Source organism: Drosophila obscura, unplaced genomic scaffold (assembly GCF_018151105.1).
Source record: "Drosophila obscura isolate BZ-5 IFL unplaced genomic scaffold, ASM1815110v1 contig_46, whole genome shotgun sequence".
Lineage (NCBI taxonomy): Eukaryota > Metazoa > Arthropoda > Insecta > Diptera > Drosophilidae > Drosophila > Drosophila obscura.
Window position 1 is genome coordinate 2,546,372 of NW_024542835.1, and position 60,948 is coordinate 2,607,319.

The window sequence follows — 60,948 nt, forward strand, 5'->3', positions numbered from 1 at the left end:
GCATTATCTAATCCAGTCAATGGCGAATGGCGAAATTATGTCATTAGGTTCGGCCATGTTCGAATTTGCCCAATGAACTGTGTTAAATTTTCTGACTAATTGCTTCTGTATGCGTATGTCCTGTCCAGCATTCTCTTGCCACATTGTTGTAGCTGTTTGCTGCTGCTGTTGCAAAAAATATAGAACAACAAACAGCACAAAGCTGGAACATAAAAATTAATTGGTTTTTGATGCGCTGCCCAGCACAGAGGGAGCTGGCGATGGGAAAACTCAAGGAGATTGGGCTTAATGAAAAAGAAATTTCTGGGGAGCACAAACAGGCAGAGATTATTTGCCAGACAGACTCACGGCATGTTATGGAAAACAACGACCATAGTTGAAGGTTAGCCCGAGGGAATTCGCTTAGATTTATGGCTGAAAATATTCTGGAATTTGCCACAAAACTATGTAAATGCACGTAATACATCTACGAAAACTCTACTCGATAAAATTTAACTTTTTTTTCGTGTTGTGGCCCAAAATGACTTTTACTGCTAGATTTCGGGATTAAAAATGTTTAAAGACTTGCATAGAAATTTGCATTTCTGAAAAGCTAACAAATGCAGCTATAAATCCAACTCAGACACTTTGCAACAGTTTAAATCTGGAAGATATTAAGCTTCTAAATTCAAAATTTTGAATTTAAAAACTCAGGTAAAGTCGAAAAAAAATGTTTCTTGGAATGAATTTTCGGTTTTAGATAGACGCAATAATTAATCGTCATTTAAGGTATTGTTTTTTGATAGAATCTATGGATGAACGGCCAAGTTGCAGCCGTTTAACCAAAACGACTCAAAACTCATTTACCTGAAAAAATACCGGTACCGTTCGGGTACGTTGCTTGGTCCAACTGCCAAAATATACATATGTATACCGTACCTGTTCATGTTCTTTTTGGCAGTAAATTTTGTGGACAGTTATTTTTAATTCTTATATCTAAGCCTTGGTGTGGAAAACTAAACCTTAAAAAGAACTATAATTCGTTAACAATTTGCAAATACCGAGATCTATCAGAAAAACTCATTTTGGCGCACAGCGAAAATATCGTGTCGACTAGTGTAATCGAAATAATCTACCCTTAATTAAGTCCATTTTGACAGACCAACTATAATAAATAAAACTAGTATGGGTCGGGTACATCTAAATTAAATGTCCCCAATGATTTACATCTATCGTTGATATCGAGCATAGCACTTGGTTCCCATTCTCCTCTCGTTCGTGCATTATGCATTATGCACTTGAATCATTATAAAAAATGTCCCGCTTTTGATTCAGTTTTCCGCTGATCCGTTGTGTCAGTTCTGCCTGTAGGTTGAAACTTATTGTATTTTAAGTGCATAATTTTGCACATAATTTAATGCAATTAATTGAACATTAAAAATTGAACACCAAACAACAAAAATTAAAACAAATGGCCGGAAAATTAAACAAACCAAAAAAAAAAGATGATGAAAGGTCTCTCGCACTTTCTCTGTTGCACGCACATACGAATATCCACATATATGTATGATTGTTTTTTTTTTTCGCCGACGAGCATAATTAAAATGTCAAACGAGCTATAAATCATTTTTCAGTTAATGTTAATGCACTTATACCCCGGAGTATGCTAAATTTTTAATTGCATTTTCATTAAAATCAATGAAAAAAGTCGAGCTGCAAAGCAGAAACAACTTTATATCAAACGGCTCCAGGGAAAACTCTCTCTCTCTCTCCGTAATTTCTGTGTAACTTCCTAGTGCACTTTCCATAGCCAAAAACGAGGGAAAACAAAATCGAATAAAAATGGCACTTAATTTCGCTTAGAATGAACTTTTTAGCCACTCCCAGGTGCGGCTGCCTCAGCATGAAAAACTAATGAAAGCGGAGAAGTAGGAGTAGCTGGTCCGTCTGCCTGGCAAAATGGAAATTAGATTGCCTTGGCGCCTTGTCCGTCTTGGTCGCCTTGGTCGCCGACCCAGACAACAACTTGATACAACTTTTGCAGCTTAGCCCCAACTCCTTTGGCCCCAACGGACACACACACACACACCTGTCCAGTGGGAAAAGTACTTCAACTGCAGGCGTAACTAGTTCAAGTTGCTGCCAGTAATTATAAATTTACCTAAGGAATTACCCAAGCTCGTTGAGTAGCTGCCTACCTACAGGGACTCGATTGGGACTGGGACTGGGACTGGCTTCGGGTTATATCGTTAAAACTTCTGGGAGACAGGGCAGAAGTGCAACAAGCCATGTGGCAAGCTGAACAAGAGCTGAACAAGAGAGCATCCCACTAGCCAGGAACAAGTAATAATATTATTGATAGATTAGAGTGCGCCTCCAGTGGGTTTGTTTTTTATGATGGGGCCCAAAATGGGGTTAAGTATTTTAGTGGCGAAGTTAACAAAGTTGATCTGGAAGTATGTTTGCACTGCAGTACGCAGAGTGCCCGTTTATCAAGAGGTAAAATTATTTTAGATACTCCTTGTTATTGTTGGAGTACTTTGTTGAAGAGGTGCCTGAAGTGGTTAATGCTAGACGGCTGGAGCTAATTAACCTGGGAATAAAGGGAATACTGTACGGAGCAATTCACTTGTTGCAGTCTGAAATTAAAAAAAAAAATGTTTTGCTCTCATCGTAAGCAACTTTCATCAGGCACCATAGTAATTTTTGTATAAATCTGGACTATAATGTTGCTGTTACATTTAAACAAATACGAATGGTTTTAATTCTTGAATTATTATAAAGAATAATCTTGAGATTGAAGAATACTCACAGTTTTGTGCGAAACTTGTATTGCTTTCGGCTTATTTTCGTTTATGCGTAATCTTTAATCATGTAAAACGTCAAATATTTCACATACATATTTCCAAGGACCAACTTAAAACCCACACGCAAAAAAAGGAAATTCCACTTCGAATCGAAAACGGATTCCGTTGTTCTGTTGAGGCCAGATGGCTAGGCCACATGACAAAGCGCAAAAGGCAAATACGGAAGTGAAAGGTGTTAAGACCCAAGCAAATCCCAGAATACTTTGAGCCAGGTCCTAGCATGGACCACGCAGTTTTGGGTTTTGCTTCCACTATCCCGCACTCATTTCGGCTCTGTTTCCCCTGTTCCACACATATATAAGGGTGGTATCCCCCTTCTTCAATCGGGAAATGAAAACGAAGAAAAAAGTTCAAGGATAGTTGATAAGGGGGGGCACAAACTACTACAGTGCACAATGAAGAGTACTCGTATTTGAAAGTTTTAACGATTTTTCTCCTTTTTTTTCTCTCACATTTAAAGTGGCTGTGAGGAAAGTGTGACATAAACGAGGGCACAGACTGGAGACTTAGGATCTGTGTCCAAGTGTTATGGTATATTTTGAAAATAAAAAAGGGGAATTTTACAGTGCCAATTTGGGATGTGTATTTAAGCTATGAAAAGAAGTTCCGTGTATATCTCTCGGACGCCGAGAGGAGGTCCAAGACTTGACCACGACAAATAAACGTACTAAACGGTGAATCAGCTGCAAACTATTTAAAATTGTATGTAAATAAGAACTGGAAGACATCCATTTGAATATTTGTTGCAATAAAAATAATTTAGTAATTCTAAATTGTTGTTACATTCCCGCATCAGTATTATAAATCAAATTTGTAATAACTGATGAGTTGTAAGTATACAAATTTTAATGTAAATTCGTTGCGAAAATGGGGTAAGTATTAATCTATTGCCTAAACCCATTCTTCCTATCAGCAGAAACTTTTTTGACTTGGACATCAATTTGCTCGGCAATTGGCCCAGTCGAACACTTGATCATCCAAGACAATTTTTAAGCCACAAGTCTGTTTCCTCGCGCCTTCACTGCAACTTTTACCTAAATTACAATCACTTAGAACACTTTTAGCAGACATTATGCACTCGTTTTAGACTTCCGTCTAATTTACATGCTATTTAAATTATGCTGCTGCTGCTGGCAGCTACGGACACAGCCAGTACCAGCACCCAGGGCCACCCAACGAAAACCCGCACCCAATATATAAAGCAGCTTCATCAAAATGCCTGTCTGTCTGTCGCTCCCGTCCCGTCCTGTCCGTGGCATGCCCCATCCTTGGCGCCCATGGTTGCGATGCTGCTCCAACTTGCAGCAGCTGCCGCAGCTACTTTGTAAAAACTTTTGTATAGCATGCAGCGCCAGAGGAGTGCACAGGAAGGGAAATGGGAAATAGAGCTGGAGCTGGAGCCGAAGAGAATGGCAGCTGGTTAGCTGCATCCTTGGCTCTTGCGACCAGCTTAGCATCTCCAACTGCATAAAATTTTGCCCAATATAATTTTAAAGAGCACACCCAAGTGGCCTTTGGCCCGACACACTGCACTGCTCTGCTCGTCCCCACCTATGTGTATCCCTTACCTCTATCTGTCTGTAAGCTTCTGCAATAAAAATGAATTAAATGCAATGAAGCAGCATCCCAGCATCATCTTTCGTCCTTTCTCACAGCGTATCCTTGCGGCGCCTCGGGGCGCGCAAATTGTTGCAACAAAGTGGAAAGTGGAAAGCAAAAGCAGCAGCAACTGGTGTCAGTTATTGTTGGGCTGGCAGCTCCACTCCCGCCCAGGTAGCGCCACTCAACTGGAGTACAAAGTTTGGAGGTGGAGCGGATGGCAGTCACGGGACTACATAGATTCGTTAACGGCCACGCCCATACCAATACCCGTAAGAGCAGCCGCCTCTTGTTGCTGCATTTAATGGCAATTTGTAGTCGAAGGAAAAGAAGCAGCCGTAGCAGCAGTAGCAGCAGTTCCATGCAAATTTGTGGCTTAAAGTTTATCAAGCCAAGCTTCTCCATCTCTGGCACGCCTCGTATTACTGCAAGGGCACCTACGCTAGGAGTAGTGCAGGCAGGACTCCTCCACCCACACCACAATCCGTCAGGCATTTCCAAATGCGTAAGTTTGCATAAAATGCGTAAATGCTTGGTTTGTCTTCCTATGGGAATGGAATGGAGTGTTGCAGAGTCGAGTCGAGCAGAGAAGGAAGATATTTTATGGAGGCAGCTTCTATTGTTGCGGCTTTATGGCTTTTAAGTTGGCACAAATGCGTTAAGCGCCCCCTGCGAAAGGAGACAGGAATAATATAAGAGAGAGGTCAATTAAAAAGGATGATAAATTGTTAAAAAAAAAAATAGAGGAGTGGAACAGTAGTTGGATTAATCGGTGTAGAATAGGGAATCAAAAACAAAAAAAAAAATAAACAAAATTTTAGCAGTTTTCCGGCATGCAGTGAAAGGACTTTAAAAAGGTGGAGTGTGCTGGGTAGTCAATATTTATGGGTAAATAATATATATAAATTTAAAATAGCTTCTTCTATGCGACTAAAAGTGGAATACAGTGAAGATTCATATAATAGGGGTGTTCAGAGAATATGTTTTTAAAACGAATAGATGTTATTCTTATCTTCCCGAATTATAAATCTATGATTATTTTATACTGTAGAATATGTCAACTTTGACAACGCACTGTGTTTTCTCTATTTTCCTTTTTTCAATGATCTTGTCTAAGTACATACATATGTACATATGTATGATTGAGTCGCAATGAAGCTGATTGCTCTCGTCTCCTTTTTGATTTGTATTCCGTCTGCCTGGGACGGACATCTTTTTATCTCCATACATTCAGTCACAAATAAATATAAGTACCAAATTATTTTCCAAATAAAGCCAAAATTTATGCTTAAAACAATAAAAATAATTAAAATCCTTTGCTTATTCACTTATGAATCAAATTTTTTAATACAAATATTTTACTCTAAGGGCTATATGATTATTTGCTTAAGTTAACACAAATGTAAAATAAAATAAAACTCTCTTAACCATCAATTTATAATTATCCCAAAAGCTGGAAAGAACAAAAATTAAAGTTTCACCAAGTAAAAAAACAAATATCTTGCTTTTGGGAGGAAAGCAGCAATGGAAAGGTCAGCTAAGGGATTCCAAAATTCTATCAGTTAAAGAATAACTTGCTTGTCGTCTTACTTTCGATACCTCGAAGAGTTAAGGGGTATATTAGATTTGTGGTAAAAGTGGATGTGTGTAACGAAGAGAAGGAAACGTTTCTGACCCCATAAAGTATATATATTTTTGTTCAGCATCAATGGCAAGCCGGTATAGCCTCTGTCTGTCTGTCTGTCCGCCTTGATTACCGCCGAGATCACAGAGACTATAAGAGCTAGACCAACCAATAATAATCACACTGCTAAAAGTAAATTTGAAAATTTCGCCCCGCCCTCGCAAAAGACGAAAATCTGTGCCATCCAAAATTTTGAAAATACGAGAAAACGGAGAACGCGGTATCGTAGAGAATGACCAGATTGAATCTACCAGATTGACTGGTTCAGATCGGATCATTATTATATCCAGAACCTTCAGTTTCTAGCCGCACCCCCTGCAGTGATGCATATCTCACGGAGGATATGAATAATCTACATTATAGATGTCTAGTCTACATTTTAGATGTAGAATATACATTGTAGATGTAAATTTAAACTGATAAAGTCTTTAAAAGTTTCACATAAATCATAAGCTCAAATACATATACTATAGTAAATATTGTATACTGACTGAGTAAGGGTATAAAAGTAGAGTCGCGGCCACAGCATCGACTCAAAACGTTACTTCTCGTTTTGCTTTTTATATTTTGGTTTTCATAGAATAGAAGCAAAACACAGAAAAAGTGCGTCCCACATGGCGTATGAAAGTTGGCAACTTGTTCGCGATTTTTTTCACAACTAAAGTAAGAAGTGAAATAAAAGGAAATGCAAAGACAGGAACCAGGGGAATTGATGTTGTTTCTGGAACTGGAGGTTCGAGACAAAACAGGAGAATGGAAATATTGCACTGGGCTATGCAAATTCGTTGTTGTTGGTGCTGGTTCTGGTGTACGTACTTTTTTCTTTGGCAAATCAAAGCCGAATGTCTAAGCGTAAGCGGAAAGCGGCTAAAGAAGCGGGCCACAGCCAAACCCGTGATGTCCTGTTGCGTTGGGGAGAAGGAAACGTGAGGCATCTGCTCTCTATCGCCGAGCACTTGCCACGCTCTGCCATTTCTGCTCTTTCCCTTTCCTTTTGCCAGCTTCTGCCATTATTTCTGCATGCTTCACATGGCGCCTCGTCCTGTGGGATTCTTTCAGCTTTTGTTTGCACATCCTTGTTGGTATTGTGTTTGCCTCTGCTGCTGCTGCTGCGCCAGCTCCTGCTCATGCTCCTGTTAGCAGCTATTTGTTTGATTGTGGAAATATTTGCATACTAGTATAGTTTTTATTGGCACAACGTTGACACTGATAAGTTCCCCCCGGGCAATCCACAAGAATTTTCTCCCGTCTTCACTGCATGAAATTAAATAAGAACAAAGGGGGAACACGACAAGGAGGAGACCACTTGAATATTAATTAATGCTTTTGGTTATTTCCCTCCGTGTCCCTAGCTCTGGGCCATGTCGGGTGCGTTGCAGCTCCTGTTTGCTTTTTTTCCTCTCTGATATTGCCCCTTTGGCCTTTGTCATTCGATTTGCATAATAAACATTTTGCCAGAATTCGACCACAGGGAGTTTTTGTTCAATAAAAAATTATTGAATTTCAGCTTCCTTTGAATGAGACAACTAGGGAGCCATTTTTTTTACACAAACAATATGACTAGAAAGTGAATTTAAAGTACTTAAATGTAATAGAGACCAAGATGTTTCATATGCAGGAATTAATCAGTGAACGAGTGATTAAAAACTCTAAAGAGAAAAAGTAACTTTAATAGCAAATTAATTATTTTATTTTTCAAAATTCATAGATGGTATGTACATACTACACGCACTCTTTTCATAGTTACAGAATTATTCTTGCAGCATCCAACTTAGTTTCCAACAACAATCAGCCATAATCTGATCCAATACCGAGACCACAAAGAGCCCGACCAAACAACCACTGAAATTGAATCGCTGGCTTAACATATACAAAACCAAAGGGAAATAGGAGTAAAATGGGGGAAAAAAAGCGCAATCTGCGTCTTGCACACGCCCTAATAATAGGCAAATGGCAGAGCGACAAACTGAGGAATGCACCAAAGGCAACGCTGAAAAGAGTGTTGCCGTCTGCCTGTGGCGGCAGAATGTGAAATGGAATTGAAAACAAGATGAATACACAAAAGCCCAGGCGGAACACAAGAGTGCCTCGACTAGGTGATACCGGCACTAGCAGAATGGGATAAAAAATACTTATTTACTAGTTTGAAAGTTAAGAAAAGGGCTAAGTAAGTGGAGTAATATTAGGAAAAAAGATCGCCATATTGTTACAGCGAATTAATTGTAAATTAATTAGAGTTGGATTGATCTGCTTAGTGCTTCTATTTAGAATAGCCTTAAGTCAACATTTGAAACAGACACTAGGGCATTACTTTTCTGCCTGTTAAATAGTTTCACTGAATTAGACATTCCATTGATATCCACGATACCCTGTAAGCCAGCCCACAGGCACACAGAGAGAGTATTTCCCTTGTTTCCGGTGGTGTTGTGATTGTGTGCGCCTCCGTGTCCATTCATTAGACGGCATTCAGTGAGGCATCGCATTTCGTGTAGCGCCGTCAATGTCATTGCATATTTCGGCGAGCAAACAGAAGGCAGCAGTTAGATTCGAAATCATCGCCATACTCGTATTCGGTTTCATTTACTCTCCATATGCGTCAGAATGAATTCTGGAACGTGTTGGTGCCCCAAACTCATTTCAGCGGAATGGTGGGCCTAATAAAATATTTATTCAACACCCAAACAGGTGCGAAATTTTAAATGCAAGCATTTGCTTTTTACACTTTTCTGTTTTCGTAATGTAATGTAATTTTATTTTATTTTTTTTCAGCCCGGGCGTAGGAATAAAATTGTCCTGTAACTTAGTTTGTGTCTCTTTCCATTCAGATCGTACAATTTGCATTGATATGCATATACGAGTAAACATATATGTGTATTGGATGTACAAATAGGGTGGCAATGATTTCAGGTGCCCAATCATTAATAAACAGCTGGAAGGGAAGATGAGTGTGCGCCTGACATGTGCGTGCTTACCGCTAATACGTGGATTGGATACTCCCTTCCATTGGGTATGTTTTCCATTTATTATATTTCTGTGTTTCCAAATTGATGCTTGTCTTGCCCGGGGCCTGGCTGCGCGTGCATCGATAATGAATTGAAAATATTCCAACTAACATACATAGTATTTGTTTTCGGTTTAGTTTTCAGTTTTTCTGTTGTGCAGCAGTAAGTTTCAAACTAATTGGATCGTTGGCCCACTGTTTTGACAGTTTAAATTAGTTGGAGAACTTTATCGAAATGTAATTAACTACAAATTGAATATTTGACACAAGCAAAATAAAATTGCCTCATGTTACTATTCATTTTTTGGCTGATGGACTCTGTGATGTGAAATAATCAAAGGATATCCGGGATATTTTCAGCAGAAATTATGTAAAAAAGTAGATTTTCGAATCTAATTTGACAAGCACTTTCACTTGAGGCTAATTAAAGTTAAGTTATGTTTATTTTAGCATCGATGTTAAAACCGAGATGATCCCTTGATAACTCTTTTTTGCTGAACTGATTTGATTTTCCATTTTGGGATCATGGCGCACTGCAATTCGCTAAGCAAACACTCTCCGACGAGAGCGCATTTCACTTATCTTCCACTTTACACGCAACATCAACTTGTCTACTTGTCGCGCTGCAACTGTCCGCCCCGCCCCAAAGGAGAAAATTTGTTTATCTCCACATATCTAACTATGTTAGGGTACATGGCTGCATTTCCTGCCCTCAAAACGAAGGCAAACCCGAAAATGTGGAAATATACGAATTCAGAGCTCGCCCCTGGCGTGTTGTTTTTCTGTTGTGGCTTTGATTTTGATTTATGTTGCAGTAAACACAGGCAGCTGAAGTAGAAGAAACAGCAGCCGCCGTGGAGCAGCGCCGGCAACCCTCTTTGCTACTTACTTTGTCGCATCATTTCACCACAGACGACGCCAAGCCACCGCCGCACCATACCGCCGAACACCAAACCCCAGCCAGATAACGCATGCCAACGCATAAAGGTTCTGATTTTCAATACCCTTTCAAAGTATATTGTCAGTACACCCAGATGTTTGTAAATCACACATTTTACATCATTAACGACCTTCACATCAAATATAGTCAGTCTTGTTCTTCCTAATGTTTCTTTATAAACGATTCCCTCCGATGGTTATTCTTCTAGTCAACCTGCAAGTGTATTTCGACATTCGACTCGAAGCAGCCTAGAGTTTCTTCCTAGTTTTTTGTCTCTCTTTGTGCTTGTTGAGGCGACAAGAGAAAATGCTGGCCTTCTCTCGAATCTTCTCACATAATTGTGGTGTAGGGCTGCGGTGGATGAGAGCCAAACGGAGGGGAAAAAGCATTCGTGAATATAGAGAAAGTACACACGAGTGGAGTGTGAGTTTGGCGTTCCGTTCGCATTGTGAGTGTTTACGCCTTATAAAAGGCAACATTTTCAGAGTGAGAGACGAGCTGCGTCGACCACATTAGAATCTAGTTTGGCTTTTGGCAAAGCGACAAGCTTGCTTTTACCCAAACTCGAAGAAAAATCTACTTTTATGTGTATGTAAAAAAAGAAAGGAAAAGAAACGCGTTACGCTTTGTTTGACTTAAATTTATGTTGATGCTTATTTTTACTTCAGCTGCATATTTGGCAAGCTCTGCGCTGGCATGACTCATGAGGAACTGCCTGGGCCTGGCAGACAGTGTCTGGATTGTCTGGATTGTCTGGTCTGTGTGGCACTCTCTCCAGTAAATGTTTTAATTCTTCTGGCTCGACACAATAATTTACACACTTCCAGCTGTTTGCCCATCCATAAAATCCTTGTTTGACTTGCCTTCCCGCCGATAATTATGCTCTCGTACATTTTATGGAGTCGCTTATTAAAATTTATATGACAATTTGTTAGTTTGTTGCTCTGTCTGGATGATTCATTAGGTTTATTTTTCTTGTTCTTTTTACTGCCAGTTTGGGTTGAATGTCTCTTTTTCCCATTGAGTTGTAGTTTTTGGTATTTATGTATGTATGCATGGTTTTTTTTTCCTTTAACATATGCTCTGCCCATCAAAGTTGATTACATACTTTCTGGTTGATGCTTAGCCACCGCAAAGGATGCACTAAAAAGATGTACTCTATATAGTAGAGACTTTTTTTATGATCCTATCCACGGGCTCGCAAAAAAATAGATATGAATAATATTTCTTGGCCATAACTTTTCTCTCTTTTATATTTTACTGATTTTTATGCGGCTTGCGACTTAGGAATTAGCTTTAATCGTGTCATTCTCCTCATGAATTTATGCATGTAACAGGCAAAACCTTGTATTCATTATTATTTAATAAAATATTTATAAAAATGTACCATAACTACGATACGAAATCAAAGAGAAATCTCTGCATATGTTTTTCTGAAAATTGTAATTCGTTAATTCAATAAACGTTTGTTATTGGCTAGTTATAAATTTCAGAGCAAGCTTTCACTCTAAGTTATGTGTTTAATTAAAACAGCCATTAACTATGCTCTTCATTGGATTTTGCCATTTCTTAATATGAGAGAGAGTTATATTGCCTATAATCTTTTATATTTCGTTTGTTTGCGTAATGTAAACCTTTGAAAAAGAAACCAATCCAATAGTTTCTCTATGCCAGTACTCTATCTTAGCCCCAGTCGAAAATAAGCTTATAATACACTGTCCAGTACTCAGTACTCAGTAACGAACTAGATTATCAAATAACTAACAAGAGCTTTGCACAGAATCAAGCACAGAGGCGGCTTAGGGGTTACCTTTACCTGTGGTGGGTGCTGAGTGGGCACCAACATTTTGGAAATAGAGATAGAAGCCCAGATCTTCAAAATTAGAACCGAAAAATAAGTGAAAAACCATATCCATAAAGAAGTAAAGCGAGTAGAGAATTTACAAAGAGAATTTTCCATTAGCCCACGTATGCCAGAGTCGAAGACCGACACCTGTCCTGCTTCTCGCAGTGCAACAAAAAGAATTTGAAGTTCTGTTTTGGAATCCGAATCAGAGTCGGGGCCTGGGTCTGTCAGTGTAGGGGCGGGCGCTGGTATTGGGGCTGGGTGATGTGATGTGTGATGGCCGAAGTGAAAAGCCAGCATACCGAACTGACTGACTAAACCTCAACATGCCACTAAAAGCATAATCATGCACTTAACTAAAGCCCAGCCAAAGGAAGTTGTAACTGTCTGGTGGAGGAGAGACCTGCAGGTGGGGCTGGTTTCGGGTGGGTGGTTAAGGTGATACAGGTAACGCACGTAGAACTTAAGTCATCATCATATAAATAAAAATTTATGACTTTAAATGTGTTCTTTCGTGAGTTTGTTTGTTTGGCTCTGTGTCATGTGGCTGCCGGTGTGCGGTGTACCCCGACGTCATGGTCGGCGTGTGGTTAGTTCGAGTGGGGGGCGGTGCTGGCTGTGCGGCGAATACATGCGTGACTTTATTTGCACTTGCATCTGTGGAAAGCTTGATTTTATATTCGTGTGATAAGCAGGCGGGGACACACCCAGCGCACAGAAAAAGTTATATGTTAGCACCCTGTTGGGCACCCTGTTTTGTGGAGGTTCATAATTATGTTTGTGATTGCATTTCGTATAAACATCCAACATCCTGGTACGACTCGAACTCGGTAAAATACCCTTCTCCCATTTTAGCAATGGGACAGACATTATCTTCTTAAAAATTAATAAAATTATTACCGGGTCTACTACCTAATATTTACCCCTGATTCGGTCGACGGAAAATTTAGTTAAGGCTCAGATCAGCTAAATTTGTTCGATGTGCGTATGTAAACGATAAGAAATCATCCCTGTCTTTTGCTCGACAAAAAATTTAGCAGCTGGCTTTTAGCAGACGAGTACTCAGATCCGAAAACAAACATACCGATTAATACTGGATAGGCAACCGATGGTATTTCCTCGGCTTGAGCCAAATATAGAATTATTCCTTATTTTAGCCCAGTACTCAGATCAGGTACATTTTTTGTCGAATGAAAGTGATGTCTATTTCGGTCGGTGCCCAGTGTGACCAATGTGGGAAAAGTGTATACTCTACGGTTACACTGTTTTCTGCTAAAACTTAAAATTTTTTATTAAAGCAACCTGAAAATTATTCTTTTTGGGTGCTGTGGAGCTGGAGGACATCAATGCACGCCGCAATATTGGATAAATTCGATCCCGGGGGGCAGAAATCCCATCAATGAGTTTATTTTCTCCTTATAAATTTATAAAATGAGTTCCGGGTATAAAATTAATACATTATCACATCCATGTAATTCAAGTCAATCGAGTGCCTTAATTAGATTAAATTTATCTTCACTATTGCGTTTTTGTTTCAATCCATTAAATTTAAATTTGATCTCATAATCGGTATTTTACAATATGTATTGAACATTTTTAAACCTTTATTTTGCTGCGATAACATAATGATTTTGATGATTGTGTATGATCCATATTTCCACAGGTACAACAACAATGCTTTGTTAAAATTACACTCAAGAAATACTGATCCATTTCAGTGCTTTTAATTTGAATACATAAACCCTTGAGAGGTCCTAGGGACTTCATGCAATATTTATGGCAGACATCTTGACTCTGCGAGAATTGCCGCACAATTATGACAAGCGACAGCTTTTACTTTCTTCTACTTAAACGTATCCCCAAATGTAAATTTCAGTTCCGGGGAGGGTTGGTAATGCCAGAAACTAACAAGGGAAAGCGGCTTGCCTAGCTACTTTTCAAGTTAAAGTTATTATCCCGAGGCAGCGCCACTCGCAAGACTCGTCCGCCCGCCAGCTTCTCGCCAGACTTGACAAAACTCGGCAGACTTTTGAATAAATTTTCAATCTCCAGGACAACGACTAGCCGGGCGGGAGGCGGTAGACAAGCAGCAACAACAGGGACAATCAGCATTATGAATATGTAGCTACATCCTCCTGAATGTAACTGCCTGTTGTTGGTGCTGTTTGCTAAGTGAAAAGCCAAAGCCAAGTTGCGCCTGGAACATTTTTAAAAGCCGCTTTACGTCTCCTCTAAGAAGGCAACTTTCTTGATTTTTTTAAATATTTTCTTTTTACTAAAGAAAACTTTCTACCAGCTGCAACCAACAAAAAAACTACCCAAAATAGAATAGAAAGTTCTTTGGCTTTCCTGCACTTTTTTTTTGCTTGACGTTTTCTGTTAAATGCTTTTAGCCGCTTTTTGTTGCGAACTTTTGAAAATAAAGATATGCTTGAAATGACGTACGATTCTCGTGCTTGAGTAAATATGATTTTATTTTTTGTGCCTGGTATGAGCTATGCAAAATAATTAAGCCACTAAGCATCTGATAACAAATATCCAATTAAATCTTGCACAATTAAACCTAATGTCTCTGTGTGTGCAAAGGCTAATAAGGAGGAGGCCGAGAACGAAGTGCGACCATTTCTCTTTGTGGTCAGCCGCCATTAACGTTTATTACACCCACCAAGTGCCAGCAAAAACCAAAGAGCACAAGAACAAGAAAAACAAAAAAAAAGGTGGGAGAAAAATATAAAGAAACAATGGGAGAAAAAAAAATATAATTAAAAATAAACATTACGCGGCGACAGAGAATGGAATGAAAAAATGTTACACAAATCCAAGAACCGAAAAGAAAATAATGGAAAGAAACCAAAAGACAAGAGAAAAAAGGCAAAGAAATGTGTAATAAAGAAAAAAGAGCAGCAGCCAGGTGAAAATTGCATTAGTCTGAAGAGCAGAGAAAAGTGGAGTTTCCCCAAGAAAATTGAGGGTCCTTGGTTGCCTTCTACAGCAGCATTTTAGGCGCTTAATTGAGCGTTTTAGTTATGCTAATTGTTTGGGAGGCAACAACTACGAGTAAACCAGGAAAATGGCCAACCGGGAAGATGTCCTTTTTTCAGGTGGGGTCGCTGGCTCCAGCTCGCATTTATTGTGTGTCATTTGTTATAAGTGAAATGCCTGGGATCATTAAGGGTGCTGGCCAGGTGGGCGTGAGACGTTGACGAATGTATCCAAATTAATTATGTTATTGTTTGGAAGCAGGAGCACTCTTGTTATGATAACAGAAGATTTGAGGAAGAACTAATTTGTTGTAAAGAAACGGTACACACACTATAATTATAAGTACGCGATGGGGCGGGCTGTAATTGTTAACATTTACCAAGAATTAATATGTACCACATTTTTCGGATGCCCGGGCTGTTCCACAGCCATTATATTATTTGCTCCATATTATTAAGTAAAAATCTGCTTACTTTACTTCGGTTATCTCCCACCTTTTTCCCCAACAGCAATAAGAAAATTTCACATTTTTGTTCGCTTTTGGTTTTTATTTTGATTATCTACCGTAAATACTTATCTCATACATATCTCGATTTTTGGTTTTCGTTTCAATTATATATTATATACAAGTACAATACATATGTATGTATATTCCCTTTCATATACCTATAGGCAATATTAAGACTTACAATCTAATTGCTCTTCTTCTCTTTGCCAATCCGCTTAATTTCGCTTGTGTCTCAGTGGATTCTCTTTTCTTTTGGTATTACATTTAGGCATGGTATGCATATATATCTATATATATAGGTATATATATAATTTTATAAAGTACATATACATATATATAAATATCATTTATATCAATTATAAATAATCTTCACTTTAATATATAAATATATTTTTATAGAGAACTGAAAGTGAAAAGCTTAGCACAACATTTTCCGTTTTGTCTTCTTCATTTGATGAAATGGAGCGGCTTTGATGTGGTTCCAAAGAGGACTCATGACGATTTCATAACTAGGCCCTACCGTTTTCGGGAACCCCATTTCGAAACACCTTCGCCCCTTTCGTCTCTTGAAGAAATGAACAAATATATCGCTGCATTTTTGATGAAATAGCCCCCCATTCTTTATGGGTAACTTTCGTGTATCTTTATATGTTTTTTGTTTTGTTTTGTTTTGTTTTGTTTTTTTTTTGTAATCTCTTAAATGCATTCGAAGTTACTTTGAGCTAGCTGAAACGAGTGTCTTGTGTCTTGGTGTATGGGTGTGTAAATATTTTAGATACATTTTGCAGTGGTTGCTTTTGCTTCTGGGTCTTGGCCTAGGGCTGAACTCTCACATCCCATCCTCAGCATCTGCTCTGCGCATTCTGGCACCTCTACGAGTATATCTCTTCAGCTCTTCCTCAACGCGCTGCTCTCCCTACTCTCGCATCCCGTTCACCTCCCCGGCATGTGGCACAAGAGTTGCATGACAATTGAATCATGTTAATTGCCTGATGCAACTGCTGCTGCTGTTGCTGCTGCCGCTGGTCCTGCCGAGTGTGCATCCTCTCCAGCTGCAGTCGGACGCCCGCAGGCCCTGGCCGCGCCGCTGCCGTTGCTTTGTGGCGCTGACCCGCATGTGTCCGGAATGTTTCCGGAGGATGGTGCACCTTCTGCTGCTGCGATTCGTGTTGTTGCTGGGTGTGCCACTCGCCGTGATGCCGGCGCCGCTTGTTAGCGCCTGCAACTGCGACACTAATTGCCTGCCTAGCGTCCAGCCGAGCACCGCCAGCAGCGATCCAGTGACTGCCAAAGATTGACTCGGACAGCAGCTGGACGAGCCAACGCCCCGCCAGGCGGCGCCGCCGTCCTCCGCTCCTTCGGCCCCGTCGTCTTCTTCGCCTGAGGAATGAAAGAGAAAGTCTAGCGAAAAATAGAGAAAGACACAGACAAATGCAGGCCATGTATTCGATGTATTCTGGTAGTTCTTTGTTCTATCTATCTTCTCTTACGAGCAGGAGTGCAGGCATCTTTTTGGTGCTAGTGTAGGTGTACGTGTATGTGTATCGGCTGTATCGTGTATTGTGTGTGTGTGTGTGCGTGTGTGTGTCGGCCACTCGGGCTCTAATTGGCGCTCTACTTACCCTGCAGCTGTGTCAGATAGCTGTTCTTCTTGCTGTGGAACTGCTCGTCCTCGTGCAGCGTGTACTGGTCGTAGAACTCGTCCGGGCTGACGCGGTTCCCGCTGGCCCCTCCGCTGCCGTACTTGGTGAACGGATCCGCCTCGAGGATGTTCTTCTCGGTGGTCTTCCAGTACACGTCATGCAGCTGGGCACTGCACCGGAGCTGCAGGGTGAACCAATTAGCGGGTTAAAAGCCATTTCATTTCGAGCGTCCCACAGACATTGGACATCCTCCACTCACCTTAAGCTTGCCGTTGTCAAAGTGCTGATCGGTGACCACGAAGTGGATGCCCACAATGGAGGTTTGCATATCGTTTCGAGTGTCCACAACGATTTTATGATGCCGCACGTGGGAGGGGTTCACCTGTAACATTTAACGTTTCACTTATTTTATTGAGTACACGAGTATTTATAAATAAAATCAATCAAAAATTGTTGCTGTGGGGCTATGCCCCAAGGGGCAAACAAGAATAGCCTGGATGAAATTCCTGCTGAATTTGCAAAAGTGGGTCACTAGTGGCGTTTGGCCTCTCACCAGGCAGGTGTCTGCCGCTCTTGCGGGAAGGCATTTTAAAACAAATTCCTGGGCCATTATCATTTTTGGCGACTGGGGATACCCTGCTAGGGCATTGACTTTGATTGACTTCATGGATGCAAATTAATTTGTCTGTTGCCCGGCAACCAACGCGATTTTGCCCCCAGCGCAGGCAGCACCACTTGAGGTTTTTCTTTCGGAAGGGAATGCCAGCTTGTTTTTCTTTTGTTCCTCTATTTTGGCAGTTGTTCTCTCCCTGGGATAGTTGATTGTTGGCTGGTTTCGGTGGTATGCTTCTCTGGCTTATTGTTTAAGCGGATTTCGTGGGCAGAGGGCGGGCTGGGTGTGGGTGGAAATAGCGACAGCTCCGCATATCCAATCAACCGACCAACGACCATCGGCCAACGACCATCGACCATCGACCATACCCAACTCAACTCGATAACTCGACAACCAATTCGTGCACCCAACGCGGAATTGCGGTCTCTGTAGGTATGTGTGTGTGTGTGTTGGTGTGTGATATGAGGGGGTGTCGGTGTGTCGGTGTGTTTGTGTGCTTTGTTTTCCTACCACCACTGTGCTCCTATTATGCAGCATCAATAAGCATTGTTTGTCGTTGAGTGACGTTGAAATTGGCGCTGCCTGCTGTTCTCTTGCCCTCTCTCTCTGTCTCTCTCCCTCTTCCCACACATCATTCCCTCTTTCGCACCGTGAACGTATGTGTATGTGTGTGTATAATAAGTTTTATTGCATATGCAGATATGTAAGCTAATTATTTAGGCAGCAGCCTTTTATTGTTTAATTTTCCATATGCAAACTAGGTCTTCCGGCACTGTTTTGTTTTTCCGGAAAATAACATTGCCCCTTGGGGTTGGGATTTTATGGATCGCTATCACATTTAACATGCGAAAATCTCAATGCACAAACACTATCAAATACAATTTCAGAATAGTTTCTATTAATTGCTATGGTATTGATTTCAGGTGCATATCCTCCTCCTTATTAAGCACTACAAATTTCACACGTCTTTATTATTTCATCTTCTCTTATTTACACTGTGCTAAAAGTCAAGTCCCCTTTCTCCAATTTTCTTCCAATGCTGTGTGAAATTATGCGAATTATCTTCAAATACCAACTTCAAAAGCGGTTTGCAATTGACACCAACAATTAGTAGGCGTATACGTCGGGACGGGAAAACATAAATTGAGAAATGTAAAATGCAAAACGTGGAACTGGGAACTGGGAAAATTGTCCCCGACTCGAGTGGGTTTCCCGCTCTCAATTTGGACCATTTCGCGATGCCAAACCCACTTTAAAAATTCCCCATATGCCATATCGTATGTATAGAACGGTTCCCAAAATTGTAGAAACCAAAAAAAAAAATAATTCGGACTAAATTTGACGTTCGTTCCATTCGGTGGCGGCATAATGCAGGGATATGGATGGGAGTGTCGCCAGTGCGTTGATCTCCACGAATGCGTGTGTTTTTCTGGTAATTACAGAGCGGGCTTAACCTGTTCTCCCTGCGGCCCCATTCCACAGCTATTCCTCCCCACAGCTATTCGACCAAAAACAGACGCATAAATTCCAGCCAGATGCCAACGCTTAAAAACAAGAAAATTGTGTTTGCGTAATTTCGGGCGCATCTAGTGGGAACGGGCGCATGACGGGGCTGGGCTGCTGGTTTGGGGCTTTTCGATGGTACTCACCTCTTCATTATTCACTGTCCATGTGAGATTGGCCGCGGGCCGGGAGTGTCGCGATGTGCAATTACCTCGCAATATGTCGCCGACACGGTATCGGGCACGTATTCCCGTTATGTATGGCGGATTGTGCGGTGCCTCTGTAAACGGTAGAGCAAAAGGAGATGGCATCAGTTATCAGAGGTACGTTCATACATGGCGCATGGGGCAGGGGCACGGGGCGCGGGGCAGTGGCAATCCACCCAGCTTGACCATCGATTGTCACAACATTTCTGATACACTGCGGCATTGAGAAGCACCCGAATCTGACCTGAAACTATGCCCGGTTGTGTCCGGTGCCCGGCTGTCCTGCTGTCCGGCTGTCAATTGGAATCACTGTGTGTCTACCTATTTATGGGGGTGTATCTGATATCTGAATGTGCCTCAACCCATTTCATAATTGAAATATTTGCGAGCACTCCTACAATCAGTCGGAAGTTCAGCCGTATGAAAACCTTGAATATTCTTAATGGCAAACCAATGCTTATCCACATAAATCTGTCAAACTCACTTCTCCTACTGTCTGTCTATTATCCTTAAGAGGCAAAATGGGAATCACAAACAAACTCTCCCCCACAGGCAGCACATGGTACATACATACATTTAGGTACGTATGTATGTTAACATGAAATAGACACTTCCAAAAGTTTGTCAAGCCAATTTGAGTTTACCTCCGTCAACATATCGAATGCCCCTTGAAAACCCCCCACTGAAAAACATACAGTCACAGTCATAGTTACAGTCACAGTCACAGCCACTTCGACAGTTTATTGACCGTCTCTGGCTTTGGCAAAACATTTGCACTCCGGGCATTTATTTTGTTTGCTCGCCTAAATATCTTCATCTTCGTCTCGTTTGCCCGCAAATCTGTTGGTATTTTGTCTGCTTAACTGCCGAAACATTCGAACTTTAAGAGTTTATTTTTAAGTTTCATGTTCACACACAAGCTGGAAGGCTGAAAGCCACGTCTGGCTACGTCTTGGCCTGTGCAATTGAACTCGTCCCCGTCGCTCCACAGCATTTGGCATTTGGTCAACAGGCAACTTGGTCCCTACCATGTCCTCTGGCTCGGGTTAGTTTGATTTCAAGTTTTGTATACAAAACTTCGACGTAAGAATATACTTGAACTGGAAATTAATTTAGTGTAGCATCGAATGGCTCAAAGAATCAAAATTACTTGAATGTTAACCCCTTGAAATGTTATTTTTGGTATTTTACCGCCTTATTTATTGCGCACTTTGTGACTTCCTGCCCCACAAAGCTCCTTCAAAGATATCACCAGCATATATGTTTGTATCTGACGATTCCTTTCCATTATTCGTTTGCATTTATTACTTACCAATAACCTCCAATTCGGCTGCCGCTATTAATGTATGAAATGAGGGCGCATCCGCAGATACTTCGCAACTGTATTTACCGGATGTTGCCATTGTTACCGCATCCAGCACCACTTGGCTCTCATTCGAGGACACGCGCTGCAAAAAAGGTAAAGAAAAATGCAGAACGATGAGGAAGTGACCGAAATAAATTTGCTTAAAAAATTTTACTGAGCAAATATATATGTAAGTATTTATTTATTTATACACGAGTATACGAGTCTGTGCTCGAATCGTGTATGCTGGCCGTCTGAAAAATGGCCCACAAACGTATCTCGTTGGATTCCTTCCGGTTTCAAAATATACGAGCATGCATATTTGTACATAGGTACGTATGTAGGTTTTTTTTTTTTGAGACAACTTTCATGGGGTCTTTTAATAATTGAGTTAAAAATTTTCTCTCGTTATTCACTAGCCAACTTTTATTTGTATGCGCGCTTTTTTTTACATATTTCACATATATCCATAAACATACATTAATGAAATAATAACAGGATTAAATAATACAAAATGTCCACATTTTTAATGTCTTTATTACAATTGTTATGTTACCGTGTACGCGGCTTTAGCAAATAAAAATACCTGTAAATATTAAAGTGATCTTTTTTGGACACTCTTTTGTAGAAGAGTTCGTCAAAAGTCTATAACCACATCAAATATTGAGCTTACAGAACTCCTTAATTCCATACAACTTTTAGATTGGGAAATACTCGTATTTTATTTTTCTTTTCCCTCGTACTCTAAAAACGGATATGGTTGCGCCATATAAAACATTTTGAATGTTTTCATAACAGTTTTTCCAATATATTGTATTATTCGCAGCGCTTGTTTTTCCTATTCCAATTTGGAGGCAAACATTTCTATTCTCGGGCTATTTTTGCCCGGTTGCAGTGCTGAAATATTCGTTCAAAGCAAAATAATCCTATTCTACTTTTTCGCCTTATTTTTCTGTCACATGAAATGGAATGAGAAATGGGAATGCAAAATGGGAATACATACACACAAAAGCGGAATGCAAATAAATAAAACGTCAACGTATTTCTTTATATGCCTGAATAATTTTCGAAAATTGTGAAACAAGTTAAAAATGCCAATATTTACTGAAAAAAATATTGGTAGCTGGACCACTCTCCTAAAACCCAGAGCCAGCCACTGCTCGATCGCGAATCGTGACTGAAAAACAAAGCTCAAGACCCAAAAGGGAATCTAAAATGTTCAATAGTCGAGTGTGTATGTGTTTTTCCGACTACGTAACTGCCATCAAGCGGAAGTTAAAAACCGTGTTTTGATTTGATTGCGCATCGAAATTTCACATGTGTCTGCCCATGCCCCCCGCTTCCGCCCCCCCGAAATGCAAATGTTTCACATTGTTGAGGCCGCAGCGCGTTTAGTTTAGTTTAATTTATTTAGTTTTGTTCTTTTGTTCTTTTTATTGGCTGCACAAATGGCATAAAGAAAAGTGTAGCCAAAATCTCAGTGGGAGGTTTCGTTTTGTTTATCAAATTTATTCGGGTAACCGGTATAAAATGGAAAGGAATGAAATGAACAGAATGGCCCCCAATAAAAGGGGTTATTAAAATGTGACCGTGACAGAATTGAAAATAGTTTAAAATGCGTGGCTCGTCAATAAGTAATGTGCGGTGAGCAGATCGGTTAATGAGAAGATTAAACTAAGAAAATGTACTAACGAGAAGAAACGGTTGAGTCGCTTCTGTGGACGCGACTCTTATTTTATAATCGTACTCAGTCATTATATAAATATGCGAACTTATGATTTATAAGGAATTTTTAAAATATTATATTTTACACTTTTTGAAACATTTGTCATGTACATCTACAATGTATATTTTACATCTTAAATGTAGATTCTACCATTTAGATTCTCCTCCGCTAGAGGGCGCTCGCGCACTGAACGAGGCAGAGTGTGCGAGCGAGAAAGGGAATGAGTAGCGTGGTCTCGTGTTGGAGGAGGTGCGGGAAGCAACTGAAATTTGGAACTCTAGCTCAGCACTTAGAGAAAGAGAAAAGTAGCCACGCCTGGAGTGGCCCTATGCGGATCAACTTTGTCTTGCGAAAGGCACTCGAATGGGTTTTGAGCTGACTAATACTGTGTAATAAAGATAAATGAGACCGAATAATGATACGATACTTGTGCAATTAACTTCGACCGTGTACTCAATTGTCGCCGAGGCAAGATAATAAATTTGTTGCATCGGACCCACAGACCGCTGAGCAAGTCCAGCTTATTTCAGACAGCCGAAAAGGGTTCGTTTTTCCTACACCCTAATTTGAATTTTACCTTGAATATATATAATTTTCTTCCATTTCCAAGTATCTTTATATATGATAAATACTGAATAGAAAATTATAAGATGGGATTTAAATTACATGTCAAAGAACAATTTATGTTGTATTTTTAATCGTATTGCCTACTAGTAGTACCCTTGTACAGAAACATTCAATCAGAGTTCTAATTACAATTTCAAAATCCTATCGGAAACTACAACAAGTGAAAAAAATAAACAAAATAAAATGCAAAGAAATGTGTTGTTATTTGGTTGGTGCTGGATTTTCTTACATTATTCATGAACACCCCCTGCAAATACGGAAAGTGCCATATATCCTTTTCGCACTCTCCTTTGTACGGGTGGCTTGTATGTGGAGTGAACACTTGCCACATGTACTGTTTGTTACTATCATTTATATTGCCATTGTGTCTACCACCAAATGGAGAACGAACAGAAATGGCACTTTGTTAGTTACTCTCTTTCAAGGACAGTCCTCAGCTCTCCATTTGGATACAAATTGGATTTTATAAGTAATGTAAACTAAGTTCATAACTTAAGGGAAAGTAAAAGTTAATGAACTACGTTCTTCCGCTTTTATTGTCAACCTTTTATTATCTGTTTACAAAATTCCACTAACGATTCGTTTTGAAATAGAATAAAAAGACTGGTATCTTCATTTTTAAATATCGGATAAGCTTATGTATAGAAAACGAACTTGTAAACAGATACCGCCTCTATATCATTTTAAGCATTATGGCAACCAATGTTTAGGCACTAAAGTATTTTCCAATTTTCGACTTACCCGCACTTTAACACCCGGAAAATGAAAGACCTTCATGGGCGGAGTCTCCTTGGGGGTGTATCGATAGAACTCGCGTCTACCCTTATACCACTTCACCGAGTACAGGCTGTCGTCCTCGATGTCGTAGAAGCATTTTAGAATGCCCTTCTCTCCCCGCCGCACCGCGTGTGGCACTCGTACCCGGACATCTCTCAGGGCGCTTGCTAGCTCTGAAATGAAACAATAATATCAGCATTGAATATAAGCCTTCGACAATTATGTTTAATTATTTAAATCTATAATGCTCTCAGCGCGATGTGGCGGAAAACGGACTATGTAAACAGCACCCTCGGGTAATATCAAACAAAAATCAACTCGAAGCGACGAACAAAAATCATAGCACTTCTCATTTTTAATTTACAATTTGCATTTATTTTATTATCAATTTCAATTTTTTTCGCTGTTGCTCTGTTTTTGTATCTTCATTTTGGTTTACGGCTTTGCGCATAATTTATGTTGTGAATTTTTTGTTTTATTATTTGGAATTTTTATTAAATAAATCCCAAACGGTTTTTATTGACTCGACAATTCCCATGACGTTTTAGACGGCTGTGCGTTGGGGTGAATACTCTTTTGGTATGAAGAGCATGTTGAACCGAGGATGGATTGGGCCATGGCAAAGTTTTTTTTCGAGTATCTACAGATACTTATGAATGAACGATACATAGATGGAAGTATTGGGATTTTTCGTTATTTAATAATTTCTCAATTGTTTCATTACAAAAATTTATGTTTCTAATTATGTAGGTATATTTAACATTTAGTTAATACTGACTAACCTAACCTACTGACGACCTAATACTGATGGAGGACGTTTTTAATATCTAGTCGGATCACGTATTGACATGACTTTCGGCATGGTTTTTGCCACAAATCTCTAACTGACTGAAGCCCTACAGCCCTCTGGTGTACATATTTTGACAGCATATGTATGCAGATTCGTATGTATATACTTTTTTTAGGGATTTGTATAGGCGAATGCTCCCTGCTACCGACATTCGTGCCAATGTCCGATGCCTTGTTTTATTGTCAGTGAGCTCCCGTTTTTTAGGCCCAGCATGACATTATAAATCAGCTTATAACCAGCCGAGAAAAAAAGACTCTTCCCGATTTAACACCCTTCACCTTTTGAATTTATTGCTTATTCCCAATAAAATATGAATAAATCGCTGCCTGATTTAGTGTGATGAAATTAAAAACCCCTCTCAGCCCTTCAATGGAGTATGTCATAAAAGTTGAACAACGTCCAAAGCCGATCAAATATTTGTCATAATTTCCTAGCCCATTTTTTTTTTCAATTGACTTTAAATTGTTTATATGTATGAGCTGATGGTGGGTAGACTTCGTTGCCCTCGTTAATGGCGTCACTGGATTGGCAAACATGAATGATCTTGTTTATTTCGCAATGAATTTTCCGCAGCATGACTCCTCTGCCTGCTTCGATCTCTGCATGTAATTTTAATACCCGTACTCAAAAAGAGTTAAGGGGTATATTGTATTGTTAGATGTTAGATGTAGAATATACATTGTAGATGTAGATACCAGCTGTAGCAAAAAAATGTAAACTTTTTTTTAATTGTAAAATTCTAAAAAATCATAAGGTCAAAAATGTATACATATGTATGTTAAAAGAAACGAGAAACAGACTATTTCAGACAACCAGTTTGCTCTATTTTTGATGATTCTGGATATACCTTTTATAGTCTTCAAACTGAATGCAAATAAATTACAAGCAATGATATTTTAAATTGCATGGTGTCGTGGTGCAGCTGTCACAGGGATCCACATCTTGTACGTAATCGGAAAAGTCATAAGAAAAGACAACTTTCATGGGGTCTTTTAATAATTGAGTTAAAAATTTTCTCTCGTTATTCACTAGCCAACTTTTATTTGTATGCGCGCTTTTTTTTACATATTTCACATATATCCATAAACATACATTAATGAAATAATAACAGGATTAAATAATACAAAATGTCCACATTTTTAATGTCTTTATTACAATTGTCATGTTACCGTGTACGCGGCTTTAGCAAATAAAAATACCTGTAAATATTAAAGTGATCTTTTTTGGACACTCTTTTGTAGAAGAGTTCGTCAAAAGTCTATAACCACATCAAATATTGAGCTTACAGAACTCGTTAATTCCATACAACTTTTAGATTGGGAAATACTCGTATTTTATTTTTCTTTTCCCCTCGTACTCTAAAAACGGATATGGTTGCGCCATATAAAACATTTTGAATGTTTTCATAACAGTTTTTCCAATATATTGTATTATTCGCAGCGCTTGTTTTTCCTATTCCAATTTGGAGGCAAACATTTCTATTCTCGGGCTATTTTTGCCCGGTTGCAGTGCTGAAATATTCGTTCAAAGCAAAATAATCCTATTCTACTTTTTCGCCTTATTTTTCTGTCACATGAAATGGAATGAGAAATGGGAATGCAAAATGGGAATACATACACACAAAAGCGGAATGCAAATAAATAAAACGTCAACGTATTTCTTTATATGCCTGAATAATTTTCGAAAATTGTGAAACAAGTTAAAAATGCCAATATTTACTGAAAAAAATATTGGTAGCTGGACCACTCTCCTAAAACCCAGAGCCAGCCACTGCTCGATCGCGAATCGTGACTGAAAAACAAAGCTCAAGACCCAAAAGGGAATCTAAAATGTTCAATAGTCGAGTGTGTATGTGTTTTTCCGACTACGTAACTGCCATCAAGCGGAAGTTAAAAACCGTGTTTTGATTTGATTGCGCATCGAAATTTCACATGTGTCTGCCCATGCCCCCCGCTTCCGCCACCCCGAAATGCAAATGTTTCACATTGTTGAGGCCGCAGCGCGTTTAGTTTAGTTTAATTTATTTAATTTTAAATTGTTTATATGTATGAGCTGATGGTGGGTAGACTTCGTTGCCCTCGTTAATGGCGTCACTGGATTGGCAAACATGAATGATCTTGTTTATTTCGCAATGAATTTTCCGCAGCATGACTCCTCTGCCTGCTTCGATCTCTGCATGTAATTTTAATAACCGTACTCAAAAAGAGTTAAGGGGTATATTGTATTGTTAGATGTTAGATGTAGAATATACATTGTAGATGTAGATACCAGCTGTAGCAAAAAAATTTAATTGTTAAATTAAAAAAAAGCATAAGCTCAAAAATGTATACATATGTATGTTAAAAGAAACGAGAAACAGACTATTTCAGACAACCAGTTTGCTCTATTTTTGATGATTCTGGATATACCTTTTATAGTCTTCAAACTGAATGCAAATAAATTACAAGCAATGATATTTTAAATTGCATGGTGTCGTGGTGCAGCTGTCACAGGGATCCACATCTTGTACGTAATCGGAAAAGTCATATTCCATTCTACCTAAATCTTTTCCATTGATTCTCGGCCTCGGTCGGGCTCTACGTGGTGCAGCAGCTGTCCTAAGAATATTGATACCGAATATCGTAATAAAGGGTGGCGGGTGAGTCCAATGTGGAGGCGGTGATGGGTAGGCAAAAGCAGGTCCAGGTGGTGCCACAGAGGGGTTTGGCGGGATGGGACGTGGTACGTATATATCTGTCGGAGGGTATTGGGGAAATGGTGGTAGATATCCAGGATTTCCAGGATATCCAGGAGATGCAATTCCTGCAGGATAAAGAGGATTTGAAGGATTTGGATACCCTGTTCCAGGCCGAAGCTGAGGAAGATTCCAAGTCGTAGGATGAGGTTGTTGTACAGATTCAGTTGCGTAACATATTTTAGCGCTTTCGACTGTATTACATAGGTGGGGGTAAGCGGTGCTGCGTCCTGACTGACATTTCTCCCCTGCATACTCCTTGGAAACCTCATACACGGGATTCAAGCGGGAGGACAGCGCAACGGTGCAGCTATATATGCACTTTAATAGCTGATGCGTTATAGCGCCAATGGTAAAGCGACTGATGGCGCATCCGAAACGGTCACATCTATCGCGCACCATTTGAAGATAGTATGCTGCTTCTACCCTACATGACACATATTAAATACATCTTTTAAATTCTAACCTCGCCTTTAAGATGTACATATGTGTGTACCAGATGTTCTTACCAAGATAGTGGATTTTGCAATTGGTGCGGACTTGCATAGTCTCCCTGTCTGATCCAGCCGGCGAGCTGTTTTCTTAGTACAATTTCGGTGGGCTGGAGGCAGTCGGAGCTCTCCATGGCTTCGTTCTGACCGGTCCACAAATTGTGCGGCACTGTGGCACAATAGAGCTTCTCCAATCGACACAGCCGTACTGCCGCCTCGGCCACCATCGCCAGATTCCCGTCCCACTGCATCGACAACATTCTCGCTGCCCTGGGCATAGACGTGAAGCCACCTGCTACTCTGTTTCTTAAGTCGTTATGTGCATGCGTGATCATATCAATGACTGCTGGTGTCATGGGGACGAGCTCTGCCGCCCGGGGACAGGTGCTGTAAAATCTCTGTCATCCCGTTGGAAGCGTCATCCCCTAATTGACGATCGGTGATCAGTATGTGATTGGCACTTACCCGTTCATCTTTGCACAGTATGTGGAAGCGCCCCGGGTCGCACAGCCCTCTATCGCACCACTCATTTGCGCTAATAATCCACGGTAAAGAGAGCAGCAGCCACAACCACATTTTGGCAGGAAGTTGTGGATGTGGCAGCTCAGAGTCTGCTGGTCTCTTAGTAACAGTTCTCATGGGCGTATCTTATATTCGTGACATCATCGCCATGCAATGACCATGACCGATTGCAAACGGATTTACTATCAGCAAATCAAATTATAAAGCTTTCACAGAGATTAAAAACAATGATATTTTAAATTGCATGGTGTAGTGGTGCAGGTGTCGCAAGGATCCACATCTTGCACGTAATCGGAGAAGTCATAGTCCATGCCACTTAACTTTTCCGAATTGATTCGGGGCCTTGGTCGCCCTCTCCTTGGTGCAGCTCTAGCTCCAGCTGCAGCTGTGCGCATGCTCAGCGTTCTTGCAAAGGGTGGGGGTTCGTTAAAATATGGAGGCGGTGAGGGGTGGGGTCCAGGAGGTTGAGGAGCTGCCACAGTTGGGTTTGGAGGAAGATCTGGTACGGTGTATTTTGGAGGTGGGTAGGGAGGAAGTTGTCCAGGTTTTTGTCCAGGTGAATGTGGGGTAGAGGTGGTTGTTTTAGTTTCAGTTTCTTTGCATGCTGGAGCCTTTTCCCCTTTATGACATAGGGAGGGGTAAGTTTTACTGTGGCCTGCCCGACATTTATCACCTCCTTTTGATTTTGCAGCCACATACACTGGGTTCGAGGGGTTGGACAGCGCAATGGTGCAGCTATATATGCACTTCATTAGCTGATATTCTATTTCGTTTTCGGTATAGCAAGTGATGGCGCATCCGAACCGGTCACATCTATCGCGTATCATCTGAAGAAAGTGCGCCGATGTTGGCCTACATGATACATACATACATTTCTTGTAAATATATGTACGTATAGACCCGTACATGTACGAGTACGAGTGAGGACCAGATTTGCTTACCCAGACAAAGGATCTTTCAACATGGCTTCTGTTGCATATTCTCCCTGTCGGATCCAGTCTTCGAGATGCTTTTTTAGTATAACATCGCTATTCTTGAGGCAGTGAGAGGCCTCCACAGCTTCGTTCTGACCTGTCCACATATAAACTGTTGTTGTGGCACAATAGAGCTTCTTCAACTGACACAGCCTGGCTCCCGCCTCGGCCACCATCGCCAGTTCTAGATCCCACTGCATCGTCAGCATTTTCGCTGCTTTGGGCCAACCCTTATGTTCGCCACCTGCTACTTTGTTTCTCAGATTGTTATGTACGCCCGTGATCATATCCATATCTTTTTTCTTTAAGTTCACGAGCGATGCCTTCTCGGGACACGAGCTGTAAAATTGCTGTCATCCCGTTGCAAGTGCCGTTCGCTTATTGATGATCAGTGATCAGTATTTGATTTGTACCTACCCCTTCATCCTTGCAAAGTATGTGGACGGTATCCCCCTCTCCGCAAATACTTGGATCGCACCACTCATTTTCTGCTGCATAAATAGTCCACGGAAAAGAGAGCAGCAGCCACCACCACATTATGGCAGATGTTTGTCTATGTGGCAGCACACTCTGACACTTAATAAAACTTCTCATGGCCGTGTCTAATATTCGTGATATCGTGACCATGACCAATTGCAAACGGATTTACCAGCAGCACATCAAACGTAAGTGACTAAACGCTTTAGTGAAATAATTTTAATTCTGTAACATCGGAAAATCGCCAAATCCATTTTGGCAATTTCGAACGGGGGTGGCCTCTATTTCCACTTATACAGGATTTATTAGCACAGGAAGGGGCTAACTAACAGACCGACATAAATGTAAATGTGGCTAAAAAGATGGGCTTCGAATGTTCATTGCCCCTTCGCTTGCTTGTCCAATGGATTTTTTATAGCAACGAATATGGTACCTATATATAGTATTTTGTTCCACAGATGAATTCACAGACATGCCCTGCATTTGATCACAGATCCATCATATTATACTGCAGCTGGAGACGAAACTTGGGTCTGTATTAGAATAAAACGAGAAGGAACGTGCGAGTCGCTCTGGGGACGCAACTCTACTTATACCAGTACTCAGTCAGTATAATTTCTTCATTCTGGATATAACAATTCTCCGATCTGATCCAGGTTTGGTAATCCTTTGTAATTTTTGCTTTAACTTGCTGCCTTAGTCTGAGTGCCAATAAGTGGGAGCGAGATGCATATATGCGTAGATGAGAAAACAGTAAAAAATGGCGGAATCCTTTGCGCTATCTTGTGTTTCTGTATCGTGCCCCTTAAGTATTCGAGTACGGGTATAAACAGTCCGACAGTCAGACAAATCGAACTTCCTAATAAACTTTCATCTAGTTAATCCTTTGGTAACTTTCAGTTAAAGTTGCACACTCGCATTAGCCTCGAGACACTGGCCTTACCCGTGCTTCTATTACACTACTCGACAAAATTAGGATCGCGATCAGGTACCAAATGTACAGCCCATTTTCGTTTGTTTTGTTCCCAATTGGCAGTTGGGCCCGCAACCTTCCAAAAGGTATTTTTTGTTCATTTTTTTTTTTTCAATAAATGCACTTTTACACAAAAAGTGTTTGGGTTTATCTTCTAGCTGTTGCAATTATCTTTTTAAAATAGCAAAGTTCTTTACAACCAGAGGTAAGATACTAGAGTTATGTGAAAAAAAGAAGCGCGACCTCTGAAAAAAGCTTTTAAACAAAATAACAGTTTTCAAAAATATTTCAAAAAAAAGTTCTGCCATAGAAAAAACAAAAATATCATCAAACCATTTTTTAAACCCCAAATCTTTAAGAAAAAGTTGGTTTTGCTCCTTGAGGAAAACTCGTGTCAAGTAGTGTTATGTGTCGATTTTCCTTCATACTCGCAGTTCCCGTTCATTGGGTGGCACCGACTCCTCTGTCACTTAACGCCTTTTGCTGGGAACTGGCGTTGTGTCTGGTGTTCGTTTCACGGCACACTAAATAGACAAGGCTGTAACAAGCCGGCAGCAAATGAATGTCCAAACAATCAAACACCCCCACACCGCATCCCTGTCTGGGAGGGACTGTGGGTGGTGCATTGTAAATCCCATCAAATAACTGTAATTGCAAAGTTTTTACTACTAGACACGGGCCGCACGCCTACCAACACCAAAAGCAACAGCAACAGCAGCAGCCAAATCGGGTCGTGGCACAAGCGTCTGTGCCAAGAACAATGCACATGCAACCCGGCCATTTGTCTGTGGAGCGGAAGAGTACGAGTGGAGCCGGAGCTGGGAGCCGAGCCCAAGTGGAGGTGGAGTCGACTCCGGGAGGCGCCTCACAACGTGTGCAATAAATATGAATAACGAGCACAACGTGAGTGGCACACAAAGTAGAAACGAGACCGCACTCGACGCTGGCAGTGAAAAGGCAGCTCCAGCCCACAAAACAGAGCACTCCGCCACGGACTGGAGGCCACAAGGGGTGTCCCTTTGGGGAGCATCCCACCTCATTGTTGGCGACACGCGGCAGCAAATATTTGCTATGCCCAAAAGGGGGGCGAAGGTCCCGAGTCCCGGGACCCAGTCCTTCTGGCTTTCGTTTTTGTTTAAGTCTTGTTTATGCAACATGCATGGCATATTTTAAGAAGCTGACAAGCTGTGGCGAGTCCGAGTGTGGGTCCAGACTCGGGTCCAGCTCGAGTGTCAAACAAATGTCCGGCAGAGTCCGGCTGCCACAGCCCTGCGTGATTTGCACCATCAAACCACCGTCAGAGTCAGATTGGAGTGGACGATTCCACTCACCAAGAGTGGCTTTGGCTAACAGATTGCTCCGAGATTTCGTACTTCTATGAAGCTCTAAAGGGATTGACGTTAATCCAATTGGGGAATGGAATTTTCCATCATATTCCAATCCGAACCTTCCGAGCCTCATCTCAAGCTAGGTTAAACTACGCTTAATCTTCGTTCTTTATTTATTAACTGAACCAATTCTAAGTCTCTTTGACAGTCTTCTAAAAATCCTACCCAACTCCAGCCTCAACTTTTCGGCCCACTTTAGTTGCTAAACTTATGACACAGTCTGTCAAACATATTCCCCTACACCACTGCCAGTTAATTGAAACTTTAAATACAACCAAAAAATACAACCAAAAACTGAAAATTAAACTTTCTGCAAAGTAGAAGACCCCACATTATGCCCCTAAACGAGTGACCTGAACTTCCACATAATTTCCATTCCACATGAACTCCCTGGCCGACAGCAGCCTTTGCCTGAGTGACCACACAGTTTTCACGAAGAAACTGGCGAATAGCTATAAGTTTCCCGTTCGAGAGGGGCTTCCGTCTTGGCCAATTGAAAACTTTGCACCGTCCAAGTTTATGGAGCTTGGCTTCAGAAATGTGCATAACGTCGGGATGCACTTATGCAACAGATGGGCGCATGGCCCCAGACTCCTGGCCAGAACATGGCATTTTAATTTTCTGTTAGCAGGGCAGTGCAGGGAAATTCACAAAACTTGTGGGAGTCGTTCGTGGGCTGCAACCACGGTGGTGGGGGGAATGTAAGACTTGTGGAACAATTGCCCTTCAACCCTGCTATATCTGGATCTTTGACACTCTTGGTGTCGGGAAATCGGACACATCTGGCGCCAAATTCATCATCATTTGTACTGCCACTGCGAGGACATTAAAAATTGAAAATCATACGAAAATGTAACTCGAGTTGACAGCAAATCCAACCCCAAGAAATCTGATCCGATAACTGAATGGGGTCCGGGTATGTCTTCACTCCTGCTAGACCGTATCGAGCACTATTTGTGTCTCGGCACATTGCAGTCATTATTCAGTCAGATTTGACTGCCATCTGGGGTTATCAGCCTTCTCCATATCCCCATATCCCCACATCCCCAAAACCCCCACACCATCGACTCCAAAAGCCCCATAGAGGGGGAAGTTCTGTTTATTCAGGCGGCGGACTTGACGCCATTGAGTCGGGGATGCTCGCCGGTCCGTTGTCGTGGGGGTTTTTCATGGGGGTGGCTTGAAAAATTGTTGACAATTTCTGCTTAATGCATTTTTACGTCACTTCTTTTGGTTGGCGAAAATGAATGCTGCTGTTCCTGCTGTTGCTACTACTGATGCGGATCCATGAGCCCCGGCTCCGTTTGTTTGTCCTTCTCAAACACAGGCACTCAGTCAGTCAGTCAGTCAGTCAGTCCGCTCCTCCCACATGTGCAGCACTCGTTTCATGCATTTCCAGTACTACCAACTCGGAATTCTGACCAAGTCGGTTATCCCTGTTGTCTTTGCCGCCTCGTTGGAGCCATTCAACGACAATATTCATGTCTCCCAGCGCCCTTTGTGCCGCTGTGTCTCTGTGTATATCCCCCTTTTGTGTTGATTATGAAATTTAAGCACAAAAACCTCCTGCCAGACTGGCTGCCTGCCATGGTTGTCCCTTTCTGTTTATTCTCATAGTCGAGGGCGCTCCTTCACCCATCACCCATCAGCCATCGCCCATCACCCATCACCGCCCGCTTTAAGAGTCCTGCATTTGTCTCGGTTTTGGTGTTTGCCATTTAATGGCACATTTTCCGCTTTTCCTCACAGACAAATTGTAGTCGTTTCGGTTGGGGGTTTTTCATTAAATTTAATGCATTCAGTTCTGTAATTGTGAACAGATTTCTTGAATAGAAATGTCAATGGTGAAGTAACACGGTTGTGGGAATGGCTGGCTTCGGGTATAAGAGCAAAAATACTGAGTTCGACATTGAAAATTTCCACTGGTAGAATACTTTCAGCGGATGTTAATTGTGTACAGCACACAAATTTTTTCAGGTAAGAATAATTTACTCAAACTCGTAAATGGAAATCTTAATCTTGTTCGATTTTCTCAATTTACTTAAAGTTCTCCACAATTCAGAGTGCTTCAGGGTCAAGACATCAATTGTTTTAGATCTCATGATTGCCATCAAATTCATTACGAATTTCCTCACTGCTGTTTTCTCACTCCCGAAGTCTTAATTTGGGTCTTCTCAACGAAAGAGAAAAGCCTTGAAGAGTGAGAGTGGGGGAAAGACCCAAAAAGTTCTAGCTACTCGTGTCTAGTGGCAAACCCAGAGCCAAGCCAACATCCTTGGCCATTTATTTAAAAACTAAATAAGACAAAAATCGCTAAATCGCCGACTAAGCTCATAAAATCCTCCGAACAAGTGCACAAGTGTAAAGCAACGTGGGAAATGTTGAAGTATAGAGAAAGGGAAAAAGATTGAAAGTGGAAGGACACGAAGGAGCGAGCAGTAAAGGAAGGAAGCGTATAGGTTGGGGGTAGGTTACGAGGTGAAATGCTATGAACAAGTGCAAAGAATCAAGCAAATGAAACAGAGACACTCACACACAGACTGGGTCTGAAGCTGTGGAAGTAGAGATAATAAAAAGAAAAACCCGAAAAATTGTAGAATCTAGAATCAGTGAAAAAAGAAGTGAACAGCGTTTCATGTGTCGTCTCTTCGTATTTTTGCACCCTCTGCACCCCTACAATCCTTTCGGCGATCCACCCACGACTCACTCTTTTGTGCATCTTTTCTAATCTTACACTGAAAATTGTGCAGGAATTTGTTGCAATGAGCTTTTTATTATCCATTTTCACCCCTCTCTCTGTCTCTCTTTATCTAAGCTCTCACCTCTTTACACACCCACACTGTCGCACTCTCAACCCCCAACACACACACAGTCATGTGCGCCTTTGTGTGTGTAATACTTGGCCTTCTCTTTTTTTGGAGGATTTTTGCACGCTTTTGCATTCCTTTCCGATCCAAGAGGCGAAAATTGCAGTGCCAGCGTGTTTCCTCGTATGGAGGTGCACAGGTGAAAATTTATACTCCTCGCATTCGCATTGTGACCGTGTCGCCACGCCTCTGCCACCGCCTCCGCCACCGACCAAACAGCACACAGACACAGAGCACCCCCACAACCATAGACTCACACATATGTATGTAGAAGCCGGCGCGGCCAGACGTTCAAATTATTTGAGGATTTGTTAAATTTGCTTTTTTTCTTCTCTTTTCGAATGGCATTCTATTTTATTTTTTATAAAATTTGTCGTAGCAAAGCGGACAAAATGGGACACACAAGTGTCTGTTAAATGGTCGTTTAGGCCAAGGGGGGACTCGGTTTGCCTTGGCGAAGCGGCTCCAAGGTGCCCTTTTTTCGTTGGCTTTTTTTCCATGCCGAAAAGAGCTGCTGACTTGTTGACCTGTAAATAACTTGAGTTTAACGAAGAGATTAACGTTCTAGTTTCGTTGGTGAACATTTTTATGTACACATTTTTTGGCAGAGATACGAGGGGAATATGGGAAAATTAAAAAGAGAAACGGACATTGGGTGGAATGGTGCCTGAACGGAAAAGATGAAGCTGTAGATTTGAGTCGGGAAATGGGAAAATGGTAAAAGTATGTGGAGATTATTTATGCGTAATATAATAATATAATATAAAATAATTTTTTTTTATTTATTTACTTTTATATCATGCGATTCATATGCAAATATTTCAATCCTTGTTAGGATTTATTTATAGCTTCCTGGATCTATTTATCATAAATATTGAACCATAAAAACTATTGCAAAGATCGGATCAGGGGAAAATGAAAGCATTACCGAGCAACCCCTATGCAATTTTATTTATCTCTATTTTCTAATCTCCCCCATTCGACTCATTGTACCGACTCCACCCCCGCAATTCACCCTTGGGATTAACCCTCCCTCGCACAGCGGGAGATAGAGAGTGAGAGATAAAGAGATGGGGGATGACTCGGAGCACGCGTAATTTTTAATTTACCATGACATAAATCGTATAAAGCTGTCAAAGTCACTAAAAGCAAGAAGCAACAGCCTGTCCCGGCTACCGGCTCCAGCTCCCTGCGCCCTGTGTCGTTGATGTCCTGTGTCCTTTGTCCTTCGACCTCCTTCTGGGCACAAATTATGTCTCAAATACACAGAAGGGTGTCGAAAGTCAACAGAGGAGCAACCGAAAAAAGTAAGCAAAAACACAAGAAGGAGCAGCAAGAAATTCTTCGCAACAAAACACAGTGCAGAGCGTTGCCAGAGTTACTCCAAACATCCGCATCCCTCTGGCAGGATGCCGGCTCAGCCTTAGACTGGCATTAATAAGTAAATCTTCAACATGTGACGGCTATCAGTGGCACTTCCGCTTCCCCATTGCCCAAAACTTCCGCCCACCCACTACTCACCACCCACCAGCCACCAGCCACCACCCACACCCACTCGAAGTAAACCGAAGCCATTTATATTTTATCTTGTCGTTGTCGTCGTCGGTTCTGCTGAAGCGAACTTCTGTAAAGTTCCTTCTCCTACAAAATGAAGTCGCCAGGCCACATGGAAGTTTCCCTCCCCCGTCTGGTTGGATGGGGGACGAATGGGAGGAATTCCATTGAATGTATTCTCTCTGGATGTGTGGGTCTTGTCAGTGCCGGAAGTTGCAATTCCTAGTCTCACTGCCTATAAATTTAACTTAGTCTTTTGTGAAACTTCTTCTCCTTCTTCAGTGTCCGTTGTGTCGCCTGGTATGTTGTGTTATCCCATTTGTCCTGGTCGAGCAGGCTTTGTCTTGACCAGAAGCCCATTACATATACTCCTCTGCTGGCTTGACTTAGCACTTCGGCTGTTGATTTTCGGCAGAGGATTGCATTAGTTTAATTAGGTGAACAGAAGTGACAGGAACTAAGATAGATGTGGTCACTTTGACCGGTCAGGCTTTGAGCCCGCAAAGTTGGCCATTTAAATTTTTAATGAAATTTGCCGACTCTATGGCAAAATAATTGTCCAGCATAAATAAGAAATGGCGCAATGGTATGGTCACCAATGGAAGTAAGACTTGGTAAGCTGATTAGTAAAATTTATTTTTTCCAATTAAATTCAAAGACAACGATAAAATATTTATTAAGTAAATCAATTACAATAATCTAATTTTCTCGTGGTTAACTCAACTCGTCCCTGAATGTTTCCTTTTCCCACCCCACCTAATTTTAACGTACCCTGGGCGGGCTGAAACTGTCACCTTTAGAATAAGGTAGAAAAGCGAGTAGAACCAGCAAACTCATTTTGGACGCATTTTCCGATTTTTTTATTGATCGCAACCCACAGTATTCCTCAGGAAACTGCCCATCGGTCCTAAACAAAGAAAGATTACACTATTTAAAAAAGTAAATACAAATTAAAATATACTTTAAATATCAAAATAGTTTTGTTTTAATTTAGTAATTTGTTCACATATTGTTCGAAATAGAATTCACAGAAATAAATATAAGGGCCTATCTATTTAAATTTTTAAATTATTTTAATTTATTCAAAATTTCATTTGAAATTGATCAAATTTTAAAAAAAAAACTTTAAATGTAGGTCTAAGAGCTCATTAAGTCTCAGTTTTATTTATTTAAGAGTTAAGAGAAAAAAAACAGAAGGGAAAATAAGAAGTTACAAAAATCAGCAATTGGTTAGTCTTGGCTCCCATTTAGCAAAATGTAAACTGGCTTCCCATCAAGACTCCGCTATATTTATTAGAACACACAGAAAATTTTAAAGGGAGTTACACTGTAATGAATTAGGAAATTACTGAGAAACCAACAGAGTGCAGAGGAGCTTAGTCGCCTTTTAAGATATGCAATACCCTCACAAAGGATATACGGAAAAAGAAAAGGAGATGGGAATGGAGATGTCTGCGAGGTTCGGGTGGCCAGACTGTGACTGACATTATGATAACCCAGTGACAGCTATTTGCCAAATCAGACAAGAGCAGCGGGGGTGGTTGTGAGGGGCTTTGGGATGGTGGATGGAGCGTTTCCTTGTGTAAATCAATTGATTGGCAATGCGTTTTGATTGCCACCCAAATTTGGCACAGACACGCGATGGGGCGAGGGTGAGGTCTGAGGCCGGAGAAGATTTGCGGCCGAGGGTGGATCGATTTGGCTGCCTTGCGGGGAGGACGGAAATCCGAATGGAAATGAATGCTTCCCCATTTAATATATTAATGCTCGACATGCACTACCAATGTGCTTTATTGTCTAGAAATCAGCCAGAAAGCAGCCATCGGGCCGGGAGGGCCCTGTCGACAGCCGACGGAGTCGAAATTGCAAATTAAAGCAGTATGCGTTAATTTCCACTCTACTCCACACTACTGCGGCTGCAGTTCAATGGCACACATTGCCAATAGGGGAATATCAGGCAAAATTGGGTTTTCATTGCCTTCAGCAGGGGTTTCAGACAATTTATTGAAAGACGAACTTCTGGCTCTGAGCTGACAGCACTTAATTCGCTTTGATTTGTTCCGACTGCTTAATGGCGAAACTTCAGAGTGAAAATGGGGAAACGAAAGGGAGGTTTTCATTTGAATGGGATGCGCCTTCAGCTGGAACAAATCATTTATCCTTTCTCAACAAATAAGTTATTAATTTCATACTATTTATAGGCTATTGTTTACCTTCTACTGCGTTTATTTGATATAACTTTCTGTGATCTCATTTTTTCTATTTGCTTAATCCTCGATATTTGGACATAGTATGTCAGTCCTTTTGGGAAAGCTGCTTCTGTTCCTCCATTTCTTTTTTGCTAGACATTTTTATCTGGCTCTACATCAAAAAGTAATTTTATTAATATAATAACAAAAAGACCACTAAACTGATAAGCAGCTCATATTGTTGCTTTTAGGACTCAGACAGCCATCTAAGTCCTCGTGCTTGTGTGTAATATTCTTTTAGAAATATGCTTATCCCTATAGTATATGTTCATATATTTTTTTCCGCTTACATATTTGTTTTCTCCATCTGATGCGTATCTTTTTTTTCCTCTTGAATTATTTCCATATTTTATTATGTATGTACGAGTACTATGTGTTTCGTTTGATGCAAAATGCATTGGGATTCCTTTCCCCGTCTTACTCTTTGGCTTCCCATAATCTTTGATGTGTCCAACAACAAAATATTGCCTTCAGCATGGGATCGCTTTCTCTTTCATTTTATTGCCTCATAGATAAATATTGCTGTGATTGAAATCAATTTTACATGTTTTTTTTCGGTTGGTTGAATTTTTTTCCCATTTCTGCCAATATTTGTGTAATTGGTAGTTTTTACTGTGATTGTTTGAAAATGGCTATTTATTTAGGGTTATATTTGCATTTTTGCATTTTGCTTTGGATTGTTTAATATATGCCACATAGACAAATAAACCAGTTTATTTTTCGTCTTTTAAAAGGCGTTTTGGTGGTCAGTAAAATGAAAATATTGATTCGGAAAACACTTAATTTAAATTGAAATATTTTAGAGCTCTGCCTCTGCATTTCATCATTGTGTTGATGATTTGGCCAATAAAAAGGTATTAATCTTTAAAAAATTGTGGTGTTGTTTTCGGCGTTTATCTTTTACAGGATAGAGAAAAAATATGTGAACTACTAACACATTTTCTAGTAATTCATCGTTAATGAAGAGGGAACTCAAAGGTAAAATTCCATTTGTCCGTCTAAGGCAGTTCTGTGCTTCGTTATTTTAATCTGTTGTTTAAAGTCCACTTTCACGAAAGTAAACGAGTCTCAACGGCTTCATATTTTTTTGTTTGTCTTTTCCCATAAAACTATGGACTAAGCTAGTTAGATAACTAGGACTCTAGTGAACTTTAGTGTCCGCCTTGACCCGGACAATTGATGTCACATGCACTTGCCCATGCCCCCGCACCAAATGCAGTTGCCCCAGCATGAACCCTTAAAAAGGGGTCAAAGTTGCCGGCAAATTAAAGTCAAATTACCTGCAGGTAACATAAAACATATCCCTCCCCATACCTACATGTGCATACATATACCTCATATATGTACATACATACGTGTATACGTGCATCAAACATCAGACAATTTGACGTTGCTCGGCCTACCGCAACAACAATAAAAGTGGGCAGATGCCACCCTCTGGACAATTACCGTTGAGGCCATGGCAGTCGCCGCAGAACAATAGTTTCCTGTTTCCTGAGTGCTAAAGTTTTCGTGTGTCTGAATGGCTGGATGGCGATGGCTGGCCAGCACGGCGCCCGCCGGATCCCCTCTAGCTGCTGATCCCACCCCTAGCATGCATAGCTGATGCGGCAAATCGAGGCGCACACGTATTATGGACGCTCGCATGCTCAAGTTATTAGGAGAAGCTTGTGGGGGACAAGCCTCGTCTCACACTGGAGCAATTTCTAATGCAATTTTCACCTGGACAGAGGGGCCTCCCCCCGCTCCCTGTTGCTCCCTTGACGTAATTACTAAATACTTTCGTCGCTTAGGATATCCTGGCAGCGTCCCTTATTCCGTCTCTCTCTTTCCTTTCCATGCTACTTATTATACCCTTGCAGATGGTATTATTCTCTTGACCATACGGCTGCAAGGCACAGACGGAAGTGGAAATAGTCTCAAAAATTTCAGTACGCAGTATAAATTTAAGTTGGAATAACCAGTTAATCGAAAGACAAGTTTTCGATGGAATATATTACTTGAATATTCTATTCGTACGGGGTTATCAAAGAAGACATCTAAGGGTATGTCCTGCTTCGTCACTACAAAATCTTGCCTCTGGTTAGTTCTCCTTCCCACTTCCCACTGGCCAGTATCCCTCTCTCTGTTCTTCCATGTTACTTATTTTCTTATCGTCTCGGATTTGGCCGCAAAATGTTTCGTGAGCTTTTGTTTGGAATTTGGCTAGCATGGGTTTCTTTTTTCTCTTATTTTGTCTGGCTATGGGTTTTTTTTTCCTCACATCCCAATCGCTCTCTACCACTCTCTTTCCCCTTGTTTTCGTTCTCTTTTTTTTGGGTTTCTCTTCTTGCCTGCGGTCTATTTTGGTTGGCATTCCCAAAGTACAAGCGTGTGCCATGTTTATTTTTAATTAATTTTCCTTAAGCAGTCTAAGACGCTTGGGGGCCACGGCACAGCCGAAAATCTGGCAGAACCACAACAAGAAAGAAGGCTTCCTTCAGTTCGCCTTCTCCTTCTGTTAATTTTCGCAATTTTCTACTTAATTTCCTAACGGGCTCTGCTGGATGTGGGTGTGGATGCGGTTGTGGGAAATTTTTTATTATTTGAGGTCAACCCCATAAATGTTAATGGCTGTAATTGAGACTGGGAACAAAGGCGGATTTTTCCGGCATTGTCTTTTGTCGGTGGAGTTGTGGAATCAGAGGCTTATCGGTTTGCCACAGATAAAGGACAGCGTCGGGAATGGAAAGTAATGAACTATGTCCAAGAAAAGAAAATTTTCAGGCAATCTAAAAGTATTTGAGATGCATTTTTGGAGCTGTTAGTTCTGTTTTCCTCTTTAACCCTTTCGACTTACTGATATTTCCAGCACTGCCACACCGCACCACTGCTTTGCATTGCAATGGATATCTTCTGTAACTCGATAGCCAGCAGTACTGGATTCAGTTTCAATGTCCGCACAATTAATCTTTCTGTATTTAAATTGACGTTCATCTGCAGTTACATCTATAATCCTTGGCACCCATCTGAATCCTCTCTGAGACTGTAGACTTCTGCGTCCACAAAATCTTTTAGTTTCTCCCTAAGCCAATTGAAACTTATTCGATCAAAAGTAATCACTCATTCCATTGAGTCATCGAGAAAGTTTATACCCAAGTGCCTGCCTAGGCCGACATTCTCTGAACATTCCAAAGGATTTCGATGGCTGGGACTCAACTCAACACCCAGCCCCCTGCTCAAAGTCGATGCCGATTAGCCCCAGCCCCAGCCACAGGCTGTTAGCCAGTCAGAGCGTTCCGCTAATCGTGCAAATTTCAAGCACAATTGAAGCCGGCTCAAATAACCCGGCCTCCAACTCCAACTTCAGGAGCAGGGCCAGAACCAGGACCTGATACGTACATCCATGGGCTGGCCTAGCCGCAAGCACGAAGCGAAAGAGAGGAGACCTGACACCACCATTCCTTGACATTTTTCACGCCCGAAAACTTGCGCTAGGATTCCTATGAGAGTGGACAGGCCGAGAGACAGTCCTCGGAGCTGCAGGTGACAGCAAGTCGGGTCAAATTAAGTTGAAATTAGCTACGTTTAAAGTATAATGAGCGTATAAATGATTAATTTGGTTTTTGGGAAATTGATAAAGGTAAGCTGACTGCAAATGGCGACGGAGAAGCTAAACCAAGCTGTCGCTTAATTAACTTCCCTTTATTGACTGTGGGAATTAAGCTAATTGGTCACTTGACGCTTGCCGAGCTGACACCTGAACGAATCCAGAAGATTATCGCTCGATTTTCATCTTCATCTGACTTACTTCTTGGGAGATTACCATTGCACATAATCAATTACAGTCCGCCGACTCCCATAAGGCAGCCGAAGCCGACTGTCGGACAAGATAGACTGGAAAATGAAATAATCTTTTGTCGATTCCCTTCCCCAAAGTATCGCCGTTCGAGACGGCAGGAGCTGGAGGCTTTTCAACGATTTGCCACAAAGCGATTTCTGCTTATTTTCACAACAATTCTATTTGTTCGTTTGATAAGAAACCAAAAAAAGAATAGCTTTGCCATTCTTCCAGTTGCCCAAGTCAAAGCCGCAAAAAGGAAGGGTCCTCCAAGGACCGCAAAGTTTCAATTACTTGAACTAATTTATTAATGTTGTTGAAATGTTATTTGGGGACTTGTATCTGTCTCTGGCCCCGTCTCCGTATCCGCCTTGGCATACTTTGCCAGACATTTTTCCAGCGAGGGGTGAATGGAGCCGATGAGGGTAAGGCATTCTCAATGAAATCGTTCAAATTTTCTTCCTTTTCATTATATTCAAGAAATAGTTGACATTCTTGTGACGAAGAGTTTGAAAGGGATACAAGAAGGAGGGTCTGGTCCTTGAATTATGGTTGCATTTTTAAATGTGTTTCCATCTTTGAAAAGTATTTAAAGCGAGCTTCAACCTTAACCTTATCGGTGCTTTCGATCAGAGTCCACCACTTAATGTCCAATCTGACGTTTAATTGAGTCTGTCAATCTTTAAGCCCTGCTCCAGCTACAGGAAATCAATTTAACTCAAATTAATATGCCAGCACTCACTCGCTGCGATTGGTGGGGGAAAAAGCGAACCAGTGCTGCAAATTTTTTGGCGTAAATTCAATTTAGACTTTTCAACAACGAACCGGAGGTGCGCATGTTAATTTCCACTGGCCCGACTCTGTTTTATCATGAAATATTTGCATGTACTCGCATGAAAAATGCAGGCGAAAAATATGTGCAACAGTCATAAAATATTGAGCAGGCAAATGAAAAACTTTCCCAACTAATAAAAAACGAAAACAATTCCCGGAAGGGGAGGCTTTTGGGGGCTTTTGGAGTCAGACATCAGTCGGAAATGCGTCTTGTCAGCTCGACTATTGGCAGTCGAAACCGAGGGCCCAGCCCATCCACTTCCCTACAACGGCTACGACTACGGGCATAAATAATAAATATGGCATGTAGTAAATGTAAATGCGCTGTGAAATTTCCATAAATTCAAAGACCCAGCTGCGCTTCCCTTCATGACATTTAACACTTTGGCAAACAGCAGTCGGGCTCAGTCGGGTTAGGTTAGTGCTCCAGTGAGCCAGTAGGGCTCCAAGTCTCAGAGTCTACGAGTCGCCGAGCCTCTGCTTACCCACAGCCATTCCAATGCACTTGAAATTCTCGAAGCAACAGCTGCGACCTTCTAATGAGGTGGGGCGAGGGCCTAGCAGAGAGCGCTACGCTCCTGTCAATGCCTTCTAGTGATGGGAGCGTGACGTGATGGGCATTGTCAATGGTTGTGGAAAAGTTGGAAATTAGTTGGGAACTATTTGCTCATCGAGATGCGAAGAACAGGATGATTAATGATGCCGTCTATGATGAATGTTTTTGGGAATGTTACAACAAAAGTCGATCGAGCGTGTCCTAAATTTTAAGGTAATCGGTTGGTACTTGGCATTTCTGAAATGCCAATCAATTTCCCAGTCGTAGGTAAGACACTATTCGAAGGAATATGTGGTGTGGCTGCCAGGTTTCAATGTCCTGTCAACACGCTGCCATCTCCAACCAATCGAAGGGAACATCGCGGACTGGTTGGTATGAAAATGAAAGGCGCCAAAGCCAAATTAAATAAGATTTGTTTGGCTGACGTTCAAAGATGCCAGGCGTGGGCGTCGCTCCAGGTCGGGCAGGGCCGGGCCGGGTTAGGTCAGGTCGGGCTGCCCGCCAAGGATGTCTCCTGCGCTCTTTCTGCCGACTTTTTCCTTGGCCCTTCTGGTTTTAACTTTTGTTGACGGCACCGACCCAACGCCGCGCATTTTAATGAGCCAAACAGCCGGGTTGACTGGGGGCGTTACGTCGGATTGTTTGCCAACAAACATGCGTCAAGTTCAAGTTGGCGTGTTACGAGTAAGCCAAGAAGCCAGCAGGAACAACAGCCAAAAAATACCAAAAGAATTGAAGGCGAGGAAGGAAGGGACAAAAGTTTTATCATGACGTCTTGGCCTTAATTTCCACTCCCAGTCTCAGTCACAGTCTCAGTCACAGTCGCACTCTCAGTCTCAGCTTTCAGGGTTTCTGGTGTCGGCCACATTGTGTCGCCTTATCCACGGCGCTTGGAGCTGTTTGTTGCTTCCGTGCCACGTGGCAGCTATCCGACTGGATGGGGGCAAGAAAAATGTGTTTAGAATGCGGAAAAGTTGTTGAAAATTGAGTTTTGTGTGAAGTTTTATTCATTGATTTGTTGGTGTTCTTATGCCCTCACGAGTGTGTGAGCGTTTTTTGGTTACAGAAACATATGGGTCTGGGTCTGAGGGTCTTGTGATTTCATGGTGGAGTCTGAATGGAGGGCCACGAACGTGGATTCAGTCAGGGGCGTACGGTTACAGGGTTACATCTGAGCAGTAAGTTAGATACAAATATATTTTCAGCTATTTAAGGTATTTTTATCTGTAATTTCATTTTAAAAAAATTCTTGAAATATTCTTGAATAAAATACATGAAAATAAATAGTTGTTAATCTAAGAACACAGAAGGGTTGTCCGAGTTTTCCGAGTATCAGTTACACTTTGATGCTTAACACACTTGCATGGTTTTTGCAGCTTCTCCTTTTCGATTTGAGTATTATACAATATGATATTTTGTCTTATTTAATTAATAGCATTCTATCTTACATTACTTTACTTTCTCCCATTTTACACAGCCCCTGCTTTGGTGCTAGCGGCCTGCCCGTCTCACTGTAAGTGTCAATCGCAATCGCCAAATGCCAAATGCCAGTTCTTGGAAAAGTTCTCCTTGCGAGCCATTAGTGGCATTCGATACGTACGTGTTTATTGGCAACTTGGTTACACGTTCATTATTTGAGGTCACCAGCCACGAACAGGAACCAGAACGAAATGTGCAATAATTTTAGCTGCAAACTTTGCAAGGAATGAAAACCGACAGAAAACCGACTCGACGCGTCGATTCGAAGCGTTGATGGTAGCTCGCATCGAGTGCATGGAATTTTTAATCGATAACTTTGAATGTTATTGCTGTTTCAGGCACACCAGATGGGGGGTGGGTTGGGGTTCCGAGAAAGGGAAACCAGTCAAGTTTATTAATTTCCCTCTTCTGTGCAAAAAAGCCCCAGCAATCTCCATTTGCTGCACCCTCTTCATTCACATTGTTTTATTGTCCTTGTTGCCACGTTACTGTTCAGCTGTTCAGCTGCTTCCTGCTGCAGTGTCTCGTACATTTTTAACAGGAAAATATGCATGTTAAATGCTTTCATTAAGTTTTTATTGCTGCGGCGAGGCGGAGGTGAAAGACGCTGGGCGACAGGTGAGTCGGTCACGTTTTTGCCAGACTTTCAAATGTAAGCGATTCCATATGTGAGATTGAGGTGGCACTCGTACTGTTCCTTGATATGCAACCGCCCTGCTCTGCCCCTTGATTGAGCTGTTTCTTCGAAAAAATGGTTTCTCACTGTCTGCGGGGCTTTCTCCCCCGGGTTCTTTGCTGGCTGTGAATTGCAATGCATTTGGTAGTGGTAGTTAAAGTGGGTAAAACTATACAAAAGGAATTCGGTGGCGATACGAGTAGGAGAGCGCCCAGAATAAAATCCACAGAAACTGGAGCGAAGCGAAGGAAAAATGCTGCAGAGAGCTCCGATGAAAATGTTCGGTCATTGTTATGGCAGTCATAAAGGAAAAACCCAAATTGGGTGTAGAGTAATTATGTGAAATAAAAAGTCGAAATAAAGTTACCAAATACTGCGGCTGCCGGCTCTAACTAAACATATGAATAATTGGTGAATTCTCCCGAGAAGTTTCCCATAATGAGCAGTGCAGTTCCATTTTAAATACCACGAAATAGCTCTATTGTTTAAAGAAACAATTTGAGCTCAGCTCACACAACAAAAGTGTTAATTAAGTCAGGCGAGCAAAAGCGCATCAACTATTAAATATCCAAAGCACAATGAGCAAACGATTTAAATTTTGACACTTCATTTGAGCAACCGAAAGCACTGAATTTTAAATTGTTTATTCTCTCCCAAAAATTATGTGCAACGCACATAAATTATCGAATTTTTTGAATATTTTATCGGCTGTGAACTAATCCAAATTGAATTTACCCGCTGAAGATAATTTTATGTTACATTTTTAAGTGCTTTTAGTTATTTTAATTATCAATTTTATATTTTGTACGCTACCATATAGAAATCTTTCAATCGATACATTTCCGGGGAATATTTTTACTCATTTTATTTTTCAGTGAGGGACTTGATCCGAAAAAATGTTGAGTGCAACACAGACTTGAACAGTATGTGTCCGATTTAGAGAAATATTTATAAAATGTTATGCATTCACGATCATGCATAGATAATAACGAAGATAATTTTGTCCACAAAATTTGTCATAGGTTTTAATTTATTTCATGATGTATTCTTGTACAATTTAATGAATCGTCTCGCTAAACATTTTCCCCTTTTAATTAAAAAATTAGTGTCACATTGGAAACGTGTGTGCTATAGCCATCGGATTGACAAAAAACAAAAATATGTTGAGCAAATCAGCTAAAGTAAACCTACCACATAATGGTCTTTTTTTGGGTGGCAGAGAATGTCAGAGGGGGCAGAATGGCAAGGGATGCTTCATTAGATGCGGCTCAGTGGGTGGTTGGGGCTGCATAAGGTAGGTGAAAATTGTCGGGTCGGTGTCTCGGCTGGCGTGTGTGCAACGTTTTGCCATTATGCGCCTGGCATTTACCCACGTAAATATTAATAATCATTATTAACTATTTGCCAGCACGGCAAACGAGCAGCGTCAAGGAACAACAATAGATAATGGCATACGAGCTTACACATGCATGTACAGTGTACACTGTACAGTGTACACAGAGAAAGGGAGAGTGGGACATGTAAATCTGACTAGCCCCTGAGGGCGGCGAGATAATTTGTGTGTTTTTAAAACAATAACGTGCCGAGGGGGCTATAAAGTGATATAAATTATAAAGTTTCCCCTAGCACTTCCGTTTAACAAAGGCATCCGGGGAAAGTGAGAAAATCGATGCCCTGCTGCGAGCAGCATTCATATATTCGTCACTTTCCCTCCAATATTAAACATTCTAAATCGGATTGGTGAAATGCTTTCATTTTGTGTTATTATTTTTAGTTTTTTCTTATGATTGATATCATTGCATCCTTCTCAAGGCCTTAAATTTCTCACTTTTAAGAGGCGAATCGCTGGGATCAAAGTTTAAAGTTTACAGTCAGTGTAAACTATGAAGAAGTAATATGTCTAGGAATTTCTGATAAATACCTTTCGATATCCCCATCCACAGCTGGCTAGCTTTCCTTATTCCTATACTCGCAATTTGGGCTCATGCTGCATTTTGTCAAACTAACACATAATTTTGCGGTGCATACGTGGACCGAGCCACAGCCACATCGATGGCTGTAGCTATAGCTATCCCCATAGCCATAGCCATTGCCAGATGGGAGCCAATATGGTCGCATCGGGCACGCACACAACGAAATTGTTTCCTGTTATTATGTAAATTCCTTCATGGCTGCGACCCGCACTCTCTGGCTGCAAGCATGGCATGGAAATAGTTTTCCTTTTGGAGGGCTTCGCATCCCAGAATTGACCTTACCAGAGCAATTAAGCCGCTTAACCCAGGGCTTGACCCTCTCCTCGCTCGAGCCATATTTTTGGTGCCCAGCTTCTCTGGGGTGCATCCCCATAAAAATTGTTAAGCTTCATCCCATCCGCTTGACAACGAAAACGAAGCGAAAATGAAAAATAAAATGGCCAAAAACTTTGGGCTGTTACAGCTGCAGTTTGTCAGTCGTGGCTAAAGCTTCAATTTGTTTCCCTTTCCTTTTTTTTCACCATTTCTCTCTCTCTCATTTTTGTTTTTTTTTTTTTGCTTTTAGCTCGAATCGAGATTTTCATGCATTTTATGTAACGATCCCCGTGCCCCGTGCCCCATGCCCTCCCACACAGGTCTCTGCATCCATAATAGTTGTTCGGGGGTTCGTTCCTATCCGTTCGGTTTGGTGTGCTGTGGTTCGAATTGGTTTGGTTTACGTTTGGTGTTTGGTGTTTGGTGTTTGGCGTTTGGTTATGATTTTTATTAAACGGGGAAACGAGTCAAATTCCCGATCCCCAACACGCGGAGAGCTCTTTTTTATTCATATTTCCCTACATTTCTAGCTCCATCCCACCTCACCACACCCCGCCCACACCCAGCCCGAGTTCCCCATTGATTTGCCTGTTAGTTTTAAGTATGCCAAGCGAAAGGCGAAGCCAAGTCAAGCATCGTTGAAAGGGGACTGCGCCCTGGCGTGTCTCGAGTGTCAGAGTGGTTTGTGAGATCAAAAATTCCATGCTGCTGGATGCACTGTAATTGGTTCGATAATATATACAGCGATTGATTTTTACCCAGCAGTTACCCTCGAGAGGATTTAATGAAAGGAGAGGAGCAGCCGGCAAAGGTAAACGTCACTTCAGGTGACAATTTGTGACCTGGTTGTGGTGGCTTTCGTCTATGTTGGGTTCGTTGTCTTTTGGGCTTTGAGCAAGAAGAAATTGTTGAGGGCAGATGGTGACGGGCTCGTTGTGCGGACAGTTTAAAGTGATGGATGATTATCTGGCGTTGGAGAGAGAGCGAGAGAGAGAGGGAGAGAGGCAACCTTTGCCAGATTTTGTATTCCTGTGTCGCCAAGTCAATTAGTCCAAACACTCTGCCTGTAATTGATCAGTGTAATGGAATGCGAGAAATCAATAAACTCCCCTTGACCGGACCTGGCTGCCCATTCAATTTAATTCACATTTACGGCTCACACAAATTATAGCCTATTTATTATACATGATAGCCACTAATTTCCCCCGACAGACCTCAAGGCTCGGACAAAGCCCAAATAAATGTCAATTTCCCCAAACAATTCGGGCAATCCATTCCATTCCATTCCGGGCATGGGCATTAAGACATTAACAAAAGTTTCAAGCAAAATGAAATGGAAATAATTTTGTTAAAAATTTGCAAGCACATCAGGGCTGCCACGACTTTTCCATGTGGTTATTAAAAGTAAATCAAGTGCACGACCGATTTACGAAGTCCACAGACCCAGGACCCCAGACTAATTAGGCACTTGTGTGTGGGATTTGTCGCATTGTTCGACAGCCCCCACACCGACTCCCGACCACCACTCCGACACCGACACCGACTCCGACCCCAACCCGACCAGACCCTTCGAGTGAAAACATTTTGCTGTTGTGTGATTGTTGTGCGTGCTGGAGATTTTTATCGGTCCCTGTAAGTCGCCAGGACTTGGGTGTGAGTGGGAGGTTGAAGGTCCCCGGATCCTCGCACGCGTACAATGTCGTCTGCGCTGAGTGCACCGGGGTTCGCCTCGATAATGGCAGGTTAATAAACGTTTTTGTGCGACATTGAACGCATGGCGAGACTTTCGAGTACCCCCAAGTGGCAGACGGAACGGTGTGGGCAGTGTTTTTTAGCATGGCTAATGCTCCCCATGCTGGAGCTGACCCAAGGCTCGTGGGACGACTGAACAATGCAATGCATGGCGTTCAGGTATATCAGCGCGTATCACGGTTCAATCGATATTTGAGGAGCAGGTTAAGCTTAAAGCTATTTTCATAGCATTCAAATAATGCACATTTTGATTCCCTTAATAAAGAAAATAAATATTATAGACATACGAGCTCATATGAATATTTTGGAAAAATATTGTCTTCAGTTTGTATGCCCTATACTCCCTATTTACATATCTACGAGTACTAAAAATACCGACGTACCGTATTCAGTACATAAAGTCTATTGTAATCCATTCTTTAACACAACTTAAAGCTGTTTTTATTTTGTCGTCAGCCTGTGTGGAATATAATAAAAACTAAGCCCGGCAGTCACTTGTCACAGCATTCGGGGATAGTCCTGGCCCCACAAATAGATGTGTGCTGCTAGTGGAGAAAATAAATAAAGCCCAAGCCCAAAGGTAGGCAGCACAAAACAAATGCCAGGCACGTTAGCAACATTTATCAAGCGAACACTCGCCCTCACAGATGCCGTGCTAACCAGGAGGAGCCGGCGGACTCTGAGCAAAAGAAGGACAAGGAGGGCAGTGAGACAGCCGTAAGACACGGCTGGGTATGGTTCTTTCGGAGTGACAAAGAGTCGAAAACTTCAGTCACGCGAAAGGATTGAATGTCGTTTGATGTATTCACCGTCATTTAAGTTTCAGTTGATAGAGTGAGCGATAGATGGATATCTATCTCGTATATGGAGGAAAAATCAACCTTCTATCCTCTCCTTCTGCTCGCACTACCACAATCCACAATCCCTCGGAGGGAGGTACAGTCAACGCCTACGTCTGTGGGGTAAATGCATTAAGTGACATATTTTCCCCTTTTATTGACATGTGTCCCGCACGTCTGGTCTCGCAGGCCCAGGACTCATTCAACGTGCGGGCTATGCAGATAAAATTTAAATCTGCGCCGCACGCTCCGGGGTTAAAGGCAGGTGAGGCTGAATGATAGGGTAGGAGAAGCCGCAGCAACTTGTGTGATTTATTGAATAAATCAGTTTGAGAGCGAGTCTCCCCTACTCCTCCGACCCTCCTCTCACTCTTCACCCATCTAACAGATGCTCAAATATTTATATCTACATGTGCAAGTGTGTTTGTGTGCGTGCGGTTTTTGAAATTTATGTTCTCGGTAAATATACTGAAACCTCCAATGGCGGCGAAAGCCGCAAAGACGAGGCAATAAAAATCTGAAGAGTGTGTAAAGCATGGCCAGACGTACATACATATTCGTATATAGTACGAGAATATACATACACGTAGTAGAAGACGCTGACAGAATGAGTTGTTGGCTCGAAGTTTTATGATTTGAATGTGGTCACACTCCAAATGGGATTAGAGAATTATGATGTGGCAAAACTCAAACACAGTGAAACATGAAGAACCGAGATTAGTTTTTTTTTACAATATTTAAAATTGAATCATTCAATACACAGCTTACAAGAATACGTGTTATGTGGTAGCGAAAATAAGGGCCCCAGTAGGTAAATTGTACATACATATGTATGGATCCAGTGGATTTGGATGACAGTTTAATTTGGCATTTTTATTGTTGAATGTCAAGTTAATTTCTTTATGGTATGGTTGGCTTATATTATATTATATTATATTATATTATTAAAAACTTATTAACAGATACACCTCAAACAATTCGTTTTTACCTGCCTTTCACTGGAAATGTTGGAATAAGACATTCCATGGTTTCTAAAAAATAAAAAATCATCTTGTTTTATTGTAAAAATAGGTGTCAAGCCCCAAGCGCACTCGTTTCGCTCGAGCCAACCCTCTAGACCGAGATTTATCAAGCTTTTACGTGCGACACCATTTGGCGGTCAGACATTTCACATATGCTTCGAATAATAAATTGGGCGACGACCCAAAATAAAATATCGGGTGACGACAACCCAAAACTATTTTATATAATAGAGACATATTTTCCATTTTTTAGCTAATTACTGTAAATATTTAAATTGATTTTTAAATCTCATCTCAATTGACGCATTCACCAAATCACATAATTGCCGCTAATTAGCATTCGGTGAGTGAACAAATTCTCACCATCTTCCGTGAAAGGAAATACAATTATCATTAATAAAAATAAATATTGTTTTTATGCAAGCTCCGCTCAATCATAATGGCATTTTAATGTTTTCCCACAAATTTCATTTAATTTTTGGATGTGTTTGCTTGTGTTGCGAATTAATGGAGTGCACTGATTTTGTTTAACATTATGTTGACCTTCCTTTTAATTTGTTAATTTGACCAGAGGCCTTCATTGATTTATTTTATAACCAAAGTGTCGTTCAATATATTTTTTTTTGATTTATGCTCATTTTTATTACTTCAAAAGTTTCCCTGGAAAATGTACATTTCACTTACCTATCGTGATTGCCAGAATGATTGTGGTCAAGGCCATTTGATAGAAAACTTGGGGAAACCGCATGGTGAAAAATTCAATTTTATTTTCTGCAAATAAGAGGAAAAATATGTTCAATTACAGAATAAATTGTAAAGAGGTTTTCTTTAGTAAGAAAAACAATCGCAAGGAATTTCCACAAACAGAAAATATTTTACAACCTTTGCAGGTCAAAACAAAATAATACCGGATTATAAATATTAAACAGTACCATACAAATAAATTAAAGCTATTTTTTAAGTTTTTAAATATTTGATGAAATAATTTATTGCTTAAAGCAGGGATCACAAATAAGACTTATTTATGAGTTTACAAAAATCAAAGCCTTAAAGTGAAAGAAAAAATATTTATTAAATTAAAAATCGAATTTATTAACTTTATATTTCTCAATGCAGAACCAAATGCATTTTCCAAGAAAGAGCACAAAGAAAGGAACTGAAAACTCTTTTTGAATTTTGATACACAAGCTATGTACAAAGAGAAACACTAATAATGGCTCTCCGACAGGGACCCCATACGGTAGACTAGTTCGAAGGTCTCAGTACATTATGTTAATGTTATATTCTAAAATGTTCCGAAGAGTCGGAAGCCTTGTGACTCAAGCCAAAGTCATTTCCAGCCTGTTCCCTTCAGGAACACACTTTCCCGACCAACAATAAAACCAGGAGCAGCAACAATAACACCATCCTACACCGGGGCAGACAACAACATCGGTTCTTAATGCGTCAAACTTTCGCTGCAACACGTACCTCAAGTTGGAAGGGGCCAGGCCCACTGCATTGAACGGGGCAACGTTACCTTGAGGCAGGTGCTCGAAAGTGGGTTTGTTACTCCCACCAGACGTTTCGCTCCTACTCCCACACTCGCTTGCTTACAGCTTTTGGGCAAAATATTGAAAGCAATTTTGTGATCAGAAAGAAAAGAACAAGGAAAAACTCTATAAAGTAATAACTATAAAGAAAACTGCAGCGATTTCCTCGCCGCCCCGCACACACAGCCACATAGCAGACACCAACACTTTGAGTGAAAAGCTTTCGGTTATCAGGAAAGGAAGGAGGCGAGAGGCAAGGGCAGGCAAGTCCTGGCAAACACATTGTTGCCAAACTGCACATCAAATGTTCGGTTGCTCCTCGAGCATGAGTATAACATTTTTCCATAAATTCTTCTCTCTTTTTTGGGGCACATTTAAAGTTGAAAATCGGATTATAATAATCCCCTGGTCAGCCATAACGGTCAACAGGATATGGGAAAAGGATGGGGCTGCGGGGAGCTCTCAGAAGCAACGATGAAGAACTTTAACAAGTTGTAATCTTTTATGGCAGCAAATTGTATTTCTGCATCAAGGCTAAAGCCAAGACAGCACCAGCACCAGGACCAGAACCATCTCGTATTCGGAATCCCATTGTGGTTCCTCACATGGCGCGCAGGGCATGGCCTCCCGGCCGAATGGATATTTGGTGTATACTCCATTAACTTTGCAGAACCTTGGCTTAATTGCATGGGCTTCATTAAGGTCAGAACAAAACTAACCGAAAACAGGAAAAACCAAAAGGGAGAATTGGGTAAAAACTTTTAACTTTTTAATTTATGCATTGACAAACTTAAGCGACCAAATGGGACCTGGACTCTTACTGGGCGACTCGTACCGGGCCAGGCAGAAAGAGAAGGATAGCCGGGCAGCAGGACGGCAGAACAAACAAAGGAGTCAAGTCTGTTCCCAATGCGATAAGCCGCAAAAACTGCACTCTCAGACACTCCTCCGGCAGCAGAGAAAGTTCAGTGGGGCAGACTCTGACTCTCTCTCCCCTACAGCGAGGGTAGCCGGAAAAAAAAACAAACAAAATAGAAAACGTTGACTGGCCATCCCATACCAGTACTTTTTTTAATTGCATCTTCAGCATGCTACTGAGAGAAAGGAACTGATTCTTAAATCGTTCCTTTGACCCGACTTGACCGCCACAAAAAAGGGAAGCTTGCAAAAAGCTGCATCTCGCTCTGAGCTCGTTTCGGGAAGAGCTTAAGAATTGGACTAACTTGTAAACAGGCTTAACGTCCTTTGAGCAAGGTAAGGGGGCTGGGAAAATGATGGACTTGACTTAAGTATTATTCTTAAATTGCTCCTAAGCCGAGATTTATTTTAAGTTAAGGAAGCGATCTTGGTAAAATGTGGTAATATATTTGGGCACGTGAACAATAGTAATTAAAAGCCAATCAATGTTATCTGTAAGCGCATTATAGGAAAACTATAAACCTCACCCTCAACAAAACTATGTAATCATTCATCATTTTGGGAGTAATGTAATTAATTTGAACTCAAAAGTCTGTCGAACTTCACAGAACTAAATCGAAAGCATCTAGTAAAGAGTTGCTTCTTCCAATCAAATAAGTCCGTCTCCCATTGCCGAAAACGATTCCGTTGCAATAAATATGTCCGGTCATTTGTCTCAACTGGCTTGACATCTGCTGCTGTTGATGTTCCGGCATTTCACAGATTGTTCAATTACAAAATAGCTACAAAGCAGCAACAGAACAAAAGGATGACCAAATTGTTGCCTACCAAGATAGATTGCTCGGCATTGAGGGCTAAATCAAAATTGGGTTTCCAGGAGGAGGAGACCTATTAAACCGCTTTAGCACTGAGAGCAAACAACGTGCACCCTCATGCACAGACGCAAATACGGGTAGGTAGGGAAATGAGGCAGGGTTGAGCCAAACTTGTGAAAATTGGTAAACAATTTATGTGGTCAAATAAAATAGCACTGAAGTGGAGCTGGCTAAAAGCGAAGGCTAACGCAGGAGCAGCAGCAGCCCCACCACCACTAGCAGCCGAAGAGCCAGACGCCACAACAGGAACGGAAACAAATTTATGGCTGCTCAAACCAATACCAGAATACTGGCAAAAACTTCAGCCAGCTGAAAATATAAAAATAAAAGATATATGCAATCCGAGCAGCGTCGTAGTCAGAGGGGGACGCCACACTCAGACAACAGACGGATACCAAAAACATCCGATTACTGAAACTGATCCAGGAGACTATCTTTTGTTTAATGTTAGCTAACCAAAACCAGCGAAATTAAATTATTTCTTCGCTGTTGCTGTGGCAGATTACGGCATAGCATGCAACATAGTGAACTCTGTGTTGCTCTTGCTGCATTTTATGTGCATACAAAATATATAAAAAGCATTCAAATATTTAATTTGATATGTTACAAATATCTTAATAACATATCCACTGGATAAATACATTTGACCAAACGATTACCTGAGAGTGTTTTCTGTATCTGTGCTCCCCTCAAAAATTGTCATGCCTACGCCCTTTGCCACATACAATAGCTGAATAGATGCAGATACCACAACCTCAGTAGGAGAAGGATATAAATTACATGCTTAGCTACTCATAGTTCTCGGCTCCAGGCCGCCCTTACTCGTATTCAAAAAGTTTTCGCCTTTTTTCCGTTGCATGGGATTGTTGTTGTAGAGATTATGAAATAAATTTCCACATGCCAAAAAATTTTTGCATCCACAGACCGAGCAACAAATATTTTACGAACTCGTACATATAGGGACCTCCCCGCCTGCACTTTTCGTTGAATGTTGCACTCGAGATGTGCCCCAGCGACTGCAAGTAGGCACACATACTATCCTCAGAATATCCACATACATATCCATGGGAGACAGCCGATGGCCACTGCAGTAACAACAACAGAAGATTTGCATATGAAAATATTTTTCAATCGCCCCACAGGTTTTTCGTGCGCATGTGGCCATGTGTATTTGTTAAGGCGAAGTTTCCTTCGATATGAGTTTTGTTGTGCCAGCAGAAGCAGCGGTGGAAAAGAGAAAAGTTGTACTTCCAGACAGGAGAAAATTTGTAAAGTTTCTTCCGTTTTCAATACATATATATTATCAGAGATAAGAGTTCGAGCTGGAAGTGTAGTGTTAACTGTGGATGTGGATACACTCGATTTTTTGTGGGTTAAGGTTTCTTTCCGAGATGACACATTGCTGCGAAAAATTAAAAAAAATGGTAAAGTCCAAACAAAAGATGGAACTTGATCAATGAATATTGTTTTTCTGTGATTATAATTGAGGAATTCCCCATTACATTATGATTCAGATCTCGATATACTATGAAACTTTAAATCAATGGAAATAATGTTACATAATTCAAAGCTGCATTCAAATTTGGATTTAAAAAACGAACCACCTGCTAAAATAATGTATTAAATTCCTAGTCTCAGTTTATATATTTGTTGATTAATTAATGACTAACTAAATACTGCTGGACTAAGGATAATTGTTCAATGAATTCCAGAAACTAATCCCTAATGGTCGGTATGCTAATTGAATTAATTATAAGCAGTCTTTAATTCAAAGCGCTCTAAGTAGTAAAGTTATCAGATGACGCTTAATAATCATTAATAAGTCATCATTGAATAGAAATCATACCCCAAATGAGTTTACAGTAAATTTCCTGCGAATGCCAATGGAATAATGTATAGATAAACCGACGAATAATTTATTATACATATTCAGTATATAATTTTCATGTTAATAATTGTTTTCATAAGGTATTCCATAAATAACGCTTAAAATTGCAACCGAATCCCATTTAAAAATACATTCTTGATATTCTTGATATCCATAATTAGGTTAACAAATGGCACAGATCTGGAACTGGAATAAAGACCGTCTTGAATATAAATAAATAAATAAGACAATGCATTAAATTCAACCCACACATCCTTTCTTCTTAGACACATTCCCATTCTGTTTGAAATAAATCCCCTTTGAACTAAACGCAAATTAATTATCATACCAAATGGTTCAGGAAACCCCAATAAAGAGTTTCGAATAATTTTCACAAAATATGTATATTCCCACAACGACGTGGCGAAAACTAATTAACGCCCATTCCACAACACCTGCCTCAGCTTCTTGTTGGCATTTTCACGGGAATTTTCCTTAAACCATATACACAAAAAATAAAATCACTCTTTTTCATAAACCACAGCAGACCTAACCCGAAAAAAGATGGGAAATAAAAGACCAGCAGCTACAAGAGAAATGCCTTGCCTGGAGAAGAATGCGACGCCGTTGCAGGTGGCAGTAAAAAATTGTTCAAATTTCCTCAGGTCTCTCGGTGTTTGGGTGAAGAGACCTGGATGGCTGGTTCTGGCGCTCGTCCTGGGGCCGCGGGTCATCCGCAGCCCAGATCGGGGCACAGCTCATTAAACGCTGTCACAGGCTACCTCCTTTCGCCTGCTGTTTTTAAGCCTGTTGCCGTTGTTGTTTTAAGGATAATCCGCAAACGCTGCCGACGACTTAATGCGCCCCTTGGCTGTGCTAAATAGCTTTCATTATTTTACTTTATTCTCACATAAAGCGCACGGAAAACTTTTTTCGGTACCATTTTTACGGCTCCCAGAAAGTGCAACTGAACAGAAACGGAAACAGAAACGGAGGAAAACAGAAGAAAACAGGAGAACCATGATGAGATAGAGAAAAAGAGAAATAAATGTTCCTTCTCTACTGGTTAAGAAATTTGTTTGTTTTTTATGTGGAAAGTCTTTCTGGGGCAGCTTTCGGTGTGGACAGTTTGCTTTAAGGCACCGCCATTTTCCACTCGGCAGTAATAAATCATTTCACATATCAATCAGTCAATCAAATAAATGTTTTTACTACCCCCAATCCCGATGCCCTCCTCTAGCCAGTATTGATTGTCCCACTAAATACAATTTTGCCTAGTCAGGAAAATATGGGGAGAAAGCCAGAGGAAGCGAGGAAAACTCTGCTAGGCATTTGACATATTCCATCAAAAAAAAAGTAGGAAAGTCGAAGAAGCAGTCGAAGAAGCAGAGCCAGCCCAAGACATTGTTGCATACTCGTACTCGTAGTTTCCCAACAACTATGGCAAATGTACCCAATGAGAGAGGAGGCGGGTAGGTTATGTGGAAAAGCACGGGGAGAGGGACACGTTTCGATGCAATTGACAAGTTTTGTTTGCTTTTCGGATAACTTCGGGCACGCCCCTCTGTCTGTCTATCTTTCTCTCTGTCTGGTTTGGATGTGAAAGGTTACCCTGAAATTGGCTGGGCGATTTGATCGAAATTATACATTCCGCATGGATATATATATATTTACACATATACATATATGTACAATAAAATCAGTATACATATCTAATTCTAGCGAGCTCAAAAGCATATCATGTGGAAAATTAATATTTATTATATATATTTCGCTGCTTTAGAGTTCCTTTTAGTAATACTTGACACTGTCCTGTTAATATAGATTTGAAAATTACCATTATAATGTATTATCTAAATTTTAGTACCATCTGATTTAATCTTAAATTGATAAATTCATTTTACGAGACAGTAATAATAATTTTATCAAATGAATTATATTTATGTTTATCAGAATAGTCAAATCTATTGTCCGTTTTGAGCTAGTGAACTTTTTAATCTTTTCTGAAAAAGGCTGCCGCTTTTCCTACTACGAATTCGTTATTCGTTCTAATGGTATTCAAATTGAAGAAACCAGCTTCACCTAATTTTCTAAATAGTTAGCTTCCAATTGGGAAATCAGCTGTATTTGTATGATCCTTTTTTTCTCAATAATGACTAATTTTCATAAGGAATAAAATTCAAAATGATAATTTATAAGAACAAAATGAGGCGCATTAATTTTGCCTATCTCCTAAACTCTCATAATCTTATTTATAATAATGTTATCATTACTGTACTTTATTCATACCTTCAGGTCATATATTTTTTTATAATTTCAGCTTTAGATTGTGTTATTATTTGTTGATCAATAAATTGCGGTTGATAAAAAGTCACTGGTTTTTTTCTTTGTTTCTTAGTTATTTCTGGTTTTCTTTTCTCTGCACAATTTGGCAAACAATTTTGTTTTATGCAATTTTCGGGAGATTTATCCTCAAATCCTTTAAGAGGCAACGAGGCAACGAGGCAACGAGGCGGCAGCCAACGAGCGGGTATCCTGTGTGTGTGTGTGGCCTGGGGGCACGGGGATATCTTTTGCTCTTTTCACTCTCTCTTCCTGTTCTACTCCTTGGGTCCGCTTATTTCTTATCTCATTTCGCGTATCACGGAACTCGTTAAAATCACCTTAGAACACGTGACTGCACAAACAGCCGCACACACACTTGCACGGACACAGGAAGCAACAGCGTCGCACACATATGTATATAGGGGACAGCTATGGTCGATCCCCGGCCGGATCCTGGTGGGTCCTGTGCTTTCTTTTTGGATTTCTGGTCTTTGAATGCAATTTCTGAAGCACAAAATTCTCTGCTGTCTGCGGTCTTTCCGTTCTCTTCAGTTTGGACTGGGACTCGCAATCGGATTCTGGTTCTGGTTTTTATTATTTTTATTCCGTGCCACTCCGACGCACGACGGGAAAAAGCAAGCTCGTAATGGAAAAACAGGATCTACGCACGTCCTCGCGCAAAGGCAACGCAATGTAAACTGCAGCAGCAGACGGCGAGCCCGAGTCGCCTCGCGTAGCATCGAGTCCTAGGCAGAGATTTCGCACGAGTCCGAGTCCCCATATCCTTCGATGGCCTGCGAATGGGGAACCAGAGCACATGAGAACCGAAGCAGGACGAAGCCAAGACGAAGCACGACGAGAGAGCGACCACCGGTGGGGGAGTAAGTAAATAGAGAGACAGAAAGGCAATAAGAGAGAGCAAAGTGTGTCAGTTGCATGAAGGGAGAGTGCCAAATGTGGTGGAAAAGCCAACACCAGCATTGTTTATAGCGACTGATAGCTCTGTTTCCCCTCCGTGGGTTAGGGTAGGTGAGCTCTTTCAGACTGTATGATTATTGTTTACGCGAATAATGAGTGTTATTGCCGTTATTGAGGAAATTTCAAGAAAATCTGACAGGTTTTTTAGTCGATCCCTCGATTTTGTACCTACCGTACCTCCAATAAGAGTTTAACTGAGCTTTATGCTGCCTTGCAGATCTCATTAGTATGGTACGACGAGCGACTTTCATAAGGGGACAGA

The 60,948-nt window shown here is 41.0% G+C and overlaps 3 protein-coding genes across 4 annotated transcripts; all 3 read right to left on the bottom strand.

Moving 5' to 3' along the window:
* Nucleotides 1-16,075: 16,075 nt before the first annotated feature.
* Nucleotides 16,076-60,395, bottom strand: LOC111071751. Its single transcript, XM_022363255.2, has 8 exons — nucleotides 59,673-60,395; nucleotides 52,876-52,962; nucleotides 23,811-24,019; nucleotides 20,684-20,819; nucleotides 19,312-19,445; nucleotides 17,309-17,431; nucleotides 17,029-17,230; nucleotides 16,076-16,786 (listed from the first exon to the last, which is right to left on the bottom strand). Exons 2-8 carry the CDS (start codon nucleotides 52,937-52,939, stop codon nucleotides 16,383-16,385), a joined length of 1,272 nt encoding a protein of 423 aa, XP_022218947.2. The 5' UTR covers nucleotides 52,940-52,962; nucleotides 59,673-60,395; the 3' UTR covers nucleotides 16,076-16,382.
* LOC111071752 lies at nucleotides 25,499-28,559 on the bottom strand. Of its 2 annotated transcripts, XM_041595273.1 has the most exons (4): nucleotides 28,387-28,559; nucleotides 27,940-28,319; nucleotides 27,199-27,857; nucleotides 25,499-25,637 (listed from the first exon to the last, which is right to left on the bottom strand). In XM_041595273.1, the coding sequence occupies exons 1-4, from the start codon at nucleotides 28,495-28,497 to the stop codon at nucleotides 25,576-25,578; spliced, it is 1,212 nt and encodes a 403-aa protein (XP_041451207.1). In that variant the 5' UTR covers nucleotides 28,498-28,559; the 3' UTR covers nucleotides 25,499-25,575. The 2 variants fall into 2 exon arrangements, with proteins under 2 accessions (XP_041451207.1, XP_022218949.2); XM_022363257.2 differs by lacking the exon at nucleotides 25,499-25,637 and having other exon boundaries at nucleotides 27,060-27,857; nucleotides 27,940-28,227; nucleotides 28,387-28,537.
* Nucleotides 28,570-29,985, bottom strand: LOC111071753 (antigen 5 like allergen Cul n 1-like). The gene is made up of 3 exons (XM_022363259.2): nucleotides 29,835-29,985; nucleotides 29,385-29,767; nucleotides 28,570-29,295 (listed from the first exon to the last, which is right to left on the bottom strand). Exons 1-3 carry the CDS (start codon nucleotides 29,952-29,954, stop codon nucleotides 28,662-28,664), a joined length of 1,137 nt encoding a protein of 378 aa, XP_022218951.2. The 5' UTR covers nucleotides 29,955-29,985; the 3' UTR covers nucleotides 28,570-28,661.
* Nucleotides 60,396-60,948: the final 553 nt, after the last annotated feature.

What these genes read in the sequence shown, in the direction of transcription:
- LOC111071752 (XM_041595273.1), bottom strand. Translation starts at nt 28,497, where the DNA reads ATGTGGTTGTGGCTGCTGCTCTCTTTACCGTGGATTATTAGCGCAAAT. An exon ending in TTGCAAAATCCACTATCTTG is followed by an intron (nt 27,858 to 27,939) that starts GTAAGAACATCT and finishes TGTGTCATGTAG; the next exon opens with GGTAGAAGCAGCATACTATC. An exon ending in CTTTTCCGATTACGTACAAG is followed by an intron (nt 25,638 to 27,198) that starts ATGTGGATCCCT and finishes ATTACGTACAAG; the next exon opens with ATGTGGATCCCTGTGACAGC.
- LOC111071753 (XM_022363259.2), bottom strand. Translation starts at nt 29,954, where the DNA reads ATGTGGTGGTGGCTGCTGCTCTCTTTTCCGTGGACTATTTATGCAGCA. An exon ending in TACTTTGCAAGGATGAAGGG is followed by an intron (nt 29,768 to 29,834) that starts GTAGGTACAAAT and finishes ACGGGATGACAG; the next exon opens with CAATTTTACAGCTCGTGTCC. An exon ending in TTGAAAGATCCTTTGTCTGG is followed by an intron (nt 29,296 to 29,384) that starts GTAAGCAAATCT and finishes TGTATCATGTAG; the next exon opens with GCCAACATCGGCGCACTTTC.
- LOC111071751 (XM_022363255.2), bottom strand. Translation starts at nt 52,939, where the DNA reads ATGCGGTTTCCCCAAGTTTTCTATCAAATGGCCTTGACCACAATCATT. An exon ending in TTCCGGGTGTTAAAGTGCGG is followed by an intron (nt 20,820 to 23,810) that starts GTAAGTCGAAAA and finishes CCTTTTTTGCAG; the next exon opens with CGCGTGTCCTCGAATGAGAG. An exon ending in TTGACAACGGCAAGCTTAAG is followed by an intron (nt 17,231 to 17,308) that starts GTGAGTGGAGGA and finishes TTCACCCTGCAG; the next exon opens with CTCCGGTGCAGTGCCCAGCT.